Source organism: Nuphar pumila, chromosome 3 (genome assembly GCF_984573655.1).
Source record: "Nuphar pumila chromosome 3, dmNupPumi1.hap1.1, whole genome shotgun sequence".
In the NCBI taxonomy this organism is placed as follows: Eukaryota; Viridiplantae; Streptophyta; class Magnoliopsida; order Nymphaeales; family Nymphaeaceae; genus Nuphar; species Nuphar pumila.
The window spans coordinates 53,842,634-53,914,722 of NC_143251.1; the positions used below are offsets into that span (position 1 = coordinate 53,842,634).

The following is a 72,089-nucleotide window of genomic DNA, read 5'->3' on the forward strand; positions in this document are numbered from 1 at the left end:
AAGTCACCAAAAATTTTAGAACTTCTACTAGACGGATTGGGTTTAGTTCTTGACAAGTTCACTAAAAAATCTAGTTCTCCCAAATGTTCTAGTGAAAATTTCTAAATTTTTGGGAGGTGTTTTCATACATCCCAAACTAAGTTCAGTCAAAATTTGAGGTTATAGGACATGGAAACAGGGAGCTATGATTTTTTGAAGTTATTGGAATTTTTAGGACTAGAGGTCAGGCTAGACAGAATGGGTCGTGCAATGCCTTAAGAGAAAAAGAAATAATTTCTCCCAAACAGTGAAACAAAAAAATCTAAAATTTTGAGAATTGGTACTAGACATTCTAGGAAAGGTTCTGTCAAAAATTTAGGGGTATAAGCTTTTGGGTCATGGAGTTACAAATTTTTGAAGTTCAGGAAAAATTTGAAACTACGTAGGAACATGCTAGGTTTGAGTAGCGATCAGCTGGATTTAAAAATTGAGTTCTCATCACTGGAAACTCAATAAATTCAGAAATTTTGGATGAAGGTTAAGAACACATTAAAGAATCTAGGATCCCAATATTAGATTTAGATTCTTAATAGTTTGGACTGGGGAATTTTTTGAAGTCTGACGATGTAATACTCGTAAATTTTTGGCAATTATTAAAAATCAATAAAGATGAATTTTATATCTCAATTATGAATTTAATTATATTTGAATTTGTATTTGAATGTGTACATTAATTTTAATATGAATCTCATGTAAAATTTGAATTTCCATTTCAATAGAGGTACTTTTACTAGCGCATCAGAGGGTCCCGATTTCCATTTCAATCTCGTATTTCAGCTTTTTGAAGTAGGTACACTCTAACCAAGAGTGTGTATATGATGCTAAGAAGCATGTGAGTGCTATGAGAAGATTCTCAGTTGAACACCAATATTAAAATCGACCATGAAAGACTGATATCATATTGTGGATATGGTTTTAATCTTCAAAATTGCTTTTACCAAAATCATTTTTTGGAGAATTGCATAAATCCATGAAGTTCTTTTATAAAATCTATTTGAGTGATTCTTGATCCATGTTGTGTAAGATTAATTATGAATAGCATGTGATATATTAGATGCATGATTGATCTGGATGTGTATGATTGAATTAAATTACAAGAATCAAATTTGTTTTGGGGAAAATTGATTTTTGATTTGTGGAAGCCTTTTTTTGAAAAATCAGCTACATGGGAATTTTAATATTTGTGTTGGATTTAGTTTTGATTCCTATTATGAATATTCTTTCTGAGATTTCAGCATGGTTGAATGTATGCATGCATGTGCTTGATGTGTTATATTAAATCAAATATTGTAAAAGCATGCTTATATTATTTATTTTATGAAAAATATTGTTTCTTACATATAAACCATGGATTCGAAGGGTGAATCATGCTATGAATGTGAGTTTTATGTTTACAACATGTTTGAACATATATATTCATGATAAGGATGAGGATACATTTAATTAAAGCATGTTTAGATGATTTATTTTATGAAAACCATGAAATAAATAATATTTTGTAATTTGAATACATGTTCTGAATTTTTATTTCAACCAGTTTTCAAGAACTTTATTGTTCTCACAAATGGTAAATCAATGTTTTTTTAAATTTTAGTGAGATGTTTCAGACACATAGAAGAAGTTCCAAAAAAGCATTTTGGCTCTGATTGAGTGTGGATTGGGAGATACAACCTTTGTAAGTTTGAACAAATTTTCTTTTCTCACATAAATTTTATAGTTGACTACATGGTCTTGTGGGTTTTATTTTTTCTAATTTGTTTTACGATTATGGCCAAAAATTATATATGTGTTAGATTACATATTAAAAAACTTCTAATAAAAAAATTAATGCACAAATTTATTATAGTCTGTGAATTAAAATTTATGGAAGATGGTTTTGAAACCTAAAAACTTCTAAAACTCAGTCTATTTAAAAACATGACTAGGCTGCAGTCTATGAATTTTAATTCACAACTGAAATGGAGTTTGAACTTGATCTCTATGGAAGATTTTTCTAGATGTATCCATCTAGATACAATAAAATTTACAAAATTTTTATCATTTTGTAAATTTATTGATTGATGCTTTTTTGGAGAGACTAAACTATACAAGTCAGTTCAGTGAACAAAAAAATAGTTTTGGTAAAATATTTATTTGTCTCTAATCTAAAATTCGATTAGAGCAAGGTTTGTGGATATAATTAGCTAACACATCTGAGCATCTATTGTAAAAATTTTAGATTTTATTTTACTGTAATTTGGTCATGACAGAATTTACACCGATAAGAAAGGGCATCAGTTGGACATAAATGATGTATAGAATTGAACTAATTGTACACCCTATTTGTTTAATTACAAGGTGTGGTCCTAATAATGTTATTTATGCTGATGTTTGAATACGAACATGAAATTATGCACATGCGGTGATTTTCAATCTCATGGTTAAATGAATGTATGCTTTGTTTCTATGCTTGTATGAGAATGATATACAACATATGCTTATGATATGATGTTAGGTCATGCATCATGATGATAATTGTTGTTCCAAACCTAAAGATGAACTAGCCAACTAAACATATGGTGGAAAAACTTAGTTAAAAAAATATATTATCAATAGACCCGCAACACTTTTTTGGATATAACATACACCATGTGTCTAAGTGTTATATGCACACTAAAAATGAACGCAGTTCCATCCTTGGTGCTCTGTAATCTCATCTGGGAATCAAGCAAAGCTAGGTTCCAGGGAATAACCTGAGTTGGTTATCCATTCAGTAGAAACCATCAAAATGAGTCATGTGTGGTATTTTGTAGCTTTCTGAACCCTATTGTGTTAAGAAACATGAGAATGCAATTCTACCCCTATTTTAGATTCTTGGGTAGCAAACTTAAATAACTTTCATGGTTTAATGTAAGTAAAAACCCTAATCACCTTACTATTTGTTGTTTACTTTGGTGCAACATGTCTATATCCAGTTTGTGTTTTGCCTATGCTTTTAAGTACTGAATCCAACCAAGATGAGATCTGATCCATGCGATAACCAATACCAACTTGTTGATATCATTATATGATCTACTAATGGCATGAGGAAAACATAAAAAGATAAAAAATTATAGACATAAATGGTAAAAAAATCAACCATCAAAATATGGCTCACATCATTATCCCATCCTGTGCATAATTTTTTTAGTTGCTCTTTTTAAAATTGTTAGTATGCATATTTAAAACTATATACTAAAACAAAAGTAGAATACGATTTAAATTTCAATTCCTCAAATGAATTATTTTCCTTTGATGCACGCTGAAAAGATTTTCCCTTGATCCAAGATTCATCAAATTGATGACGATGAATATGGGCTTGACTGTGAAGGGAGACAACTATATGGGAATGTGACAATTCAAATATAAACATGCTCATACAATGATTCATTCATTCAAAAAATGAACATTTTCATACATTACATTCATTCCATTCATTAAAAAATGAACTTGCTCATACATTACATTCAAAACTAAATTTTCTCATACATTGCATTTTTTTTCTTTTACGTTGGTTCTCTTTCCAATCTTTTATGTGTTCGTCAATAAGCTTGTATTCACTATTTTCAGTTTTGTAGGTAATCAACATAAACTATCATCAGCTGATAAAAACACTATCAGAGAGAACCTGCTTGCATTCGTTGCACAAGTTCCTGTCTTGATTAGGTAACCATCTTGACCTTACCTGGATGAATTTTTTGTGATGGCTTTTGATGCTTAATGGTGACCTGAGCAAGATTTCTTTGTTCAAAAAGTTTTAGTGCTTCTTTATATATATATATATATATATGTGTGTGTGTGTGTGTGTGTATCCAGTGATCCATGTTTTTGTCTCTTTCTTAACTCTTCTTGCTTTTGATTATTCTCTTACTTAGAGATGACATCTAGAAAAAAAAACAAGGGGAGAAGCTTCATTACAATGGCTTGTAAAGCTAAAAGCAGGAGAGAAACTTCCCATTACATGTGAACATGTACCGATCAATAAAAATAGAAAGAAGCTAAGTGCCAGGGCATGTCATTTTGCAAGAAACTGCTCAAAATTTTCATTAGATATCTTAAATTTCAAAGATATGCCTGGTACTACGGTTTTAGATGTCTACAATGAGTTACCAATAATATTTGTATACTAAATGAGATTCATTCATAGTAAAATTGGATGAGGATGCTAATTTATTACCAAATTGGTTCTTGTAGGTCCATTTTTAGTTGCCAGAATACGAGGTGATTGAGAAATGGTTGCATGATTCGATAAACAACGCATGAAGGCAACATAAGCACAAGGCAAAGAAAGAAGGATTCATTATATTTCAGACTATTGTGGAGTGTTATGCCCATCACCCACCATATTGAAATTCCACTAGAGGGGCGGTGAATAGGGAATTACTAAACAGATCGATAAATTAAAAATATGATGCAATAAAGGCACAATACATAAACACAGAATATATACCGGTTCGGTCAAAACCCTAACCTACATCCAGTCCCCAAGCAAACCACTTGAGCATTCCACTATAACATCTGAGTCACCGGATAAATAGTACAACACCCTCTTCCTCAGAGGTCTTCTTCTCTCAACAGAGAAGGAGCACACCCTCTTCCACAGAGGTCTTCTTCTCTCAACAGAGAAGGACAACACCCTCTTTCACAGAGGTCTTCTTCTCTCAACAGAGAAGGGCAACACCCTCTTTCTCAGAGGTCTACTTCTTTCAACAAAGAAGGAATACAGTGAATAACAGAAAGTTACAATACTTCCTATAGAACCTTCAGAATGATATGAATGCACGAATGAAGGATTCTCAGAATGTTCTGTTCTTTTTACTCAGAAGATACTCTGTCAAAAAGTTATTCTTGACTTTTTCTCTTTCTTTTCTCTTTCTTTTTCTAGGCTCTCTTTCAAATATCGAATAGGAATTTTTCTCGTTGTAAGCTCACATATCCATTCCCTGTTGGAATAGTTTATTTGAGTGTGTTTATATAGCTTAAAAAAAGTAGTCATTACTTATTTGAAATCGTAGTCTTTTTTAGATGTGAAATGTCATGTCATTTCAAAAACCAAATTTATGGGTTTTCGAAAAAGTCTTCTTTCCATAAAAGTAAAATACAGGGTACAATAGTCGTTGTAATATTTTAGGTAATATATATTTTATGTAAAAAGTCTATTTCTTACAATAGTACATTGAACGTTGGATTATAGGCTGTCATGTAGTTTTGTCTTTATCCTAACTAATGATCTGTGGTACATAAGTACTTCTTTACTTTAAATGAGTGTAAGTACAATAAATGCTTTGAGATATTTATTTGTACATAGTCATATCAAGAGTTTTCTTTATGATGTGTTTTTCAATGTCTACAAAGAGAATGAAGACTTTAAACAAGTCAACATTCTTGAGATGGATATTAACAAGGATTTCTTACAAAAGGTATTTAATGCTATACAAAGAGAATGATGACTTCAAGTAAGTCGACATTCTATGGGTTTGTAAAAAGGTAACTAAAGTTTTTTCAACAAGTATTATATTTGTTTTTCTTTGTGTAGCCGATTTCCATGTTTTGTCTTTTTCCTACACATTTGAAATCATTTCTTTAAAAAGGTAACTAAAGTCTTTTTAACAAGTATTATATTTGTTTTTCTTTGTGTAGCCGATTTCCATGTTTTGTCTTTTTCCTACCCATTTGAAATCATTTCTTTTTAAGTTGTCTTATACATGATAGAAGGTACAATTATTGCTTTTTGAAATCATGAATTATATCATGTCAAAATACCTTTTTCATAAAGGTTTGTAAGAAGGTATAATTATTGGTTTTCAAAAAGGTGCTTTTTGAAACTATCGTATACTTTTACGAAATAGCTTTTATGAATGAGTATGTAATATGCAATATGCATGCTTCTGAAGGTTCTGTTACATATGACTCTAAAGAAGAAAAAAATCTTCAACTTGAGGTAGTCGATCTCTTTAGATGGTCTTTAAGAATGCATGGCTCATCAAGCTTTTTCTTGAAGGAGTATGATTGCACCATAGTTGTACTTAAACAGGAGGTCTCCATCCTTTTTGAGTGAGATATCCTTGCATCAAATACTCGTTAGATATATGGCAAAACATATCCAGTCATAATATAACATTTTTCAAGAAGACATATTATCATATTATATATAAAATGAAATACGATAGTGTATCATATTATGTGACATCAAAATAGAGTTTCTCAACACATATATTGTGGATAGTCAGTGGTGAGTACTAGTTCAACATTGGGAGTCTGAGGGTGCTGAGGTTACATTCTAAGTTATAGTCATTGATTGAATTTATAGTTTTTTTTAACAAGTGGAGGTTTATCTTACAGGAAAACAATACTCAAAACAAGGCAATTTGAGCATAACTAGTCACATACATTATGATGTAACTAGTTATATATATATATATATATATATATATATATATATATATATATATATATATATATATATATATATATATATATATATATAACTAGTTACATACATTATAAGCACATCTAGTAGTTGCAATCACATGAGCACCCATTATGATGCAAGTTTTATATATATATATATAACTAAACTTTACTTTATTATTTGAAAGTATTGTGCAATTTCAGATTAACTACAACTTTGGTTTATTTATTTTTAGCTGAAGAGAAAGAGCGATGACAAATCACCTCCTAGGTCAAAAACATAGAAGGAATGTCAAACCAAAAAGACAGGAGGAGTTGTGAATAGCTAGACAGATGAAATCATTGTAAGAAACATTTTATTAAGCATGTTTGATAATAAAATTTGCGTAAATTAACTTGAATTAAATTTGAATAAATGCAGGCTAGGATAGACAAATGACATGCTCAGTTGTCATAGAAGGGGCTATTAGATGTTACTAGCCGGAATGATGTGTTGTCTCAAGTGTTGGGTCAAGATACACGTGTGCGGGGTTTGGGGATGGGTGTCTCCTCTAAGCTCATTCTAGGCCCTTCATCATCTAGGTCATCATAAGATTATAGTTACTTGAGGTAGGAAAATCGGGACTTAGTTACTAGGGTAAATGCAATGGAGGGACAGTTGGCCGATCTCAAGGGCATGCTTACTCAAATCCTAAGGTCTCAAGTATATATTGAATCTTATAATTGTATAATCTTTTTTTTATTTTAAAGGATTGTTAGTTTTTTTTGTACATTTACTTAACAATTGTTTATTTTAATTTTATAGCATTTGTCATCATCGTCCTAGCAAGATAGTTGACGATCATCTACCACTTTTAGTTTCTTAAAGGTGAACAATCTTCTACCACTTATATGTAATGAGATTTGCAGTAGTTCATTTTTAATACCATCTAGATAACTAACTTTTCCTGAGATAGCCAATATTATTTTCTTATAAAAAAAGTTGCTTGATTCAATCATTTTTAATACTATTGTCATGAAATATTTTGCCTTTATTTTGTAATTAGTAGCATTGTTTCTTGCAATATAAAATATTTGGAATTTCAGTTACACTTTTTGTAAATTATTTATTGTTTGCTTATACATGATTTACATTTTCTTTTTGCAAGGGTTCTAGGACTTTTGTGCAATTCACGTAAACAAATTTTTATTTTATGATCTCTTCTTGCTTATTTTTAATTATTTTTATTTTTTATAGTATAACTTCTCGTCTCATGACACTTTTCTTACATGTGATATAATGTCAACATTTCCCCCAACTCTCGGATCTATTCCAAGTTCCCTAAATCAAAATGTTGAAACTTATTATAACCAGCTATTTTTTACATAGTTTACTATGAAATTGATATTGTTGCCGGTCTTTAACTGCCAACTAGAAATATCAATGATCGATACTAGGAAACACCAATAAAATAATAATAAAATATTGTGATTTATTTCTATATATACCCAATAAATTTACAATACTTTTAAATTTTACATAGTCAAGTTTTTTGTGAAGATTTTTCCCCAAAAAATGCAATTTCTAATTTATCAGGAACCCAATAAGAGGATTTGACAGTGTTTTACTCTCTATTTGGGAAGCGGCCATGGGAGGTCACCGGAGTGTTAAGTGTAGAATCCCCACTTCCAACACTGTTTGGAAGCCAGGAAAAAGGGGAAAAGTGGCAACTGGCATGACATTTGCCGGTTCCAATTCCTCATTTCAGCTACCACCAGGGTGAGGTGGTAATTACCAAATACTACACCAGTGACACTTCCAATGGTCACAGCGGTGACCTTTTCAGTTCATTTATGAGAGTAATAACTGCATCCCAAATATGATGACCATGGAAGTGGGAAATCCTTAATGGATTTTAAAGAATGTCCCAAAATGACCCAAAGGTTTTGCTAAATCCATGACTATTATGGAATCCACTTTTTCATCCCAAGAAGCAGTTTCCAAACAGAGTCTTACAAAAGTTGATTGTGCATGCTTTCTGTTGGCAATTGAAATTTGATTGTGCTACTTTTAATATTATTTATGGTAGAAATATCTCTTCAGTTTATTCGGAGATCATCTTGTTTAATTCATTAGTCATTTGGGATGAAACTGTCATGGTGTAAGTACATGGTTGTACAACAGTACAAGAACCAAGTTAACTATAACTGTACCAAGTTGATGCTACGGACGTATCATATTATTCAAAAATCATGTTGACTGGTACTTTCTTAGTATATCAAGGCCTGCATGAGTTTGAAATAGGACCCGAGCCTTTTGTTTTGTGTTCTTTCTTAAACTCAAATTATTTCATTTTTTCTTGGTCTGGAGTATTTGTAACTGATATCCCGATGCATGAAATCTGAATGACACTGCTTGTGATTTAACTCATTTGCCATACCCAGTGTCTAGAACTTGTTCAAATCCACGGGCTTAAGCTGTCTTTTAGCTTTTTTCTGGTTCATGTTCTTATGGGCTGCAAATAAACACATCAAACAGCTTCCTTTTTAAATGTCTTGTCACGCTTAAAGAGTACTGCCTTTAGTGGATAAGGTACTGTCTTTATCTTCTGCTGACTGAAATCTTTGAGGTCAAATGTGTTCTCTATTATGTACATGTTTCTTGGCCATAGTATATCAAGCACATCTCAGTTTCTGTTTTCCCCTGTATGTTTTGGTTTAGTCCATGGTCTACAGGCATATGATCAGTGGCACCTTATGGATGAGCTTCATGCAATCATGGCAATGCAATATAAATAACGAAGAATGCTACATAATGTTAGACTATTTGATTTCTCTTGGTACTTGATTAACTGTCAGAGTTGAATGTTCATATTATAGATGGCTGCATTTATTGTTTCATTACTACTATGTGTTTGTAGACAAGCATTTTTTCAGTTTGGTCGGTAGACCCGTTGATGAAGAAAGTTGAATGCACCAATTACCACAAGCTAAACCATTTTTCATGAGAGGCAACTTTTTTTCTACTTCCATGATTTGACCAGATTTTTCATTATCAAAGAATAGAACATGCATGTGATTTTTCATACTGTTAGATAAGCTTCAATATCCCCACAACATCAATATTTTTTTATCTTTTTTTATCTAGTTTTCAAGTTAGTGCATAAATGGATAGATCATTCTCATGAGGTGTCATATAAAAGGAAGCCCTTGAATCAAAGATCCAAAAAAACATACTTGGAGGAGAAGATGAGGCTATCACGACACTTGACGTAGATGAAGATTTGAGTAATTGTTGAAGTTCCTCCGATAATTGCACAAGCAAAAAATAATTTTTTCCCTTAATTGGTTCTTCCTTCTGTTCATACATTGTTTCATGCTCGCATATATTAGTTATGTAAAACTTAAGCTTCACATGTACTATTCTATGCTCGCATTCAATCATTTATGTGAAAATCATGATTTACATGCAATAAATAAATAGTTCAATTATATTTGCTAGGGTTCGCGAAACCTTATGAGCCATGCATAGATTTATGATCGTTTTCATCGACGATATCCGGGTGTTCTTAGAAAGTGAGGAGTATGTGAACACCCCAAAATTTTCAAAACTTTGTAAATATTCCCTTTTTGCCCCTGGACCCATCTTCTGAGAAAATCAAAGCAATTTCAAAACTAAATTTTAGTTATTCTTCAGATTTTCTAGATTAAATTCCATGTTGATATATCCAACTCGATTTCGGATCCGAACCCAGTGTTTAAAATCCAAATCTAAGCCTCGTTATTCAATTTACAAAATGAGATTATAAGAAATATCAAAAATATTTTTCTGAACGGCTCAAACAGCTCATCCGGTATCCATTTGGATCCACTATTTTATATTTTCTCGATTCGAGGTTGGAAACTCAAATATCATCTCAAATTCGGGATCCAAATTCGCTTTCTGAAGAATTTTTCAAAAGAATAGCCTCGAATTCTCAGAAAACCCCTTTTTTTTTAATATTTCTCAAAAATGCAAAAAATTAGTTTTAAGTCTTTGTTTTCTCGTAAATTTTAGGGTTTTATTCCAAAAATACAAAAATACAGAAAAACAACAAAAAAACCAAAAAAATCGGAAAAACTATGCGAAGAACGAGTAGTTTTAAACTTTTAAAATTTGTTTTACTATTTTTTTTTTTTAAAACCACTTTATGAAAAATTGTTTTAAAGGGACCTCCTTTTTGAAAAAAGGAAAAATTTATAATGGCCGATTCACGAACTCCCATTCGCAGGCTCGCGTGCTTCCTCTCGCACCATCCATTGTCTTCCTCATCCTCTCCCTCCGTTCATCTTCAACCAATTCTCTCTCTCGGTGCCTATATAAGCAGGCATCCCCTACAGTGAGAGGCATCGACTTTTCTTCTCTGGCATCGAGTTTTTCCCATCGTCGTTCCATTCTCCTCCTCTCCATCAGTTGAAAGAAGCCGATCCCTGCAGCAATCAGGTAGATAGCCATCTTTCTCCCCCTTTTCACTGCTATATCACATTTTCTTTAAGCTTTCTTCTCATTTTTACTTAGATTTTCCATAGAGATTTTGTCTTATCACATCTTTTTCTTTCTTCTTCTTCTTTAATGATGTTTTTCTATATTTTATCTTCATCATAAGGCATCAAGGGTGGGATCGACCTGCATATAGCAGGATCGATCCACCCATTGCTACATCAACAGAATGATCATTCCAACAATTCTTAGGTATTTATTGAATTTCTTTGATTTTCCGATCGAATATATATTTACACCTGATTTTCGTATTTTGTTTTCATCATCTATTTATATGTGATTTCCTATTTACGATTTCTCTCTCTTCTCTCAGGTTTATCCCGATTTTCAATTTGCAATAAATTCCTGTTTTGTTATGATCATCTGTTGAAATTTAAATTTTCATCTGAATCGACTGTTGACCTTGATGGTCATAATTTCCTTTTCTCACATTAGATTCCATCTCCTCTTATTTCGGTTTTGATTCCCTGTTTTACTTCAAATATCGGTTGATGCTTGATTTCTTGCTTTAATAGCAGTCTATAGTATTTCATTTTCTTTTGTTCACGATACTTTGCTTGTGTTTTTCATCATGCACGACTATCCTGTTCATCGTCATCTGATCCACTACGTTCTCATTATATATCCCTTGCGTTTTCACTTTTGGCAGAGCTAACCCCTACGGGCATTTCATTCCCCTGTATTTGTATCACATTTTTTTTCCTTTTTTTTTGATGATTTATATCTGATCATCCATTGCAATTGATCTCTCATTTTAGTGACATCTGATTCATCGTTTTTACTGTTTTCTGTTTAAGCCATCACCTGTATATTCGTGTATGTTTCTTCAAATTCCTCATACCACCCACACAATTCAATATATACTATCACTCAGTAATGTTGGTTTACCCATTTTTACCCATCATCTATCATTTTGCTCAGCCTAAATAACCTTGGAGAGATCGATTCATTGTGAATCGATCTGTTGCTGAAGATAGCGTGTTAAGGTGCTACGTTGTGGCCAAGTAAGGTAATCAATCTGCCGATAGAACCATATGTATGCCCTCCCCCTCCCCCCCCCCCCCCCCCCCGCCTAATAAAATTTATGGAAGAACGATGGTTCTGGAGGAGGAAAATTCATGAATCGAGTGTTGATAACTCTGATTGGAAAAGGGGAAGTATTGCTTTCCCATTTTCTTAGTGATCTAATATTATTCCTGTATAGGCTCTACAGATCATGTCTTCTTGGCTTCTTCTTTTTTTTGTTTGTTTTTTTTTTCTTTTCTCTAAGTTCCATTCTTTAGTTCTTTAGTCAATGACTGCCTCAATAATATAATCTCACTCACTTGTATTATCTCATGGTTAGTGTTTATTTTGCGCTAATTCTGTGAGCATTGCCAAAATCCCTTTCAGGTTAAGATTACTAGTTGTTCCACTACAGCGAAACCTCCAGTAACTCTCTTGCCATTGCTAAAAAAAAAAAAATCAACTCACTCTTCTGTTTCTATGATTTGTAGTTTTTGTTTTTGTTATTTCTGTCCTCTTATGAGTAGGGAAAATGTGTGAAGAAGAAGATATCAAGCTCTTGACGAAATAGAAATGTGTGCCTGAGTGATGTTTGCAAGCAATAGGTGAAAAGGATACTGTGGATGGGGTCTATACGACCTCCATTAATGTAGAGCAGGGGAAGACGGTAGTCTCAGGTAATATAGATCCAACAACTCTGATCAAGAAATTGGTGAAATCAGAAAAGCATGCAGAGTTGTGGGGGTCAGAAAGAAAGCCAACTCAATGCCCCATTCCAAGAGTTGCAACATGAGAATAACAATGACCAAAATGATGTTAAAAGGGTGGTAAAGATCAAAAGTGCCAACCACAGCAGTCATAACAATAGCTTCTGTAATTGCCATTACTGTATCCATTCCATTTGTGCATCGTCGTGCATTGCATCATCCTCACTCACATATTTTTCACAGTGATATCATTTGTATTTTATGTATATCCCAGTAACACTTCTCACTACTGCATACCACTTATCCATACCCACTTGCACAGTCATACCTTCATTAGCACCCTGCTGCTACAACTCCATTCCAGCACTCATCTTTCATGTCCTGTCACACATTTTCTATACTTTGTAGTGGCTAAAAAATTATTGGAATTCCAGCAACATTACCTCCCTTCATAAATATACCTTATGCACCTCTGCTACAACCAGCTATTATCATATATAGCACTCATGGTACACGTTACACACCTCACTCAAGCACCTCATCTACACCTGTTACACAACACATACTTAATGTTTGCACAAGTTTACACAGCATCACATACTGCTATCTCACTAACATTCACTTGCATCCACACCCTTCATACCAACTTCCAACCACCTCATCCTTACTGTTTCCATTTTCCAACATCTGCCCACTCCATTTTTCCATTTCCTCATAGCAACTCAAAGAGTCGTGATCATTTTGGGTTGTACAGCAATTCACAGAATTTCTGCAAACCTCCACAGCAACTCGAAGAGTTTCTGTGATCATTTTAGTTTTCCAGCGGTTCAAAGAACTGCTGCAACTTTTATCTTTTCACAGCAACTCAAAGAGTTGTTGTGATCGCTTTATTTGTGTAACAATTTTTGCATCAGTAGGCATAGTAGCCTCCCCTATTTCTTCACCTTACACTCACATGATCACCATTTTAACACCCATACCCTATCCATGCCATCTACCTGTCACCTTTTCCCTGCTATATTATCACATCAATACACACTTCCTTCACTACTTCCACCTATGCACATCACTTTCATGTGCATCTTATATTTTGCCAATGTACAATACCTTCATGATTGGCCATGATTACTTATAGCAGCTGACAAGCTGCGACAATTCTTTGACAATTCGTGAGTTGCTATATTCTAACCCCCATGGTATGTAGGCTTCTCATTAGGCATGTACACTTTTTTTTTCTCAGCTTAGTACATGATATGCTTGTTTCTATTAGTATAATGTATCAAATATACATCACCATATAGATTTGCTCATTGGTATAATCACTGCATATGCATTTTCATTTTTTTTTTAGGTATCATCATATTACAATTTTTCAATATAACCTCTTAGTTTCTTTTCCATGTTTCATATTTTGTTTTGTACTAATTTTGTTTTCAGGAAATATGTAAGGTTATCCTCCTTCTAAGATTAGAAATCCTGTAATTGCAATTCCATTCAAAACTTGTAATAGCTAGATATAATAAGAATCTACATTCCTTGCACTAGATTAGAATGTATGAACATGTATATACCTTAGAAATTGCTTGTGTTCATATCATTTTCCCTTTTATTACAAAAATTCACAAATAGGCACACGAATGGCACGTGCACCATTTTATAAAAGGTGATTAAATCCTAAGTTGATGATTTGCATCAATGGCCATAGTCAGGGTGTGAACAAAACTTATGATTTTCATCTTTTATAAAACAACATTGGATCTCCACTGGATCTCTTCTTCAAAAATCATCATATTTTTAAAATATTTTCTTCTTTTATCAGAGTTTAAATCGAAATTAACTCAAAATATATATCAATGGCCATAGTCAGGATATATCAAGAGTTAATTTTATTTTAAACTCTATAAAAGCACCAAAATATATTTTATTCTTCATTTGAATGTAATATGATTATTATATAATACATTCAATGATCATAGTCAAGGATGTATTATATCTTCAATCTTATTTTAATTCACTTAAAGAATGAAATATGCTTTTCAAATCCAATTTCAAAATTCTTTAAATTTATTCATCATTTAGGATAGAACAACCTCATATTTTCAAAATTCTTTTCCAAAATCCAAGTGATCTTGAATATCTTTTCTCAATTTCTATTTCAATTCATCAATTCTATCTCATTTTCAAAATCCGGCTTCAAAGTCCAATTTGACTTTGAAATTTCAAAATTCATTTTATATTAAAAAATCCAATCAAATTTCAAAGTTCAATTTAAATTCCAAGTTTATTTTCAAGATTCAATTTCAAATTCAATTCAACATCTCAAAATTCAAAGCTCAATTTAACTTTGAAATTTCTGATCCATCCTCTGATTCTGAATTCAAATTCAAATTCAAATTCCAAATGGACTTTGAAATTCATTTGTATATTCAAAACTCAATTTCTAATCAAAGTTCAATTCAACTTTGAAATGCCAAATTCATTTTTAGGATTCAAATTCAAGTTCAATTCAAATATCTCAAATTCAATTTCAAAGTGCAATTTAAAGTTTCTGATTCATCTTCTGATTCCAAATCCAATCTTCATTTTGGATCCCAGATTACAGATCCAATCCCTTTTAGGATTCCAGATTTTGAATTCAACTTCATTATTGGATCTCAGACTTCAGATCCAAATTCCATTTAGGATTCCAGATTTCGAATCCAACTTCATTATTGGATTTCAGACTTCAAATCCAAATTCCATTTAGGATTCCAGATTTCGAATCCAATTTCATCTTGGATCCCAGACTTCGGATCCAATTCCATTTAGGATCCTAGAATTCAACTTCATTTTGGATCCCAAACTTCGGATCCAATTCCATTTAGGATTCCAGAATTCAACTTCATTTTGGATCTTAGACTTCAGATCCAAATTTCATCTTGGATCTTAGTCTTCGGATCGAAATCTATTTAGGATGTCCAATTTCAAATCCAAGTCCATCTTGATTCCCAAATTCCAAAAATCAATTCCATTTTTCATATCTCATCTAGATCTCTTAAACCCAACTCTATTTTTTCAAACTCAATTTGGATTTCTTAAATCCCATTCTGATTTCAAAAACTTCGAATCTGAAATTCAATTCCATTTCAAATATTCATTTCCTCTAAATCCAGGTTCAAAATTCAAATTCAAAGTCCATTTATGACTTTGAAACTTCCTTTCTTTCCCTTTTGTCTCAGCTCCAAATCATTCTTTTCAAAAGTCAAGATTTATTTTCCCAAACTCTGATTATTTCAAAGACTTAGAACTTCAAATCTCTTTCATGATCTATCTCAAGTTCTAAGTTAAATTCAACTATTTTCAAATCATTTCTTCATCACATTTACTTTAGAATCACTTGGAAAATCTCAGATTTCCAAAAGTGTTTTCAAAAAGCATACATTTCTGCATTTTGCATTGCACAAGCATGATTCTTTGTGCATTTAGACTTAGAATAAATTCTTAGATCATATTTTAGCAAAGCAAAAAGGCATAAATTCGATCATTGGTTCGATTACCTCTGGTAAAGGCGCTAGGAACAGTCGAACCTCGTACCGACGAGCGAATCTCGTCTCCTAATTTTTTTCGCAAATATTTCAAAAATGGAGGCGAGTAATTTCCTAAAATATTTTCAAAATTAAGGTCAAGTGAGACTTTGCAAAAGAGTTCCTCTCACTTCTTCATTTTCTCATTCTCTCTTATTTTCTATCTTTTATTCCCCTTCAAAAAGGGAACAGAGGTTAGAAAGGCAAAGAGAAAGAAAAAGAGAAACGAGAGGAAAATTTTTGCGATGATCACAGAGTAGCACATAGTGAATTTGAAGATTGTGCTGAAAACACTAAGGGAACACAACTGCATTTATTGTTTTATTACTATTATGTGTTTGTAGACAAGCATTTTTTCAGTTTGGTCGATAGACCTGTTGATGAAGAAAGTTAAATGCACCAATTACCACACGATAACCATTTTTCATGAGAGGCAAAGTTTTTTCTACTTCCATGATATGACCAAATTTTTCATTATCAAAGAAAAGAATATGCATGTGATCTTTCATACTGTTAGATGAGCTTCAATATCCCCACAACATCATCATTATCTTTTTTTATCTAGTTCTCAAGTTAGTGCATAAATCAGATAGACTATTCTCATGAGGTGTCATATGAAAGGAGGCCTCTGAATCAAGGATCCAAGAAATACCTGGAAGAGAAGATGAGGCTATCACGGCACCTAATGTAGATGGAGATTTGAGTAATTATTGAAGTTCCTCTGATAATTGAGCAAGTAAAAAAGAATTTCTTTTCTCAATTGGTTCTTCCTTCCGTGCATACATTGTTTTATGCTCGCATATATTAGTTACATAAAAATTATGCTTTACATGTACTATTTTGTGCTCACATGCAATCATTTACATGAAAATCATGATTTACATGCAATAAATGAATAATTAGATTATATTTGCTAGGGTTTGCAAAACCCTATAGGCCACACATAAATTTGTGTTTTTTTTCATAGACATCCAGGCATTCTTACAAAGTGAGGAGGAGCACATAGTGCAATTGAAGATTGTGCTGAAAAAATTAAGGGAACATGGATGCATTTATTGTTTCATTATTGTTATGTGTTTGTAGACAAGCATTTTTTCAGTTTGGTCGGTAGACCTGTTGATGAAGAAAGTTAAATGCACCAATTACCACAAGTTAACCATTTTTCATGAGAGGTAAAGTTTTTTCTACTTCCATGATATGACTAGATTTTTCATTATAAAAGAAAAGAACATGCATGTGATATTTCATACTATTAGATAAGCTTCAATATCCCCACAACATTATTATTTTTTATCTTTTTTTAATCTAGTTTTCAAGTTAGTGCATAAATCGGATAGACCATTCTCATGAGGTGTCATATGAAAGGAGGCCTCTGAATCAAGGATCTAAGAAGACATATCTGGAGGAGAAGATGAGGCTATTGCGGTAACTAATGTAGATGGAGATTTGAGTAATTGTTGAAGTTTCTCCATTAATTGCACAAATTAAAAGGAATTTCTTCCCTTAATTGGTTCTTCTTTCTGTGTATACATTGTTTCATGCTCACATACATTAGTTGCATGAAAATTAATCTTCACATGTACTATTTTGTGCTCACATGCAATCATTTACGTGAAAATCATGATTTACATGCAATAAATGAATAGTTTAATTATATTTGCTAGGGTTCACGAAACCCTATGGGCCACACATAGATTTGTGATCATTTTCATTGACGATATCCTGGTGTTCTTAGAAAGTGAGGAGGAGCACATATTGCATGTGAAGATTGTACTGAAAACACTAAGGAAACACAAGTTCTACTTTAAGTTCTCGAAGTGAAAATTTTGGTTAGACTGGGTTATATTCCTCGATGATGTCATCTTGGACAATGGTATAGAGGTAGATTCTGCTAAGGTGGAAGCAATATTGTCTTGGGAGCAACCAAAGAATGCAACAAAAATAAAAAGTTTATTTTGATTAGTTGGATATTATCATAGGTTCATCTAGGATTTTTTTTTAATAACTGCCTCGATGACAAAGTTGTTACAGAAGGGCATGAAATTTGTATGGATGCAGCTATATGAAGAGAGCTTTCAAGAGTTGAAGAGAAAGTTGACCTCAACTTTAGTGTTGACTTTGTCATCAAGGTCAGGAGGCTTTGTGGTTTACAGCAATGCCTCAGGAACCAGTTTGAGTTGTGTCTTAATGTAGCATAGTAAGGTAATCACTTATGCATATAGTCAACTAAAAATGCACAAAAAAAACTAACTGACTCATGATTTGGACTTGGCAATTTTCGTATTTGCCATAAAAATTCAGCACCACTATCTTTATAGTGAACAATTTAAGGGAGTCTCTGATCATAAGAGCCTCAAAAATATTTTTTTGCAAAAGGAATTAAACTAAGGCAGTGTAGGTGGCTGGAGTTCTTTAAGGATTATGAGTTTTTCATTTCTTACTACCTAAGAAAAGCAAATGTGGTAGCAGATGTTTTAAGTAGGAAGGCATCAGTTTCATCCGCCAGTTTGATTGGTCAGAGTTAAAATTTGTTGAAAGCTTCTTTAAGTAGAGGTCATTTGCAGACGAAGCTAGGCAGATTTATTGTGCGGGCTTAAGAGCTTGACCCAAGATCATGGAGTGTATAGAACTATAGTAGTTAGATAATCAAGAGTTTGGGATGATGTGTGAGATTTCCCATAATCCAATCTTGTATCTCCATCATGAAGAAGACGAGACCATTAAGTTCGAAAAATGATGGTGGGTCCCTAAAGCCCTTAGAGAAGAGTTGCTCACTGAAGCCCACATATCTAAGTATTCTGTACACCGAGGGATCACCAAAATATTCAAGGATGTACAAAAGACTTTTTGGTGGAATGGAATGAGGCAAGATGTGATAGAATTTGTATTCAGATGCCTTACTTGTCAGAAGGTGAAGATTGAGCATCAAAGGCCTGGAGGACTACTGCAGTTGTTGAAGATTCTAAAATAAAAATAGAATAATATTATAATAGATTTTATCATGGGGCTACCTAAAACCCAATGCCAACATGATGCACTTTGAGTGGTAGTAGACCATTTGACTAAGAGTGCATATTTTCTACTAATCCAAACCTATCAAGCTTTAGAGAGCTTGGCAGAATTATATATAGATGAGATTGTCAGATTACATAGAGTACCTCTATCGATAGTGTCAAATAGAGATCCTCATTTTATATCACGATTTTGGAATCATCTACTAAAAGCTTTGGGTACCAGACTGAAGTTCAGTATGACTTTTTATCCTCAGATAGATGGACAATCAGAGAGAACCATACAAACTCTCAAAGATATGCTAAGAGCATGCGTGTTAGATTGGAGCAAGAGAATGCGACATGCATGTAAAACTTGCAGAGTTTTTTTTATAATAGTAGCTATCATGTCAGTATTGGCATGTCCCTATATGAAGCCTTGTATGGCAGGCCTTGCAGATCTCCTGTATGCTGGATTAAAGTTGGTGCTAGGGCAGTAGAATCTCCAATGGTGATCCAACACTGCACAAATTAGGTGTAACTGATTCGTCAGTGTTTGATCGTAGTGCAGAGTAAACAGAAAAGCTATGTAGATCAAATGCATGGGCAGCTCAGTTTTATTGTGGAAGATACATTTTTGTTTAAGTATTGCCATCAAAGAGCATTTTTAGATTCTGTAAGAAGGAGAAGCTTAGTCCTCGATACGTAGGTCCCTTTGAAATCCTATAAAATATTCGAGAATCAGCATATTGAGTGACGCTTTCACCTCAATATTCTCATATCCATAATGTTTTTCATGTCTTGATGTTAAGAAACTATGTTCTAGATCCCCCATATATCATTCGGTATGAGGCAGTTGATGTACCAAAGAACTTGACGATGAATGAGAGACTGGTAGAGATTGTAGATCATAGGAAGAAGGTGCTTCATGTCATTGATTATGTTGGTGAAAGTACATTGGCAATATCATGAATTAGGAGTGTACCTGGGAACCTAAGAATAATATGTGTGAGTGATATTCACACCTGTTTGGTAAGTTCTAATTTTGTGGACGAAATTCTTTTAAGTGGGTAGGAATATAATACTAAGCATTTTCTAAAACTTGAAAAAAATTAATTAATAGGATTTCGATGTGAATGATTTTATTATGAAAGATTTATAGGTGTACGCTCATTATAATTAATTATTATTTATTTAAAAGAAATTAGTATTATATGTTGGATCCTAGGAGTGGACCTTATATTGGATCTTAGACCCAAATGGAGAGGATCCATAGTCCATGCATGGGACCAGTTGATGAGTCCAAAATTTTGAGTGTTAGGTGGTAAGAGGTACACTAAGATTAGGAGTTTGATTTTTTGAAACTCCAAGAGGGGCATGTTACTTAGGAAGTGGAATAGGAATAGGAATAGGAATAGGAAACCCAACCTTCTCTATTTAAGAAGTTGAGTCTCCTCACTCTTTCCCTACTCATGTTTTTTAAAGAGAGACCAACGTTGGGAGAAAGAGAACAACATTGAAAGGGAGAGAGAGAGCAAGGGAGAAGGAGGACTGACCAGCTCTTATGGAGGCCATCATTGCCTAGGTAAGTTTTCTTATCCACATTTTTTCCTATGATTGATCATATTAGCCAGTCGTATTCATTGTTTGGTTTGGTTTTGTGTGTTGGGTTTGATGCAAGACTTGTACCTTGGCCATGGACAACAATCATATGTGTTGAGTAAGGGATCTACAAGCTTTTTTACATTTCGAAGGTGTCACGGGAGTGCTACATTATGATTTGAGCTTTTTTTTCGTGTGTGGTGTTTTAACCCAACAAAACCACATTAAGGTAAGAGGTTTTTACATTTTTTAGGATGTAAGGGGTTCAACATAGGCTGATCAAGCATTGAACCTTGTTTTTATGGATTGTGTACAGAGGATGTAGGTTGAATTAATTTTATTTCTTTCGTAAAAAGGATTTTTATTTGTAGTTTAGAGCAAACACGTTTTCTTTTGAAAAATGGTTGATTTTGGGCTTTATATTCATGTTACATGTTTGATTTCTATATGTATTGCATGTTAAATACTTCTATTAATGAATTTGATGGATTAATAATTGTTAGATATATTTTTTGAAGTTCTTTTAAAAAAACTTGAAGTTTCTTGATTGATTCTTGTTATATTCTATTATGTATTTTGATTTGACCAGTCAGATAGATAAATTTATTTCTCCCAAACCGTAGCCCCATAAATCTTGAAAATTTGTGAGGATGTTACAAATATATGGAAGTAGTCCCAGATCAAATCTCAATCTCGGATGAGTTTTGGATTGGGAGATATTCCCTCTATAAGTCGGTACAAAAATTTTGTCCTAACAGTGATTCTACAGATACAAAATATTTTGTAAAAATCGTATCTCCTAGAATACTTAGGATCTATAGCTAAAATTTTAAGGTGTGCTAGTCTAGATATAGAAGAACACACAGTTAGAATTTGAGAGGTCCAATTATCACAGCTTAAAAATGAAAATTCACATAAAACAGTCTAGAATCTATAATTTTATGGAATACATTCTTTCAAATAACAAAAATAGTATATGTTTCAAGTTTTTTATCTCTCAAATGAAATCGAATTAAGTTATGAAATTTTGTGGTTTTGAACCTGACATATCGAGTCACACCCATAGTAAAAAATTTAACATATAATTTTTCTTAGATGATTTATAACTGATTTTCTTTGAATAGATAGAATTGGACAAATTTGATCTATGATTAGAAATCAGTCTATCTTATAGAAATTTTATTCTTAGTTCTTTAATGATTTAATGTTTGGATTTTTGCTTATATGCGTGTAACATATATAAGTGCCTTCAACTAAAGAGCCTAAATCATTCTGTATGATTTGTGATAGATTTTCTAACATCAGGTAAATTTCTACATTAACAATCTTATGAGTGAACTATTTTTTGTTTGAATGCATGTGATGGTTCCAAAAGTGAACCAGATGGACTTTATAGTGTATTGTTGAGGAACATATGGACCTATTGAAGTAATGTGTTGGTGCAATTGTTTGTAAAAATTATATTTAATACAAAGTTTAAATGATGTCATGATGCATATGATGAAGGCCATATATTTGCACATATCAGCAAATATTAGCAAATAATGTGTACACTGTTGTGTCCTAGTGGGGAGATAGTCCAATCGGATGATGCAAAAGATGATATGCATAGTTGAGTTACGTATGGAGTTTAAGTGGCATGAGGGAATGCTATGAATGTTATGGATCCAAAATCATTTTATATAAAAAAATAAATAAAAGTTAAAGATGTAAAAGATACTCGAACAATATACCATTTTTTTCTCCTTGGTTGCCTTCTAAGAAGGTGGGATCCTTGATGGCTGTCATGAGGGATAAGGTGGTAATGAATTCCATAGTATGTTTTTCTCCAAGAGTATGATACGAGGGCTCATTGTCCTCAACCACAGTAGTAGGGGACATTTTCTAACATTGAGATCTGTGAATAGTGTGGTTTTAAGCTTCAGTTGTTAAACGTTGTTAGTAGACCAAGAAGTGGCCGCCTAGGGTGTTGTATTTTGATGTCACCCCGAGAAACATGTGCATATCAGGTTAATAAAATACAATTGTGTGTGGAAAAAATACCCTTAGGATTGCCTTATACTTTATATTTTTCCTGTGAAAAGTACCAATAGAGGGGTCATGAGAAAACTTAAATTGACTGCAAGTAACATGCTTATGCATTCAAAAGTAATTGTCAATAAGAAAGATAAAAGCTATATCATGTATTATGCATTAGTTTATGTATCTCATGTGATTGCAAGTATATTTAAATTATTTTACGTACCTTAATATTTTCTAAGGTTGATGTTTGTTAGATTTATGCTTTATGTTAGATTGTTGGATTATGTAAAATTTCATACGAGAATTGTGGTTTTCACTTGTTTCATATTTACCAAGTTGTGAAACTTAGACATAGTTGAGTTGCATGATGATGGGACTGGTGCTAAATGGGATGGATCTATAGATTATGAGGTGTTCTTTTTAGAAGTGGATGGGTTGAACAGAAAAATTGTGAACTTAATTTGAAGTTTATTAAATTTTTATTAAGAGTTTGAACTATTTTGTTTCAATAATGGTTTGGAATGGATGGTTGGTTTGATGGTAGAACGTGGGTTCTGAATTTGTGATGTACTTCAGATCCTTGGGATGTATTTTCGCTTTTATATAAAGTCTTCTTAAAAAAATTAAGATATTCAAGATAATTTTGGGGGCTATTATAGAGTTGGTATTAGAGCTAGTTTAGAAAAAGAACCGTGATCCATAAATTATTGCTCTATAAATAATCTATGCATCATTGGTAAGGGCTATCTTGTGAATAATGATTTTTTTTGTGCTTAAAATTTTGTGAATTTTTATGCAATATATGTAGTGTAAGCTTTCTAGATTATGAAATCAAGCCTAAGGGTGTAGGTTTAACCCAATAAAAACTTTTAAGAGGGGGAATAATGGGCGAGTGTACGCTATCATGTTCGTAGAGCTTAATAATAAAAGTAGGCTTATTGAAGATACTATTATTGTTGTTGACCATCTTTCATGAGTTATGTTTGATTCTGGTACTATGCATTCCTTTATTTCTACCCCATTCGCTGAATTGCTTAAAATATCATCGTCTAGTCTAGAGATTGGACTGGAAGTCATGGACATGACAAATCCTGGTGTTCTTAGAGGGTAGAAATAAAGGAATGCATAGTACCAGACCAACTTGTGATCATTTTCATCGACGATATCCTGGTGTTCTTAGAAATTGAGGAGCACAAAGTGCATTTATGGATTGTGATGAAAATATTAAGGGAACACAAGCTCTACACTAAGTTTTCGAAGTGTGAATTTTGGTTGGACCAAGTTATATTCCTTGGTCATGTCATCCTGGGTAATGGTATAGAGGTAGATTCAACTAAGGTAGAAGCAGTACTGTCTTGAGAGCAACCACTTTAAAGATGTAAGTTAAAGATGAAAGTTGTTTTATGTAAAAAGAGCACATGAAAGTTAAAGATGTAAAAGATACCCAAAGATTGTGTTAATTTTTTATCCTTGGGCGGTTGTCGTGGGAGACAGAGTGGTATTAAACTTTGTGGTGTGGTTTTTCTCCAAGAGCACAATATGGGGGCTCATTGTCCTTAACCACGGTAGTAGGAGACATTTTCCACCATTGAGACCTGAGAATTGTGTGGTTTTGGGCTTTAGCTGTGACACATTATTGGTATATCGATAAGTGGCTGCCTAGGTGTTGTATCTCACTGTTGGCCCGAGGAATAGGTGCATACCAGGTTAATAAAATACAATTGTGTATGTAAAAAAATAATCTTGGGATTTCCTTGTACTTTAGATTTTGCATGTGAACAGTAACAACAATGAGGTCATGAGAAAACTTAAATTGATTGCAAGTAACATGTTTAGGCATTCAAAAGTGTCAATAAGAAAGATAAAAGCTACCCCATGCATTATGCATTGGTTTATGTATCTCATGTGATTACAAGTATATTTGAATTGTTTTGTATACCTTAACATTTTTGAAGGTTGATGTTTGTTAGATTTATGCTTTATGCCATACTGTTAGATTATATAAAATTTTGTACGATAACCATGGTTCTCACTCGTTGTTCCATATTTACCAAGTTGTGAGACTCAAACATAGCTAAGTGGCATGACTGGTGATGGAGAGGATGGATCTATAGATTATGGGGTGTTCTTTTTCTAAGCAGATAGGTTGAATAGAAAATTTGTGAACTTAATTTGATGTTTATTGAATTTTCCTTAAGAGTTTGAACTATTTCATTTTAATAATGGTTTGGAATGGATGGTAGAACCTGGATTATGAATTTGTGATATGCCCTGAATCCTTGTGATGTATTTCTATTTTTATATAAAAACTTCTTAAAAAAATATTTAAGATATTCAGAAAGATTTTTGGAGCCGTTATAGATTCTACATCATTATCGTCCAAAACATCTACCTGACTCTCTACGTTTAGAGAATAACTATATCGAAGGCTCAATAACTCTTCTGCATAACTGGGTTTACGAGACATTAAAGCCATAAATTTGTTAAAGTTGCTATTTTTTAAGACCATTATAGATTTCCAATTAGTGTGATAGGTACAATAGTGCAATTTAACCCTCTCAAAGTCCATCATTAACTGTCAACAAAAAATAGTCGCAAAAACAAACCCGATTTTTTTTGCCACAGAGCAAGAATGATGCTACATAATACAAAATATGCAACATATAATCACATAGACACTCATACACAAATGATTTAATCAAATAAAAAAATGGAATACGCTATTGAACATGTAAAGATAACTCGAAAACCATTTATTTTTCCATAAAATTAGTAACTCAAGCCAATGTTTCAAAAACACAATTGAGTCAAGCCACTATTTAAAAAAAATAACATGTTCAGTTGTTAAAGATATGCTTACCGAAAAACTCATCATCGATGATTTTTCACTGATGAAGAATCGCCTATAATTCATCATAAATAGTCATCAAAAATTGTTGTTGGGAAGAAGCACGTTGGGGGCCATAAAAAAATCCTTATTTTTACAAAAATAGCACTGGGGTTTGACAATCAATTTTTTACACAATGCTTGTATTAAAATTCATAAATAAGAAAGAAATTTGCATTATATTCATCTCTAATATTTGCGATGTATAAGAAAATCCGCAAATTCCTAATAAAATCTACATATAAAGAGCATATTCACAATGACATGATTTAAGAAGTTAGTACCTAATTTGCGAACTTCTTTTCTGAGTGTAAACTTCACAAAAATTTGCAATATATTATTTGCATAGATCCCCCCATATTTGCGGATTTCCTTGAAGATCAATAACAAAAGTTCTATGCAAACTTTTTATAGTTGAAACTTTATAAACTAACTTCACATATATAATACTATAAGTTCGCATAACTGGATCTATAAACTTTTAGTAACTAAAACCTATAGAAGCTTCACAAATATTTCATAAAATTTGCATATATAACAAAGTTCCCATAATTGAATATGCAAACTTTTAGTAACTAAAACCTATAGAAACTTCACAAATATTTCATAAAATTTGTATATATATATAACAAAGTTCGCATAATTGAATCATCAAACTTTTAGTAACTAAAACCTATATAAACTTCACAAATATTTCATAAAATTTGCATATATATAACAAAGTTCGTATAACTAAAATCCGTTGAAACTTCATAAATATCGAACATGAGATTCACAAGTTTTCTATACTTAAATGCAAACCTCCTCATATTTTTGCGAATTGCCTACTAGCATTAAATGTAACATTTTGATATTTAAAATGATGTTTTGATATTTAAAAAGTGACAATTCACATTTTAGGGTTTGTTTTCACCTTTAAAAAGCAACGATAAGCATATCATTAATGAATGAAATAACAAGAGGAGCATGACATGGTTGAGGTATTGAAGATTTTAAAGAATATAGGAGGTGGAGATACTAGTGAATGATGTTGATGGTCCTCAGTCGAAGGAGGTCTCAGTTGTGGAGAGTGCGTAGGAGGATACTGAAGAGTCTAAGGAGGTGGAAGATGAGAACTTAGAAGAGCAAGTGCATGCTTAGAGTCAGATTGCAAGATTTGCAGACTCAAGAACTAGATTGCGGAGAAGGCGGTTTTGCCTTAATCATTTGCTCGAGAGAAGAGAGGGTTTGCTGACAAAAACAGTAATCCGACTAGCATTAAGAATCCAAAGTTTGAACCCCCTAATGTGGAACTATATACTATAAATGTTTGTTAAATGTTCATTTTTTAATGTATAAAATGAATATATGTATGAGCAGGTTCATTTTTGCATTACTGAAATAAATATATATGTATAAATAAGTTCATTTTTTAATGAATGAAATTAATATATGTATGAGTAGATTCATTTTTTAATGAATGAAATAAAGTTGTATGAAATGGTTATTTTCATATGGATCTCTCAAGTTTTGAAAGGTTTTAGTTACATAAAGTTTGCAGATTTTGTTGTGTAAACTTCACACTATGTATGCAAAGTTAGTTTGTGAAGTTTCAACTGGTGTGTGTTTTATGAAAATGATTTTTAAACAATATTTTTAAGGAAAACAAGTGTGAAATCTCGACACCAAATAATAAAAACCTGTGCGCACGAGTGGTGGAGTCTGGGTCGATCTCAGGGAATGGAAAATACTTTGTATTCAATCATACAACTAAACTACGCTTTATTGCCAAAACAAAAATCAATTAATTGAGTAAATAAGGAAAAGAGTGCAGCCCTCTATGGAGGACTTTAAACAATAATTGAGGGCCTTATTACAAACCCAATTAAATGAATACATAAAAGAAATAAAATCTTAATCTAAAAATAAAGGAAAAAGGTCTTCAGTGCTTAGACTTGATTTGCTTCCCTTTATCCTTCCCTCTTTGTACACTTTTGTATGGTTTGATAACTTAGAGGGAGAGTACTGCCCTGAGGGGCTTGAAGGCCTTTATGAGGGCCTGAAGGGACTTCAGAAGGCACTTTGAGGGTACGAAAAGGGGCTCACTGCACGTCCAAATGCTTCTCTGCAAGAAACAAAAACAAAACAAAGCAGTACAAATGAAACTAAACAAAAAACTACTAACTAATGAACACAAAAATTTAGCAAAAACCAGATTCAAACTAACTAGAAACAAACAAATTAATAACAAGTAACTAATTATGAATTACTACTAACAACTAACACTAAAAGACAAAATAGCAAAACAACTTAACTAACTAGAATTCAACTGATGTAACAAACTAATAATCAATTTAACTAACTAATTGAGAAGACTAAATAATCAATTAACTACACTACAAAACTAAAAAGAAAAGAAAATAGGTAACCAAAAAATTCAAGAAGGGAATTACACTAATCTGACTAGGTAATCTAACATCACTAAATGACAAAAGCTACCATGAACTACTAACTTCAAAATAACAAAACAAAAAAAAACTAATCAGCTACTATGTTTTAACTCACTAATGTTATCTCACAAAAAAAGAAGAAGGTTAAAACGTGATTCACTAATCTATTTTATCTACCACAACTAGATTAATTAACAATGAACAAAATAACTAATTTAACAAACTGTTGGACAAAACTCTAAACTAAACCATTACCGCAAATCAAACTATATTAAATAATCTAATCTTATTATCAAGAAAACGTTAATTTAACAAGAAAGAAAGAACACGGCTATCTATTCTATGTGACTAAGCTAATCCAACTATAGGTTGTAAATAAAAACTGACCCAAAAGGGGTGTAAATTACCTAAACACTAAATTTGACGTTGATATACATCTAACTATCTAAGTTAACTAATCAAACAACTAACTTGCTAACAAACTATTGATAATCTAAACTATATTATCATGCACTATATGTTGTATGGTAATTCAAAATAAACTAACTTACTTGACAAAAATCTAGAGCTAATGTTATCTAATTAATAAACTAAAGGAACAAGAATCGGTTGTTGCTATTTTAACAAAACTAACTATGCAAGACCAATAAAAAAAATATGAACAAAGCTAATTAAATAACGTGAAGTAGTTTTAAACTAAATAACATAATTACACAAAAATCATCTACACCAAAGTATGCCTAAACGAAAGTAATATCAACTATTCTAAGAAACCGATAATTGATAAAAAGGGAAACTCGGCTAATGAAAAACAATTTCTAATTACTTGATCTAAAACAATAACAAATAAAAATGTGCTACCGATATTCCTAAACTAAATCTAATCATTATCCATATTTTTATAGTTAAAACCCATGTTTATGTTGTTTCTAGTCATAAAAAGCTACATTTCAAATTTTACTCAATTCAGAGTTAAATTGGCAAAGTTATGAGCTTTTTTGTGAAACGGGGTGAATTCCAACAAGATCCAAATCCAGACCCAAACGAGCATAACGATTTTTGGATTTTGGATCAGAGTTGGATCACATTGAACCAACCTAAGACCCATTTACATTTGCCAAAAGGGGGCGCCTAGCAATTTTCAAGAAATTTTGAGTGTTTGCAAAAATATTTTGTTAATAAGAGTGTTTTTGAAAATTGTTAGAAATTAAACAAACAAAAGGGGATGCCCCCCTCATTTGACTTTTTATCCAAGAATTTCTTAGCAACCTCCATTGCATCTCTAGCCACCTCCATCATCTAATCCCCACCTCCATTTCGTTGCACCGAGGAGCTTTTCGAGTGTTGCGCCACCGAGGAGATTTTCGGGCGTCTTCCATTTCTTCCCCTTCATGTCTTTTTGTGTTTTTATTTTTTCTGTCTAGTTTCCACTAAAAATATGATTTTGTGTGCAGCACTACAACATCCATTGAAGGAGCTTGATCTTCGTATCGAGGAGTTTTTTGGGTGTTTTCTGGTTGAGGAGTTTTTCGGGCCCTCAAGCGAGCCGAGGAGTTTTTTGGGCTAGCGCTTCTTTCCCATCTATCATCCTTCAAACTACCGCCACCGTTCCTTTTGTTGAGCTAACGGAAGTTGCATACATTAGTGGAGGATTAGCGGAAGACGTGGGAGGCCTCAAATCGTGGACCAAGGACGGATCGTCCGGTAAGATCCGTTGCTCTTCTTTGTAATTTACGTTTTTGTTATTTTGCATAAATCGGCTAGCCCATGTCTAGCCGGTTTTGCTGTTTTAATTTTTTTTTAGTTCTGAATTTTTCCAATAGTTATAGCAGGTGAAAATTATGTTTTTGTAAGGTCTAAGATAGAGTTTAGGTGGTTTGAAAAGTTGTTTTGTGTTAAGTGTGTGATCTTTGTTAGATAAGCAAAACTGGCTAGATTATGTCTAGCCGATTTTGAAGACAATGTTTGGATGTTCTGAAATTTTTTTGTTTGTTGATTACAATAGGTTAGGGTCTGCTGTTAATCTCTTAAGATTGAATCTAAGTAGTGTTTTAAGGTCATAAAAAATAATTTCTTTTGTTTTTGAATGGTTGCATTTTATTTAGTTCTAAATCATTTTTTTTTAGATTTTGTAAAATCATGTTTTAGGGGTGGCCATCTTCTTCAAGGAAGAAGGCAGACATTGTTAGTTCAGCCATGGTCTGACATTTTGTCTTTAAAAGTTTAACTTAGTTTAGCAAGTCTTGATTAGGTATTTAGTGCAATTAGGATATAGATTCTTACTAAATATTTATTAATTAGATTAGTCTAGGTATTGTTTTGTTAGATACTTAACATGTAGGATTTTTTTGGATGCATTCCACATCTGTCCTAGCATGAATTATAATAGACATTGTACAGGTTAGGTTGTAGTTAATTTAGTTAGCATAAATTGACTTTATTTGAACTTTGAAAGGAGGGCATTATGGGAATTCTATAAGAAGTGGCAAGTTGGCAATTAATGTGATTTTCTAAAATTCGTTGGATTGTATTTTGGGAAGGTGTTGGGTCTCCTTCAAAGGTCCAGCCAAGGGGATATCCTCTTCTTTTTAAATTAGGTAAGCGACTTGAAATTCAAATCTCTTACCTAAATGCATTTTGAATTAACCCAAGAGGAGATCACCTCTTAATTAAGAATATCACCTTCTTAATTAAGAGAGTGAGCCAAAAACGTGTGAGCCCAATTGGGCTGACGTTTTTGGCTCTCAAAGGTAAGTAAACATCTTAAGTAAGAGTGAATTGGGGCCCACTTAATGTCCAGCCCAGCCATTATGCATTAATGTCACTCATTTAGCATTTAACACATTAGGTTTAAGTGCATATTTTTATTAACTCTTTAGGTAAATTTGACTTATCTTTTTTTTTGTATTGCATATCATTTCATAATTATCTTTGCACATTAGTTATGTTAGCTGGGTATTAGTCATTAAGGTTGCATTGCATGTTATCACTTAAGTCCTAAGTAGGTCCCACATAGGGGACAGTTAACATTTGCATGCATTTCTATTAAATTAATTTTTGTTTAAGTAGATAGGTTGTTCGTATTAATCCTGATATTTTATGTCATGTTTTTTGTTTAATGTGAACTAGATTTCATATATTAAATAACCTTAAATACCTTGTGTTCATGTTTGTTATATGTTTTTGTTAGTTTGGGTTCATTAAGTTGTCATAGTCGATTGTTACTCGTATATTAGAATAAATTAATTCATTTTTTTTTGGGTTTAATTTCTTTAGCATAATTACATTTTGCTTATGGTAATTTAGTAGTGCATAGATATGTTAGGTCTATTATTGCATGTGCTTGAATTCAACAGTGCATGAATTGAATGTTTGTTAAAGTGAATAGTGAATTAACTTTTAAAACTAGAAATTACAACAAATTGCAGTCATTATTTTATGTGCATTTTTTCTGAGTTTTTCTAAAAAAATTGTTCTATTCTATAGTAGACCAAAAATAAGCTCAATTAAAGTTGATTTGGTCTGGTTTTTGAGCGTTTTCCAAAAACAGGTTTTTTTTGGGTTTTTAAATTTCGGGACATGCGATTTTCAAAATTTTATCGGATTTGAAACGCTTATATTCAGAGCTTCTGAATGAATTTTTCAATTCTGTGAAATCTGACAGATTCTTGAATCTGTTAGAAATAGAACAAAATAAAATTCAAATTTTTTTTACTTCTTTTGCCCCTCCAAAATGTTTATTTTCAAAAACCTGTCAGAATTCAATTTTGCACTATATTGAGGGCAAAACAAATATTTCATTAATTAGTTGATTTTTGGTAATTTTTCTTGTTTTTCTGCATGATAGTTAGTGTAATTACAATAGTTAGTTAGTTTGATTTAACATAAATTAATTAGTTTAATTAGATGTTGCATTTTAGCTTATTTTTATTTTAAATTATAATTCTGATTTAGTGGTTATTTCCAGAATTAGATTTAGTTATATTTTAACATTAATTGTAGTGATTTGTTTCTGACTTTTTACTTTATTTTGTTTAGGTTGATAAGCTTACTATATGTCAAAAGGTGTATCCGTGTCGAGAATGTGAATGCCAAACTTGAGGAAAAGATGAAAATGCCTTTGCTATCTGGAGAAGCTTGAGCATCTTAGTTTAGGATTTATTTTGATTAATTGTTATTCTGTAACTTAACTATAGTCATTTTAATTCAGTTTAGACATTTATGATATTAATAAATTGAAATTTTTAGATTTAATTAGTATATTATCCTGTTCCCTGAGGATTCAACCCGTATGTGCCATATTCGTGGAAAGTCAGTTTTTATATTTTTGGTCGACAATTTTCCAAATATTTTACTAAAAAATATATTTTAAAAATACTACTGCAAAAAGATCAACCAAATTTTGGCACCGTTGTTGGGGAACGACGATTGATATTCTATTATTTCTAATATTTCAGTTTATTAATATTTGTTTAGTTAGCTATTTTTTTATTTGTTCTAGTTAGTAGGATTAGTAAGTAAATATAGGCTTAACATAGTTAGTAAATATAGGATTCACGTGCTATTTTTCTAGGATTCACTGAATTGCATGATTAACGGAGCAAATAAACAAGTGAGTTTTAGAAAACATAGTTTATGATTTCTTGTATTTGCTAAATTTGTGATTTAGAGTAGTTTTTGTTATTTTAATTTTGTAGAGTAGTTGAATAATTATGACATAGTTTAGATTAGTTTTACTGCTTTTACTTTTTGTTTTTGTGCTTTTTATTTTTATGATTTTGTGTTTAGTTTAGTTTAGATAGTTTAGGTTCGTTTCCATACATCTGGTCTTAGTACTAGTGTATGCAAGGGCAGAGAACGTTAGGAGCTCCACTTCACCCATTTGACCCAGAACCCGAGTGTATTCTGAGAAGATCTAGAAGTCCAGATCAGAAGGAGAAGCAGATGGAGCAATGGAATGAAACCCGTCCTTTGAGGGATTTCTTTATCCCTAATCAATACACCTAGGCGTCTGCCATTAGGAGACCTGAAATAGGAGCGCCTCAATATGAGATCAAGGCCAGCATTATTCAAATGCTACCCTCATTTTATGGCCTTGCTCACGAGGACCCCTATAGGCATCTCAATGAGTTTCTCGAGGTTTGTTCAATGGTCTGAATCAATAACTTCAGAGATGTTGCTATGAAGCTGACACTCTTTCCATTCTCTCTGAAGGACAAGGTGAAGGATTGGTTCAAGACCTTGAACCCGGGGCAAATCGAGACGTGGATTTAATTGCAACAGGAATTCCTTAGGAAATATTTTCTCATTGGTCTCATGAACCAATTTAGGCAAGCCATCACCAGCTTTTTGGAGATGGATGGTGAACAATTTCATGAGACATGGGCACATATGAAGGACCTGCTTAGAAAATGCCCACATCATCAGGTACCTAGGTGGCAGATAGTTCAGAGCTTTTACGATGGTTTGTCTGCGAGGAACAGACAAATGATTGATTCATCCTACGGTGGTATGTTTATGTTAAAGAACAAAGATGAAGTGTGGGGGTTATTTGAGACATTAGCCGAGAAATCCCTACACCACACGACTTCGTCTTCAGCATCTCACTCTGAGAGGATTGCACCGAGTGGTCCAAAGAAGGATGGGCTACTAGAGGTAGGTTCTACTGATGCAATTCAGAGTAAGGTTGATATGCTTGCACATAAGTTGGACCAACTTCTAGCCGAACCATCCTATCAGCAGACGGTGTGTACTCTATGTGCTAGTCAAGTACATTCTGACACTGAGTGCCCTTCGGCAGATCAGTGCTCTGAATTTGTTCACGAACAAGTTCATGCTGCTCAGGGGTTCACCAGACCCATGCATGGCCCATATTCTTCTATACATAATCCGGATTGGCAAAACCATCCTCATTTTTTATGGAGAAATCCACAAGCATTTATTTTTGTTCCTCTCATTCAACAGGATAGGCCCAACTTTTCCATGTAGACATATTAGAGGCCTAGTTACCCCTCAGTCATCCCCTACCCTATCCCTCAGTTATTCCATAAGATCTTCCATAGCAGTCATCGTTCGAGGAGAGACTTCTCCAAGCATTTCAGAAGGTGAAAATCTCCAATCTAAATGCCTTTGAGAAGTGCACTCAAGTGTTGAATACCCATACGCAGTCTATTGCTAAACTCGAGACACAAATGGGTCAATTAGCAGAGGCATTGAGTAGGAGGACTGATGGTAGCTTGCCTAGCCAGACTGTCATGAATCCTAGAGGCAGGGAGCATAGTTCTGAAGGCTTGTACATGACCGATACATCACAGCAATAGGCCCAAGCAGTGATGGCCCTTAGAGCAGACACAAGTATCATGTTGCCCCAAGAAAGATGACTGATGAGCTCAGTGAGACCATGCCATCTACTCTTGCTCAGTCATCTCCCCCCAATGAGGACAAGGATAGAGATGAGTCTCCTCAGCAAGAGGAGGATCCCCCAGAATACATCCCTAAACCACCCTATCCTAAAGCATTAGAATCTCCCGTTGGCATAAGCAAGCATGAAACTAAGGTGCAGGACATGCTTGAGATCTTCAAGCAAGTGCAGATCAACCTTTCATTGTTGGATGTCATTCAACAAGTTCTGGCGTATGCCAAATTTTTGAAGAAACTATGTACACAAAAGAGAAAATCTAGAGAAAAAGTTCCTACCAAGGTCCTTCTGACCGAGCAGGTGAGTTCGGTGCTTCAGCATCAGACTCCACCAAAGCTCCAGGACCCTGGTACCCCAATTATTTCATGCATCATAAGAAATATTCAAATTGAGCATGCATTGCTAGATCTTGGGGCAAGCGTGAACATCTTCCCTGGATATTTCTATGATTCTTTTGGGTTAGAAGAAATAAAGCTAACACCTATAACCCTGCAACTAGCAGATCATTCTGTCAAGGTTTTGAGAGGAATCCTAGAAGACGTGCTAGTTAAAGTGGAGGATTTTTATTTCTCAATCAACTTTATTATCCTAGACATGGAGGGCGTAGATAGTCATCATCAGAATTTGATTATTCTGGGTTGACCATTTTTGGGGATGACCAATGCATGTATCAATTGTTGTACCGGAGCGATGGATTTATCCTTTGGCAACAAGAAGGTGAGACTGAATATTTTTAATGTTGTCATGGAACCTGCCAGAGATGAGTTTTGCTTCCATGTAGATATTGTTCAGGAGTTACTGGAAGAAGACTCAAACTTGCTATTATTTGGAGATCCACTTGATGTTTGTTATACAATAGAAGACAACCTAGACAGTGATTTTATTAAGATGTCTGTTGTTGTGTTGGAGGAGGGGAGTGTGCTCGGGCATATTGTGCCCAAGAGAGGAATAGGATAGGATCTGAGCAGAAATCGTGTACCATATGTATAATTGTAGGAGTAGAATTTGATTTTTTTTATTATTTTCATTTATTTTTCAGTGTTTGTATTGTTTTCTTTTAATTTCATTAGCTATTTGATCTAATCTTTTGTGCTAGAATGGTGATTATTCTTGCAGGACACGAGGATGAAGCAATAATTAAGAAGCCAACTTCATGTCAAGTTCACAGAAAATCATACACTTGCGTGTGCACGATGGTGGTGCAATGGATGCGGCAATGGAGTAGTCAGGCAAGCTTCAACATATAGTCAGGTTTTATCTTTTCTTGTCTCAATTTATTTTTGTTCTTGTGGCATATTCATTCATGCATATAGTTTCATCTAAGCATGGGGGAATGCTGCTGAGGACAACATCATTCAAGCATGGGGGAGGGATCATTGAAAAAAATTGATTTTTTTTTTAGAAAATCAATTTCTAGCTTTTCATGAAATGTCTTTTATAGAATTTGACATGTTTAGAATTGTAAATCCCATGTGCAATTTTTTTTTTTTAATGATCTAAAAAGAGTGATTATTGCATAGATTTTGACAAAATGAGAACATGTGATTGTTGGAGTCTGGATAGAATTATTTGTATGACAATGCATAGTATATTATAAATAAAAGCAGTGAAAGAAATATATTGTAGAGCAAATGTAGTTGTTCTAAGACTTTCAAGTTGTCACATGAGTAGTGGAGACAGACACTTGTTAACGTGTTTCGTTTCTGTAAAAGAGGGCAACTTGGGAGGTCGAACACTTTGCTTAGACATCGTCAGTGAGGCCTGTTGGGTTTGAGTAAGTAAGACTGAGGGGTGTTTTACACCTGATGCCCTAAAGTCGTCTGGCTTGGGAGTCATCGACCTAAAGCTCGCTACACGGACCCAATAGAAAGCCTAATAGGTGATGGCATTGCACACAATAAAGGCTACATACACTACAAAAGTCTAGGACCTAGCAACTTGAGCTATTAAGGTTGAGGAATCTTTGTATTTGTGACCCTAAGGTCGTCTGGCCTGGGAGTTATCGCCCGAATGCTCGTTACAAGGGTTACGAAGTCTGACGATGGATATAGAGCTTCATTGAAAACAAACCTTGAAAGAAAAATTCACTACTTAGAAAAGAAAAGGAAAATTTAAACTATGCAGAAACCATACAAGGAGAGAAAGATGACGACATGAAGGTGTTAAAATTTCTAAAAAGGAATGTAAATGATCAGAAATTTTAGAAAAATTTGACAAAAATATTTGTACTGTAGGGGCATGGTTTCTTTTCATATGTTATCTCTTACATTTACTTAAAATGAAAACTAGAATTGATTAGTAGTTAGTTTTATTCTGTTTTTAGTTTTGGTGTTGCTCGAGGACTAACAACATTCAAGCATGGGAGTATCTAATAATGCATTAGATAATTAACATAATATGCATGTCATTGTCCATGTTTTTATAGTTAAAACTCATGTTTATGTTGATTCTAGTCATAGAAAGCTATATATCAAATTTCGTCTAATTCGGAGTTAAATTGGCGAAGTTATGAGCTTTTTCGTGAAACGAAGTGAATTTCGACGAGATCCAGATCCAGACCCAAACAAGCATAACGATTTTTGGATTTTGGATCAGGGTTGGATCACATTGAACCAACCCAAGACCCATTTATATTTGCCAAAAAGGGGGTGCCTAGCAATTTTCAAGAAATTTTGAGTGCTTGAAAAAATATTTTGTTCACAAGAGCGTTTTTGAAAATTGTCAGAAATAAAACAAACAAAAGGGGATACCCCCCTCATTTGACTTTTTGTCCAAGAATTTCTGTGCAACCTCCATTGCAGCTCCAGCCACCTCCATCATCTAATCCCCACCTCTGTTTTGTCGCACCGAGGAGCTTTCCGTGTGTTGCGCCGCCGAGGAGATTTCCGGACGTCTTCCATTTCTTCCCCTTCATGTCCTTTTGTATCTAGTTTCCACTAAAAATATGATTTTGTGTGCAGCACTACAGCATCCATTGAAGGAGCTTGATCTTCGCATCGAGGAGTTTTTTGGGTGTTTTCTGGTTGAGGAGTTTTTCGGGCCCTCAAGCGAGCTGAGGAGTTTTTTGGGCTAGCGCTTCTTTCCCATCTATCATCCTTCAAACTACCGCCACTGTTCCTTTTGTTGAGCTAACGGAAGTTGCATACATTAGTGGAGGATTAGCGGAAGACGTGGGAGGCCTCAAATCGTGGACCAAGGACGGATCGTCCGGTAAGATCCGTTGCTCTTCTTTGTAATTTACGTTTTTGTTATTTTGCATAAATCGGCTAGCCCATGTCTAGCCGGTTTTGCTGTTTTAATTTTTTTTAGTTCTGAATTTTTCCAGTAGTTACAACAGGTTAAAAATATGTTTTTGTAAGGTCTAAGATCGAGTGTAGGAGGTTTGAAAAGCCATTTTGTGTTAAGTGTGTGATCTTTGTTAGATAAGCAAAACCGGCTAGATTATGTCTAGCCGATTTTGAAGACAACGTTTGGATGTTCTGAATTTTTTTTGTTTGTTGATTACAATAGGTTAGGGTCTGCTGTTAATCGCTTAAGATTGAATCTAAGTAGTGTTTTAATGTCATAAAAAATAATTTCTTTTGTTTTTGAATGGTTGCATTTTATTTAGTTATAAATCTTTTTTTTTTAGATTTTGTAAAATCATGTTTTAGGGGCTGCCATCTTCTTCAAGGAAGAAGGCAGCCATTGTTAGTTCAGCCAAGGTCTGACGTTTTATCTTTAGAAGGTTAACTTAGTTTAGCAAGTCTTGATTAGGTATTATGTGCAATTAGGATATAGATTTTTACTAAATATTTATTAATTAGATTAGTCTAGGTATTGTTTAGTTAGATAATTAACATGTACGATTTTTTTGGATGCCACATCTGTCCTAGCATGAATTATAATAGACATTCTATAGATTAGGTTGTAGTTAATTTAGTTAGCATAAATTGACTTTATTTGAACTTTGAAAGGAGGACATTATGGGAATTCCATAAGAAGTGGCAAGTTGGCAATTAATGTGGTTTTCTAAAATTCGTTGGATTGTATTTTGGGAAGGTGTTGGGTCTCCTTCAAAGGTCCCGCCAAGGGGATCTCCTCTTCCTTTTAACTTAGGTGACAGACTTGAAATTCAAATCTCTTACCTAAATGCATTTTGAATTAACCCAAGAGGAGATCACCTCTTAATTAAGAATATTACCTTCTTAATTAAGAGAGTGAGCCAAAAACGTGTAGGCCCAATTGGGCTGACATTTTTGGCTCTCAAAGGTAAGTAAACATCTTAAGTAAGAGTGAATTGGGGCCCACTTAATGTCCAGCACATCCATTATGCATTAAGGTCTCTCATTTGGCATTTAACACGTTAGGTTTAAGTGCATATTTGTATTAACTCTTTAGGTAAGTTTGACTTGATTTTTTTTTTTGTATTGCATATCATTTCATAATTATCTTTGCACATTAGTTATGTTAGCTGGGTATTAGTCATTAAGGTTGCATTGCATGTTATCACTTACTTAAGTCCTAAGTAGGTCCCATATAGGGGACAGTTAACATTTGCATGCATTTCTATTAAATTAATTTTTGTTTAAGTAGATAGGTTGTTCGTATTAATCCTGATATTTTATGTCATGTTTTTTGTTTAATGTGAACTAGATTTCATATATTAAATAACCTTAAATACCATGTGTTCATGTTTGTTATATGTTTTTGTTAGTTTAGGTTCATTAAGTTGTCATAGTCGATTGTTAATCATATATTAAAATAAATTAATTCGTTTATTTTTTTTGTTTAATTTTTTTAGCATAATTACATCCTGCTTATTGTAATTTAGCAGTGCATAGATATGTTAGGTCTGTTATTGTATGTTCTTGAATTCAAGAGTGCATGAATTGAATGTTTGTTAAAGTGAATAGTGAATTGACTTTTAAAACTGAAAATTACAACAAATTGCAGTCATTATTTTATGTGCATTTTTTCCAAGTTTTTCTAAAAAAATTATTCTATTCTATTCATCTGTATGTTGACTGTCAGCAGACCAAAAATCAGCTCAATAAAAGATGATTTGGTCTGATTTTTAAGCATTTTTCAAAAATAGGTTTTTCGGGTTTTTAAATTTCGGGAGAGGCGATTTCCAAAATTTTATCGGATTTGAAACGCTTATATCCAGAGCTTCCGAATGAATTTTTCAACTCTATAAAATTTGACAGATTCTTGAATCTGTTAGAATCAGAATAAAACAAAATTTAGCAATTGTTGACTTTGTTTACCTCTACAAAATGTCTATTTTTGAAAACCTATCAGAATTCAATTTTATGCTATATTTAAAGCAAAACAGACATTTCACTAATTAGTTGATTTTCAATAATTTTTCTTGTTTTTATGCATGATAGTCAGTGTAATTATAGTAGTTAGTTAGTTTAATTAGATGTTATATTTTAGCTTATTTTTATTTTAAATTACAATTCTGATTTAGTGGTTATTTCCAGAATTAGATTTTGTTATATTTTAACATTAATTATAGTGTTTTGTTTCTGACTTTTTACTTTATTTTGTTTAGGTTGATAAGCTTACTATAGGTCAAAAAGTGTATCCATGTCGAGAACGTGAATGCCAAACTTGAGGAAAAGATGAAAATGCCCCTACATTTTGGAGAAGCTTGAGCATCTTAGTTTAGGATTTATTTTGATTAATTGTTATTCTGTAACTTAACTGTAGTCGTTTTAATTTAGTATAGACATTTATGATATTAATAAATTTAAATTTTTAGATTTAATTAGAATATTATCCTATTCTCTGAGGATTCGACCCGCACATGCCACATTCGTGGAAAGTATGTTTTTATATTTTTGGTTGACGATTTTCCAAATGTTTTATTGAAAAATATGTTTTAAAAATACCACTGCAAAAAGATCAACCAAGAAGCAAACATATCTATGCACTGCTAAATTCCAGTTGTACGCACGCCTCCCCGATGAGAAGAAAGGTTGTCGACGATGGATTGGACGAGAAGAGAAGAAGAAGAAGAGGGGGAGAAATAGGCAAGGATCGAAAACAAGGAGGACAGAGAGAGAGAGGAGAGAGAGGGAGCAAGGGGGGCATTTTCTCAAGAGGAAAAAATGTCCCCCTTTGCTGGAAAAATCCTATTTATAATGAATTAATTAGGTTAAAATAAACTTTTCAAAAAGAGTAAAGATTTTTTATAAATTCCAAAAAGGGGTCTCTTATGAAAAATGTGTTTAGCTAAAAATCAAAACTTCCTAAACTAATTAAAATTAGCTAATTATAACTTAATCTAACTAAACTATAATTAAGAACATTCTAAAACTAATAAAAACACTAAAAATGCAAGGCAAGCTTTGAAATACACGATTTTATGATAATTTCAATTCTAATGCATTTTTTTGAAAGCAATGATAAAAATGGGTTTTCAAAGCAATTTTATCATGGATCATGCATAACTAAAGATGAATAAAATGCAAAATATATGCATGATCAAATACCCCCATGCTTATTGTTTGCTAGTCCTGGAGTTGGAGTGTGTAGGTAATATACGGGTAATGAAGTAGCGATATGCAAGTGACTAAGTGTTGGAGTGTACAGGTAATGTGCTGGTAATGAAGTGTAGTGAATAGTGTACAGGAAATTAAAAATGCTCTAAAATGACTAGCCATACACTTGAACCTAAATGCTATAATGAAATTCACGACAATTGTATAACAGATTCCTTGGATGATATGCTTGCAGAATAACGATATGTTGTGCTGTAAATGAACTAATGCGAAATGTTGTATGATCGTGCACAACTCCTATATTCAGAATCAGTGAGCTCTGCTGAAGGACCCCAAGGGATGATCTCCAAGCTTGGGATTGACATATGATACCTCCAAGGTTGACACTATCAGAAACTTGAAAATCTTACGCTTTGCACTTCTTGCATATCTAAATACCAAACAATGGAGGATACATATGTCATCAAGAGTCCCTTGGAGAGTTAGAATCCACAGGGATGAAAGTGGTAAAACTTATGCAACTACAAGAGCCAAATGATGGATGGACAACTCTTGAAAAGGGAAAGATAGGATAGAACCATTTATAAGCTACAACAGTCAGCAGGAGGCCAATGCAAAATAACCATCACCCCTGCAGCGGATATTACTTATTAGCAGCCATGTTTTCGGGTCATTCTAGCAAGTGAAAACCATTCCATTCACCGACATGTATCAGAGTTAGCTGATGGAAGATTTGGTTCATTATAAACCCTAATCATCTGGAGGGATGGATCAAAAAGTAGTGTTGCGCTGATTCTCATGTTACACTTGCAACTGTAGAGGAGGTGATCTACAACAAGTCATGCGACAGTATTGTACAGGAAATCAGAGGAACAATGATGTTGTGCAGTGAATTAGATGCAGCTAAACCGATCAAATGTTGATGAAGGTGCAGTGTGAAGGGCATACTGCGAAAATGCAGTGAAAATACTAACATGCAGAGGATGAAATGATTACACAGTGATGTAATAAAATGCAAAGTTATAAAGTAAGTGTGAGGTGTATATTACCAAAATGCTTAAACAGTAAATGAATTGAATGACATGCTATGAATGTGAATTCCATCAGTCTGAACAAATGCAAAGGAATTTGCCTAAGCAATCATCTTCAACAGGTTGAGCTTACACAGCCGATATTGTTGTAAATTGAATTCACATAGCAAATTGTTCATATTTATTGCATTCATTACCCACCACATCTCTTTCATCACTACCCATTGATTTCACAACCATTCTATAATACAAATTGATAGGTCCTTTGTTGCTTGACCTCTAGCTTCTTCATCTTTAAATCAATTTTTCGATTGGATCCCAGTGCTTCTTCAATTCCTCCAGCTTGCTTGTGTAAACACTTTCGAATTCATCATCTCCCTCTTCATAGAGCCATTCCTTTGTCTGCTATAAGCTTCTAGAGACCTATTGTTATCATCACAAAATTTTTTCCTCCCTTTGCGAGAGAGAAAAATGATTCTGCGAGTCAAACTCGACCAAAGTTTTGAAAATGGTTTTTAAAAATAACTCACCTTCGTTTTTGAAATTTATGGGAAAATTCCATAGAATGAGACTCGTTTGTCGGTACGATGTTCAACCGTTCCTGGCGCCTTTACCATGGGTAATTAAACCAAGTATCAACGTGTGCTTCACTATGCTCAAATATCTAAATTATACTCTATTTCCTAAATGCATAGAAAATCAGGCATGTGCTATGAAATTTTTGAAAAATGCACATTTGAAAAGATGATTGGAAAATACTTGAAAAAAAGAATTCATTGAAAATCATGGATCACATTGAAGATTGCCTTCTGAATGGGAAAATTGATTCTCAAGACAGTTGAAACTTTGAGAAAATCGATTTATGAAATAATTTGATCATTTGTTTTGAGAAAATCAATTTCTTAGTGAAATAACTCAATAAAAGAGGATTTGGCCCTTTTAAAATGATTTCATGATCTAAATTGACCAATATGAATGAATGAATGTAACTTCAAAGAATATTTTCTGAGAAAATCATTTGGAAAATGTAGTGAATTTCAAAATAGCCTAAGAGTGTAGGTTGAATGTGGCGTATACGAAGATGAAAAATCTAAGACTCATTTGTATTCTGACTATGGCCATAAATACGAATTCCACCAAGTTTGTCAACTCCCTAAAAGCTCGTGTATGTGTCATTCATGTCAACCATAGTGAATTTGGAAAAATGCATGAATCATCATTCAATGAGATATTGAAAATTATAAAAAGCAAACTATATGCAATGCATCCTATTCTATGCAGAAAATGTAACTCTTATTCTGATATTACATTTGATATTACATTGAATAAGAAAAAGAAAATGAATAAATGAATAAAATCTTTAACTTGAGTATTCCTGCAAAACTAGAAAATGAGTTAGCACAAATATGTAAGTTTTTCTAGATTTATCCGACAATATCGAGAAATTATCGGATTTTATCCAAATATAAACCTTGATTCATACCTCCCTGATATAAACATGATAAATAAATGATGCAAATGTATGAAAATTTCAAACTAAAGTATTGAAATTCAAAATTGAGGTGAAAATAACCAAAAATGCCTCTCACAACAAGACTATGGCCTTGAAATTAGGGTTTTCAGAAATAATTTTTGTAAAAATGAAAATTTTGAAATTCAAATGGATGCAAATGAAGATAAAATCAAACATAATATGATATGATTATATGCATGCTAAAACTTTAAAATTGCAAAAATATCAAAAAAATATTGAATTTCGCTTGAATTTCGCCTTTCTTTTGATAATTTAACTAACACATATGTCAATTGAATTCCAAATTGCACCAAATTCGACATGGACAACTATATTAATCCTAAAAACGGAATGGAATATGAAAATCAATTTTTTTGGCATTATTTGATATGAAAATTAACAAAAAAACCCTAAAAATGCTAGATTTTTGCCTTTTGGCCTACACCTATCCTAATGACAACCTAATTTTGGATTGATTCTTACAATAAAAATTCCTAAGGTTTTGCATGGTGACAGTGGACAACTAGGGAAGGATTTTTGCCTTTTACAGACTTGTGATTCAACTTATGGTCAGAGAGATACAACTCCAACAACCTAGGTTAGAATCTGGCAACCTTGAAATCACAGGCAAACTGACAGGCTTTCACAAAAATTAGATGAAAAATAGTAAACTATAACCAAAATCTCTAACATTTTAGGAGGATGTTGTAGACAAACAGAGGATCATATCCTATTTTTACAGATTTGGCATTGGATCTACGGTTACAGAGGACACATTGGATTAACAGACCCCACCCCTAAATCTGACGAAATTGTAATAACAGGGAATCGACAGGTAAACTTTTAAAATTTAGGAAAAATAGAAATCTAAATCCTAAAATCTTAAAATTATGAGAAATGACAGAGGATATCATGAGGACCAATTCCTATTTTGACAGACAGAACATCTGACTTACAGGTCAGAGGGCCACGATCAATTTAAGTTGATCTAGGGCTCTGACAACCTGTATCAGACATGATACAGTGGTTTGTAAAATCCAAATTTTGAAAGATCGTAATTTTTATCCAAAAAAATCAGTAAAATCCAGTAAAATACTAGATTTACATGTGAATCTACGTATTTTATGGATCATGATTCGGATCTCCCATGAGGGAGATCTCAGATTAAAACATTCTGCCTTAACCACAGATAGCAATTCTACAGTACTAAAACCCGATTCAGCATTTGATTTTTTCAATGGAGTTAAAGAACCCAAATTAATTCGGGTTTTTGGCAAGAGATCACAAACAAACAAACAAACATGATTATCATAAAAATTTCAGGATTTATGGACAAAAATTTTTACATAAAATAGTGACTGGACTTCACATGTAAAATCAAAACCTATAGAAATGAATGAGATTTCAATAGGGCTAAACTAAATAAATGAAATAAGTATAAAACGATGAAGTAAAACCAAATGCAATATTCAAAACATGAAATCTACATGAATCTAATGATGTAACTAAAAAAAAAATGATCAGGGGTATGATCTATGTTCAATATTGGCCCTTGAAGTGGGGGATTTAATCCACCAAATGAACTAATCACTCCATTCACATGGCTCTATTACGAAATGGCTAACATCTCATGCCACATGAGTTCATAAAGACAAATATTTTACCAACATGAATTCATTTTTGAACTATTTTCATGTGGTATTTATAATAATATGCATGAGACTTTACGCTATATTGCGGCAAGCATGATCATCCTAACAAATATAAAAAGATAAAAGAACGTTATTTTGGATCCTTGCTCCCCACGGTGGGAATGGCTGCTGTAATGGAGAAGACTGAAGGTCGTGGCTGAAGCAGGGAGGACAGCTGTTGTTGAAGGTTTTTGCTGTCACCAATGGAGGTTGTTGTGTAAGGAGGAATATCTGGTGGTGGCGCTGGAGGTGCTTATCACCAATGGTTGAAGGAGGTTGCCGTACCACTTGCTCTTGTGGCTGCTACCAAGGTATGGCTGGAGCTGAAAGGTGTTGTAGTTGGAGGCTGGAAGTTGTTGCAAAGGCTGGAGGATGGAGACAATGAGGTGAAGAGAGAGATGATAGAGTTGAGAAATATCCAGCCGTATGGGGTGCTTATTGGCTTTTAGAAAGAGGAATTAGGTTTTTAAGAAGGAGAAGGAGTGAGAATAGGCAATGCGCCAAAATGAGAAAGAGGGGTTTAGCAAAGAGAGGGGGGGAAGAGAAGATGCTCCAGCCGTGGGTTCTTGAGGTTTAGTAAGGAGGGACTAGGTTTTAAGGAGAAATGAAGAAAGGAGGGAAAGAAAGAAAAGAGAAGAAGGAAAGAAGGAAAGGGAAGAGGAAGGGAAGAAAAGGAGAGGGTGGCCGGCGACAAGGTGGAAGAGGGAAAGGGAGAAGGAAAAGTGGGAAAAGGAAGACAGAAAGGGAAGAAAGAAGAAGAAGAAGAAGGAAAGAAAAGAAGGAAAGAAGAAAGGAAAGAAGGAAAGAAAGGAGAAAGAGAAAAGGAAGGTAAAATGGAAGAAAGGAAAGAAAGAGAAGAGGGGGAAGAAAGGAAAGGAAGGAGAGAGAAATGAGGTCGAACCCCCTTGTGGGGTCCACTCCCTTCTCTTGGTGGAAAACAAAAAAGAATACAAGAAAAAGAGAATTTCTTTTTAAAAAGATTTTTTTTGAAAATTTTTGAGTGGGGCACCACCTTGAAGGTGGGCACACATATTATTTTGAAATTCATTTTGAAAATCAAAGGGTTAGAATGATTTCTCAGAAAAATTTTTGGATTAAATGAAGTATTTTTGGAAACTTTGAAATAAAACTCAAAATTTAAAATTCTATACCCCTTTGCAGAGCAGATCCAGTTTGAAAATCAAGTTTAAAAGGAATCCAAATTATTTTCTCAGGAAAATATTTCTAAATTTAGAGTCCTGGGGGTAAAAATGTCAATTTTGAAAACCTAGAGTTTGAAATTAATTTTGAAAAGCTTTAAAATTCGAATCTGGATTGGAATTTTTAAAATTGGAGTTCTGGATCTCGAAAATGAGATGAAATACAATGAAATGATGGAAAATGATAAGAAATGATATAAAATAACATGGAATGTCATGTGAAATGCAGACCCTGGATAAAGAATTTTAGGTATTGGATCCTGATCGATAGTTGTACCAGTTTAAAAAGTGATAATTTTGACAAAATTGAACAAAATGGTTCAAGAAATGATTTCTGGTCTCTACAAGGCCAAGAGTGACACTGAAAACTGGGGTTTTAGCTAGTTTGAACTGAAATGAACTGGGTTCTAGGGTTTCAGAACTCAAATGAACTGACAAGACGCTGGATCAACTAAAGTTCTGAACTGAATTGTCAAGAAATGATGCCATTTTCAGAGAAATGGTCACTGGCGTGAAGTGAGTTACAAACAAGAATTGGGTTTGAGCTGAAATAAAGATCAGTAATACTAAGATGAACTAAAATTGAATCTCAAACACTAGCTCAACTGACTGCACTTAGCTCAATTTCAGTTGAAATGGGCTAAAATGGACTCTTAGACACTAAGAAATGAATTTCAACTGGAACTAGAGCACTTGAACTCCTGGTGAGCTCAAGCTAGACTCAGAGGAATAAGATTGGCTAGGAATGACTGACTCAGAGACAATTGGCTTGGATTCGAATGAGAAATGAGCTTATTTATGAGGAAATGAACCCATTTTGGCAGGAATGATCAGAAATGAACATGGTCTGCTCATTGTGAGCTCAGATGAGCTAGAAATGATTGACATTCTAACTATTCTGAGCTTTAAGAATGAGCTTGGTTGACTCTAACTGACTGGAATCTAGGATGACCTAGGGGTAAAATGGTAATTTTCCTAGTAAAGAAGGGTAAAATGGCACCTACACTGAGACAAACTTTGGGTTGGACTCCTATACTGACCTACCAGAGTTGGCATCTATAAGAGGGGGAGTGTCTGAGAATGAATGAGCAAAATTTAGGGTGTTTACAGATGCCCCTCTTTGCTACTAAGCCTCTTTAGGGCCAAGCTTAGTGGCGAAGAAAAACACACCAAATTTGGGTTGCATAAAAAAATGCCTCAGTTAGAAGGATCTGACTGGTTATGAAGAAATTAGCCCTGATGAAAATGGTAGGTATTAAATGAAGAAGGATTCACTTCATAGAAGTGAGGTTTAGGTTTTGCCCTTAACCTGGATGGGATGAAAAATACCTCATGTAGAAACGAGGGGTCGCAAAGAAGACAATGAAAATGGTTTTCCCTAAAAGCTTTGGAAAAGGGAGTGATTTTGGGCGTCCCTTGACTGAGACTGACTAGCTTTTGAAAAATGGTCTTTTGCAAAAAAAATGATTCAGGTTTAGCCCTTATTCTGAAGGAAAAAATGAAATACCTCATCAGAATGAGGCTTAGGTTTAACCCTTAACCTGATCGGGAATGAAAATGATAAATTTCATTTGTAGGAGGTAAATTGAAAGGTGAATAGGACAACTTTCTTGAAGAGGAATAAGGCAAGTGAAAATAGGATTGTAAGACGCAATCTTGGAAGATGGTTAAGGCAATTATCTTTGGAGAAGTATCAGATGGATTTTTCATCAATGTGAAATATGAATAAGGCGATCCTTTTGGAAAAGGAATAAAGCAACTCTTTTCGACAACGTGAAAAACGAACAAGACTATCCTTTCGAAGAGAAGTAAAGCAACTCTTTCAACAACGTGAAAGATGAACAAGGCAATATTTTCGATGAAGAACAAGGTAACTCTTTCGACAATGCAAAAGACGATAATGGCTATCCTTTCAGAGAAAAGGTGAGGTGAATCTTTCAACAACACGAAAGACGACAAAGGCTATCCTTTTAAAGAAAAGTGAGGTGAATCTTTCAACAACACGAAAGATGATAAAGGTTATCCTTTCAGAGAAAAGTGAGGCGAATCTTTCAACAATGTGAAAGATGACAAAGGCTATCCTTTCGGAGAAAAGTGAGGTGAATCTTTCAACAACACGAAAGACGATAAAGGCTATCCTTTCAGAGAAAAGTGAGGTGAATCTTTCAACAACGCGAAAGACGATAAAGGTTATCCTTTCAAAAAAAAGTGAGGTGAATCTTTTAACAACACGAAAGATGACAAAGGCTATCCTTTCGAAGAAAAGCGAGGCAAATGTTTCAACAACGTGAAAGACAACAAAGGCTATTCTTTCAGAGAAAAGTGAGGCGAATCTTTCAACAACGCGAAAGACGATAAAGGTTATCCTTTTGGAGAAAAATGAGGCGAATCTTTCAACAATGCGAAAGATGACAAAGGCTATCCTTTTGAAGAAAAGTGAGGCGAATCTTTCAACAACGTGAAGGGCGACAAAGATTACTATCTCAAGGAGGCAAAAGGTGATGCCAGAATGTGTCAAGATGGAATATCGAGCTCTTCACTTCATGTTGGGACAGCAAGAAAATATTGCCAAAATGTTAAAAATTGTTTGTTGATTCAAAATACTTGAAAATAATATATATCAGTCCAAAAATATCTCTTCTTTTCTACCTAAAGTATTACCTACAATTGGGCTTAACTTCGTAGAATCAAGATTCAAATTCAAATTGCTTGCAATTGGCTTTCTTCCAAGGAGGCTATCAATTTCCTTGACATGAACATGAAAGAAAGAATTAACATTGTGAAAGCAATTGGTGGAAGGATATTGAAAAAAGAATTTTATAAAATTAAAGAAGATTCTTTGCAGATCTGGCAGTTTGATATCCTGGATTTTTTCCATGATCTTTTTGCACTCTTTTTGAGACATAATTTAAGCTCTCTTGGGATTGACAAGAATTTCATTGCATCAACCTTCAACTTGAAGATGCTCTAATTTTTCTTTTTTTTTTAGAAGGGTACGTCACAAACTTCTTCAACTTGAAGATGTTCCGAGCCTTCTTTGTCTTAGGAATTATACTGACAGTATTATCTCATTGGTTAAAAGTCTCTTGATGATAGCGGAAATCAAATATTTTTTAGGGTTTGTCGGGAGGTTCATTGCATCCGCCTTCAACTTGATGATGATTTAAACTTTCCCTGGAGGGATCCGTCACATACTCCTTCAACTTGGAGATGTTTTGAGTCTTCTTTGCCCCCAGAGATCTGTCTCTTCCACCGTCTTCAACTTGACGATATTTGAGAGATCCCTTTTGCAGACATATAGTTACGGCTTGATATTTATTGAAGAGATATTGAAATTGAGTGGATTTTCTTTATCACCGAGGATATTTTCACTGCCTTATTACCACAAGAATGGTCTTTAAAAATGTGTCATAGCTATGATCAATATCAATCACTTATGGCTTTGTGACAACATTGAATTTTCTTTGCCGACCATATCGAGGATTTATTCTTCATCCTTTTGGTTAGCCAAAAGAAAGATTTTGAATTTTGAATTTTGAATCTCACTTCGCAAAAGCTTTGTCCTTTTGGAAGGAATGCTGAAGGTATCTGAGGTAAAGATTTGTACAATAAAGATTTTGAAAATCAATAAGTATTTGATGACAAATTGGCAAAATGTTCTTGAAATCCTTGGTGAAATAAATTAATTGATGTCCAAGTTGACAAATCCATGGGATGAGGCTTAAATAAGAAGGTAAATCCAATGTGAAGTTGGAATTTTGAAGGTAAGTCTTGGTACAATGCTGGATTTTGAAGGTAAGTCAAACTCATAAGTTGGTTTTGAAAGAACGACCGAGTCGAAACTCAGATCTTGTAAGGAAAACAGGAAAATTTGAGTCAAAACTCGAGTCTTCAAAGGAAAACTAAAAAGTTTGGTTTGAAGGAAAGAAAATTTGAGTCAGAACTCAAATCTTCAAAGAAAAACTAGACCAATTCGGATTTAAAGGAAAGGAAATTCGAGTCAGAACTCGAATCCCAAAGAAAAAACTCAACCAATTCAGAAGGAAAGAAAATTTGAGTTGGAACTCTAACCCTTAAGAAAAAACTAAAGGAAAGAAAATTTGAGTCAAAACTCGAACCCAAAAGGCAAAACTTATCCAATTCGGATTTGAAGCAAAAGAAATTCGAGTCAGAACTCGAATCCCAAAGAAAAAACTAAACCAATTCAGAAGAAAATGAAATTCGAGTTGAAAATTGAACCCTAAAGGAAAAACTTATCCAATTTGGATTTAAAGGAAAGGAAATTCGAGTCAGAACTCGAATCCCAAAGGAAAAACTAAACCAATTTAGAAGGAAAGAAAATTTGAGTCGGAACTCGAACACTAAAGGAAAAATTGAACCAATTTGGATTTAAAGGAAAGAAAATTTGAATCAAAACTCGAATTCCAAAGGAAAAACTGAACCAATTCAGAAGAAATGGAAATTCGAGTCGAAACTCGAACCCTAAAGGAAAAACTAAACCAATTTTGAAGGAAAGAAAATTTGAGTTAGAACTCGAACCCTAAAGAAAAAACTAAACCAATTTAGAAGAAAAGGAAATTCGAGTTGGAACTCGAACCCTAAAGGAAAAACTATACCAATTAGGATTTAAAGAAAAGAAAATTTGAGTCGGAACTCGAACCCCAAAGGAAAATTAAACCAATTCAAGTTTTAAGGAAAGAAAATTCGAGTTGAAACCCAAATCTCGAAGAAAAAACTAAACCAATTCAGATAGAAAGGAAATTCAAGTTGGAACTCAAACCCTAAAGGAAAAACTATACCAATTAAGATTTAAAGGAAAGAAATTTTGAGTCGGAACTCAAATCCAAAGGAAAATTAAACCAATTCAGGTTTTAAGGAAAGAAAATTCGAGTTGGAACCTGAATCTCGAAGGAAAAACCAAACCAATTAGGTTTTAAAGGAAAGAACATTCAAGTTGGAACTCGAATCATGAAGGAAAACCAACTCAGTTTTAAAGGAAAGAAAATTCGAGTCGAAACTCAAATCCCAAAGGAAATTGGAAAATTCGAGTCGGAACTCGATTTCCGAAGAAAAAAATAAACCAATTAGAAAGGAAATTCGAGTTGGAACTCGAATCCTGAAGGAAAATTAAACCAATTAGAAAGAAAATTTGAGTCAAAACTTGAATCCCGAAGGAAAATTAAATCAATTAGAAAGAAAATTCGAGTCAAAACTTAAATCTCAAAGGAAAATTAGAAAAAATCGAGTCGAAACTCGAATCTTCGAAGAAAAACTAGACCAATGTGGACTGGGTTCGAAAACATTGACCAGTAAAGATCAGGTTTAAGAGTTTCAACCAGTAAAACTGGATTTAGAAAAGTACCGACACGAGCACTGGATTTTGGAAAAGTATTAGTACGAGCGCTGGATTTTGAAAATGCACCAATTGATTGTGATGGAAGATTTTCAATCTTCACCCTCACGATGACTCGGACAACCGCCGAGGCCTCAGGATTTGTCCCTTATCCTGAATGGGTACATTGATGCAAATTGCTGTAGATCCATGTAAATGAATGCGGATGAATATGAATGTAAATGGATGCAAATGAATGTGAAATTAAGGTAAATGGGTGCATATGCATGCAAATGAATGCCCATGAATGCAAATAGATGCAAATGAATGATGAAAGATTTTGTTTGATCCTACTTGCATACAGGATGTTTTGATTTTTTTTTTTTTTAAAAATGCTCCAGTGTAATGGGGGAAGAAGATTTTGATCAAAAGGATAAATGTTTGACGTTTGAAAAACGTTCTCTGAAGGTGACAAAGCAACTGACTTTTGATTGATTCAGGAGAGACTTCTGAAGAGGGTCATTTCTCATGAAAAGACATTTTGCAGAGAAGGAGAACAAAAGGTGGCATCAAGCTTGTGAGGAAAATTGATAATTTTATTAATGCCTTGAAGGGAAAATGACAAATCAATAAACGGGATTACATCAACCCTTTAAAATAATAAAAGCAAGATGAGAAATAAAAAAATGTTGGTGTTGTCAGCTTCTTGAGTGATTGAGGAAAAAGCTCAGTCAGGACGACTGACCCTCCTTTTCATCTTCAACAAAGAGATTCTTATCAATGCAGTCTTGAACGATGTTCTTGAAGACGAAACAATGGTCAGTATCGTGCCCTGCTGCCCGATAGAATTTGCAAAACTGGTCCATGAATCTTCCCATGATCGTGGGAGGATCTGTGGCTCTTGAGAGCTTTACCAATTCCTTGGTCAACATATATTCAAGGTTTCATCAAGAGGCTGCTCAAGAGGAGTAAACTCACGATCGTTACCCCAACCATCTCGTTTTATCTTTTCTTTCTGTTGACCCAATTTTTTATTCTGCTTTGAAGACTTTTCTTTCTGACCTGTACGGTTGCCCTTGCTATTTTTGCTATCACTGTGGCCGATATTGGCGGAGAAAGTGAAATTTGTCTTCTTTGAATCTTGATTATTCTTGACGAGGGTGATGCCATCATAGACTCTATTCTCTATTCCCATCTCGAGCCACTTGGCTCGTTCAGTAAGCTCAATGAAAGACTTGGAAGGCGAGGTGGAGATAAGACTTCTCAAAGGCCGTGAGAAGTTGTTTAGAATAATCTGGAGTGCATGCTCCTCTGAGATGGGATTTCTCATTTTATTGCAAGTGCCCCTCCATCTGCGGATGAAGTTTCTAGCTTTCTCATTATCTTTTTGCTTTATATTATAGAGATGGTTGAGCGTTGGCAGCGCTTCGGTGTTAAAAAATAATCACTCAATGAACAAGTTAACCACCTTATCGAACTCTCGTAGCTTGATTGGATTGATATCCTTGGAGTACCACTTGGCGGCGGTTCCCTCTAGGCTGCGAGGAAAACATCTAAACAAAGCATGATTGTCTCTCTTGAATCGATTGCATTCTGCAAGGAACATAGCCAGGTGAGCCTTGGGATTGCCAGTCCCATCAAATTTGACAAATTTATGGGGGAGATCCTCTAGACTGTCATCCGCTTCCAAACCATCGTAGAAATCCTCACCCGTGAAGACCTTCTTGCCTTTATCATGAACCTGCAGATCTTTGACTATCTTGACCATTTCCTTCAGTTGTGACTGAATGGGGTCATCCACAGACTGACCTTTTAGCTTATTGGTTGACCCCTGCCCCTGAGTCAACTTCTGAAAAGCTTGTTGAGCCTCACATTCTTCATCAGTGTCGCCTCCTGACTCAGTTTCTTCTGAAGTATCCTCATGCTGAACTCGCTTCTTTGAAATTTTTGTGTGCTTTTTTAGAGCACGGCTCCTAGTCTTCTTGCCAAAAATATTGTTGGAACTGGCCCCTGCTTGCTCTGTCATCATTTTACCCATCATCTTTTGAAACATGGCATACATTTGGGGATCGACATCAGCATTGGCTCGTTGACTCTGGTTCCTGGCAGATCACAGCGAATTCATTTCTTGCTCACTGCCACTGCTAGGGTATTAAGGCGACACTATTTTCTTCTCGGATCTGGTCTGAACCATTCCTCACCGCAAAAATTCTCTATAGGAAAAAGGGATGATCAAAGTGATGGAAAAAATCTTGAAGGCAATGACTTTGAGAATAGAAGGAAAACAATAGATGAAGATTTAAAGTTAGGTTGACAATTTGAAGGATATCTCTTTACCAGGGATTGGATCATCACTGGGATCATGACAATTGCATTGTTATTTCGTGAGAGAAAATAAACAACCGAGATATGCCTTGTTACCTAGGCGAGATCGTCAAACGTGAGGAAAAATATATTTTTGAAGGAAAAAGATGTCCCATGACGAAAACAATCTATAAAAGGATTTAGAATGAACTAAGGGCAAAAAGGAAGATGGATATACAATTTCCACTGCAATAATCAAGGAATGTACAAGAAAAAATAAGGTGAAGAATTTTGCAAATAGACAAAAGGATTGAAAATCCAAGGAAAGTAGGAGAAAATATATGATTTTTAAAAAATTGCAGACAGGATCAAAATAAGGCTGGAAATTCGAGATCCAAAGGAAAGGTAGGAAAAGGGAAGTCGCCTGGACCTTTTGAGGAAAAATATGAGGTTTTTGAAAATCGTCCAGGGTTTTGATAAAACTGTTAGAAAAATAGATGAGATTTGGAAAATGATGTAAAAGGCAAATAAAAGAGAAGGTATTCAATCACATTTTGCATAAACAATTATGCACATACAACATTCCCTAAGAAGCTGACTCTAAATACATCAATTTTAAAATAGATTTAGGACCCTAATCCTGACTCTAGGCTTAGATCAATTATGTCCAATCATGCTATGTCGATATACTCAAGTCGAAACTTGAAGTATGTAGCATAAAAAATTCATCTCCGGTTCTAGGCTCGTGTTTTCTCAACATCCTTGAGCGCTTGCCGATATACTTTGGACTATGGCCCTTGGTACGTGGTACCCAAATAAGTGGCCCAGTTGTGATGCTTTATCCTGAACTATGGTTCTGGAAGAAAGCTCGGCAACACGAAGACCGGGTAGAAATAGGTGGGGTGTTTTTTTGAAATATGAGCACATGCAAGCAAACAGAGAGCTCTAAGACCTAAAGAGATAGATTTTTAAAATTTTTGAAGAAGCAAACAAGGTTTACACACAAATCCTAGATTGAGGAAGGTTGTATGAGACATAAGTCTATGTGAACATGAATAATTGCTCCTCAATTTGGTCCTACCAAACCATGCCTAGTCTATATGAAATCCATGTCAGTTGGGTTCGAGTCTAGGATCCTAGGTTCACGTGATATCAAAAAGTAACAACTGATATTTTATAAAACACGATTTTGATAATTAAGCTAAGCTAAGGCACATGATTGATCAGGTAAAGACAGGTCCCATCACGATCGCCAAACCTGTTATCATCGCAAAAAAAATTTCTCCCTCTGCGAGAGAGAAAAATGATTCTGCGAGTCAAACTCGACCAAAGTTTTGAAAATGGTTTTTGAAAATAACTCGCCTTCATTTTTTAAATTTGCAGGAAAATTTTGTAGAATGGGACTCTCCTGTCGGTACGAGGTTCAACCGTTCCTGACGCCTTTACTTGGGGTAATCGAACCAAGGATCAACGTGTGCTTAGTTATACTCAAATATCTAAATTATGCTCTATTTCCTAAATGCACAGAGAATCAGACGTGCTATGAAATTTTTGAAAAATACACATTTGAAAAGATGATGTTTGCTTCTGATATTTGAAAAATACTTGAAAAAAAAGGAATTCATTAAAAATCATGGATCACATTGAAGATTGCCTTCTGAATGGGAAAATTGATTTCTAAAATAATTTGATCATTTGTTTTGAGAAAATCGATTTCTTAGTGAAATAACTCAATAAAAGAGGATTTGGCTCTTTTGAAATACTTTCATGATATAAATTAACCAATATGAATGAATGAATGAATGTAACTTCAAAGAATATTTTCTGAGAAAATCATTTAGAAAATGTAGTGAATTTCAAAATAGCCTAAAAGTGTAGGTTGAATGTGGCGTATACGAAGATGACAAATCTAGGTCTCATTCGTATTCTGACTATGGCCATAAATATGAATTCCACCAAGTTTGTCAACTTCCTAAAAGCTTGTGCACGTGCCATTCGTGTCAACCATAGTAAATTTGGAAAAATGCATGAATTATCAATCAATCAGATATTGAAAATTACAAAAAGCAAACTATATATAATGCATCCTATTCTATGCAGAAAATGTAACTCTTATTCAAATATTACATTTGATATTACATTGAATAAGAAAAAGAAAATGAATAAATGAATAAAATCTTCCACTTGAGTATTCCTGCAAAACTAGAAAATGAGTTAGCACAAATACATAGTTTTTTATGGATTTATCCGACAATATCGAGAAATTATCAGATTTTATCCAGATATAAACCTTGATTCATACCTCCCTGATATAAACATGAGAAATAAATGATGCAAATATATGAAAATTCAAAAATAAAGTTTTGAAATTCGAAATTGAGGTAAAAATTACCAAAATGCCCCTAATAACAAGACTATGGCCTTGAAATCAGGGTTTTCAGAAATAATTTTTGTAAAAATGAGAATTTTAAAATTCAAATGGATGTAAATGAAGATAAAATCAAACATAAGATGATATGATATGATTATATGCATGCTAAAACTTTAAAATTTGCAAAAATATCATAAAAACATTGAATTTTGCCTGAATTTCGGCTTTCTTTTGAAAATTTAACTAACACACATGTCAATTAAATTCCAAATTGCACCAAATTCAGCATGGACAACTATATTAATCCTAAGAACGAAATGGAATATGAAAATCAATTTTTTTGGCAGTATTTGATATGGAAATTAATAAAAAAACCCTAAAAATGCTAGATTTTTTCCTTTTATCCTACACCTATCCTAATGACAACCAAATTTCGGATTGATTTTTACCATAAAAATTCCTAAGGTTTTGCATGGTGGCAGTGGACAACTAGGGGAGGATTTTTTCCTTTTACAGACTTGGGATTCGACTTATGGTTATGAAGCTACAACTCCGACAACGTAAGTCGGAATCTAGCAACCTTGAAATCCCAGGCAAACTGTCAGGCTTTCACAAAAATTACGGGAAAAATAGTAAAATGTAACCACAATCTCTGAAATTTTAGAAAGATGTTGCAGACAAACAGAGGATCATATCCTATTTTTACAGATTTGGCATTGGATCTACGGTTACAGAGGGACAAATTGGATTAACTGACCCCTAAATCTGATGAAATTATAATAACAGGGAATCAACAGGTACAACAACACAACAACAACAACTACGCCTTCATCCCAAAACATTTGGGGTCGGCGATATGAACCAAAAAAGAAAATTATTGTAGGTCTTCCACATGAATCCTTCTCCTCCAATCATTTCTATCCAATGCCATGTCCTCGGTGAGGTTCAAAGCATTCAGATCCTTTCCTATCATCTTCATCCAAGTCTTCCTAGGCCTACCCCGACCTCTTTTAACTAATATATTTTCCCATTTTTCCATCCTTCTAACTGGAGCATCATTAGTCCTTCGCCGAAAATGTCCAAACCACCATAAACAATTCTCTCTCATCATTAGGCCTTCGACAGGTAAACTTTTAAAATTTAGGAAAAATAGAAATCTAAATCCTAAAATCTTGAAATTATGAGAAATGATAGAGGATATTATGAGGAACAAATCCTCTTTTGACAGACAGAACATCTGACTTATAGGTCGGAGAGCCACGATCGATTTAAGTTGATCTAGGGCTCTGATGACCTGTATCAGACATGATACAGTGGTTTGTAAAATCCAAATTTTGAAAGATCGTAATTTTTATCCAAAAAAATTAGTAAAATCCAGTAAAATACTAGATTTACATGTGAATCTACGTATTTTATGGATCATGATTCGGATCTCCCATGAGGGAGATCTCAGATTAAAACGTTCTGCCTTAACCACAGATAGCAATTCTACAGTACTAAAACCTGATTCAGCATTTGATTTTTTTAATGGAGTTACAGAACCCAAATCAATTCGAGTTTTTGGCAAGAGATCACAGACAAACAAACATGACTATCATAAAAATTTCAGGATTTATGGACAAAAATTTTTACATAAAATAATGACTGAACTTCACATGTAAAATCAAAACCTATAGAAATGAATGAGATTTCAATAGGGCTAAACTAAATAAATGAAATAAGTATAAAACGATGAAGTAAAACTAAATGCAATATTCAAAACATGAAATCTACATGAATCTAATGATGCAACTAAAAAAAAAGATCAGGGGTATGATTTATGTTCAATATTGGCCCTTGAAGTGGGGGATTTAATCCACCAAATGGACTAATCACTTCATTCACAGGGCTCTATTACAAAATGGCTAACATCTCATGCCACATGAGTTCATAAAGACAAATATTTTACAACCGTGAATTCAGTTTTGAACTGTTTTCATGTGGTATTTATAATAATATGCATGAGACTTTAGGCTATATTGCGGCAAGCATGATCATCCTAACAAATATAAAAAGATTAGAGAACGTTACCTTGGATCCTTGCTCACCACGGTGGGAATGGCTTATGTAATGGAGAAGACTGAAGGTCATAGCTGAAGTAGGGAGGACTGCTGCTATTGAAGGTTTTTGCTGTCACCAATAGAGGTTGCTGTGTAACGAGGAAGATCTGGTGGTGGCGCTGTGTGAACACCCCAAATTTTTCAAAAGTTTGCAAATATTCCCCTTTTGCCCTTTATCTTCATTTTATGGGTAATTGAGTCACTTTTAAATATAAATCCCATTTTATTTCTCGAGTTTTCTGAAATTAAATTCATTTTGTATATCTGACTCAATTTCGGATCCGGATCCAGATAAAAGATCCAAATCTGAGCTTCGTCATAAAATTTTAAAACCAAATTCTCAAAATTACCAAAATAACCTTTTGAAAGGCTCAGACAGTTCGTCCAGTATCCGTTTGGATCCATTGAGTTGTATTTCTCAATTCGAGGTTTAAAACTCGAATGTTTTCTCAAAACTTGGGTCCAAACCCATTTCTGAAGAAATTTTCTCAAAATAGCTTTTAAATTCTCAGAAAAAATCCTTTTTGTAAATATTTTTTGCAAAAACACAAAAAAAATAGTTTTAATCTTTGTTTTCTCACAAACTTTAGGATTTTATTCTAAAAATACAAAAAATTTGAAAAATAACACAAAAACCAAAAAAAAAATGGAAAAATTATGAGAAAAACAAATGAGTTTAAAAAATCAATTTTTGCTAAAAGCCTCGGGAGCCCTTTTTTTTTGTTTGTTGTAAAAATTTGAAAATCGAAGGGGGGTCTTTTGCAAAAACCCTCTTTTAGGGTTTTCCTTCGTAAGGAAAAAGAGGAAAAAGGGCCGCCCCCTCCATTCTCTCTTCACTCTCGCCTCTCTCGGCCCTTCATCGCCAAACCCTCCTCTTCAGCCATCCGATCCCCAACGACATCTATTTCTTCCAGGAGCTTCTTCTCTCCCTCTCGACCAAACCCTCCATGGCAAACCCTTAGATCACCTTCCATCACGGTACCACCCTCTTCCTCCTTCGTCCATCTTCAACCGAACCCTCCTCCTTTTCTTTAAAAGAACCATTTACATCCCCTCTCAACCTCATCCGTTCTCACCCCAGCACCTTCCTTCCTTATTCACTACCGCTTCTTCACCCCGGCATCCTTCTTCATTCTCTCTAATCTGTCTTCACCCCTGCACCCCTCTTTCACGAAAAGTTTTTTTCCTTTCTCCTTCTCCTCGATCTATCTCCATCCCTCATTCTACACATATAATCTTCCTCTTTTCCCCCTTTATCTCCCTATTTTCTCTGATTCTTTCAATTAGTGAAGAAAGATTGGCCGCTCCGATCGTAATACAGGTAAGTAATTCCTTCGGTTCTCTTTAGAATTTTTTTTTCTCCTTCATGGCATCCCTTCGTTTTAAAATTTCTGTGCTTCTTTACTTTCTTTCTTCCCTTCCTCACGAAGCAAAGAGGTGGGATCGGCCTGCTCGTGGCAAAACCGACCTACCTGTTGCCACAATAACAAGATTACTCTTATTCCCACACCTCCTCTCTGATTTTATATTTTATTTTGGGTTTTCTCTCTGTTTGTGCTAGTTGGATCCAACGATTCTTTGTAGTTTACCTGAGTTCCGACTTATACCTTGTTTGATCCTGATTCCTTTTTTTTATTGACATTTTGTTTTCCCTCGCATTTGATTTCCAGTCTTCTTTTAATAATGAACTTTGTGTTTCAATCAGATATTGATACTCGAATTCCTGTTTCGTTGATTTATAAGTTTCTGCTTTCATTCTGATGACCTGTTAAGTCTTGCTTATCAGGGTGAGTTTATACTTTCGATTCGCATCATCAATGGTGTTGTTGGAATACGCCATGGATAGCACTCACGACATTCCCTTTTTCTTCCTTGTTTTCAATTACATTTTAATCTTTCCATTGATAACATTTCGTGAGGTTAAGTTCCCTTTTACCATATTAGATTTTCATCAAATGTTCACGACATCCAATATCATAGCTATTTTGCTGATTATCGTTTTGATCTGAGTTATTCCTTGATTTCATTTATTATTATTATTATTATTTTATTTTTATTGTCATGTTCATTGGTCTGTCAATATTTATCATCTACGTTTGCTACTCGTATTATCTCTGGTAATTGCGAAATCAAGGTTGTAACAAAGGTCGCTCAGCACCCATAAAACCACTTCCGCACCTATGGAATCCCTGCACAACCATTGGGGTGATAAAGTGACTTTCAGAAGAACTCCTTAGCTCCATATTACAATGCAAAGTCTTGCCAAAAATGAATCGGTGGCTTTGGTTCAGAACGATGGAGTTCCAGCCCAAAGAGGGAAGTGGGGCTACGTCTGTGAAACAGGACCCCCTCTGTAGATATGCAGTCGCATGCTCTCAGGAAGATGTAAGTGATCATCCAAAAATAGAATCGGTGATTGTAACATTAGTTTTACGCTGTGTAGTGCCAGGACTCTAGAAAACCAAATGTGTTGATTTCAAAGGTGAGTTTCCTTGGACGAGTAAGCACTTTAGCATCTGACTCGTGGTTGTGAGCTTTCAAGAAGCTTAAGAGCATCGCTATTTGGGGCATTGGGTATACATCAGGTCTACATCAATTCATTATGAAGGATCCTACCACTAGTATCGCTGGATCTAATGGCAAAGAGCTGGTTCTGAACAGCTGTTGTCTGAGTTCTGCATCTCAGCTTAGCATTGAGATTTTGCAGTAATTTCAAGAGTTGTGTGAGAACCTATCAAACGTGGGCCTGGAGCTAGCAGGAACCAAGTCGTAGCATCTAGATTCCATTAGCCATTATATATGTCCTTAGGTTTTGGAAGCCAAAATCTGGGAGCAGGAGGTTTGTACATCAGCTGAATACGAATTTGTTTCATCAGTGGAGACTTATCTGGAAGGCATATTCAGTTGTATGAACAGCAAAAGGTAGGGATGTGTTACTTCATCTGTTTTCAATTGTTTTGCACAACACTATTCCATTTGATATCCTTTATATCATTGTGTTGTTCCGTTTCGTTACTGATTTCCATCCATATGCTCAGTTATGAAAAGTCATCTTTGTGATATTTTTGAAATTGACTCACCAGCTGTATATCGCCCAGCTCACTTCCTTGTGGGAGTCCCTGCGAACCCACCAGGTGACTGCTAAGTTAGTCATTGGCTGTGATGAATGACCTGACATTTCTTAAGATGATCAATATATAGGTTAGGGCCTAGATGCATTCTAATATCAAGTATGAATCTGCATTTTTTTTTCTTTACTAGCTATCAACATGGGTTTGTTCACTGCTGGATCAATTCCTGGTTAAACAAGAAATATTCATTTACTGCTAAAGTAGTTTTAAGTTGTTTTACATTATCTTGTGCACCTTCATGGTGCCAATTTCCAGCCCCAGTACCCATCATACACAGTGATATCACCGTCCATGCAAGGTTCATGCAGAGTTGCAGGCTCACCAGAGTAATTCGGGCTTCTTGTAAAAGGTAAGGAGTTGATCCATCATTAACTATCTGATTTCCGTTCCTCTGTTGGTAGTCGACTTGCATTCGCGATCTGTGGTTTCCAATTCATATTTTGATCTCTTGTCTTATCAGATTTTGTCTTTCTTTGATCCTACTGTATGATTCATTTCAGTTAATATTCTACATGATGTGTATAAATCAGTATCTAGCATCTTTCAGCACATTGGTTGGCAATTCCCAGTTTAATGTTATTCACCAGCTCTGGATCGTTGATTGAACACCAGATCTGCAGACTCCCTAACTCCAGATCGGTGTCAATGACCTACTCTTTTCCTCCTCAAATAATGATCCCGTCAATTGAAGTCCAGCACAGATTTTGTTTTATTAATGACTGATAAGAAAGCTTTTTAATAACATGGGTGGTATGGCTTTTTCATCTACAGGCCCCTTTACCTACAATGGAAACGAGGAGGGTCTGTCATTACAATTGTAGCAAAAGAAAGAGATATTGAATATCCATGATATGAAGAAATTTGATACTTTATTAATGAAATATTAACAAGTGATTGGGGACTGAAACGACATCCTAAGGAGGACATAACAAAAGGAATTGGGACTATACTGTCCCTTCAAAATGACAAAAGCAAAATGAAAGGAACGAGAGAACATTGTGATCATGCATACATTTTAGGGTTTAATTCACATTAAACTATGCATGATTTTATAATAAAATGCATTAAAATTCTGAGTTTATGGTTAGTTTTGAGAAAATGTGCAAAAAGAATAAATGGAAAATGCTTGAAAAATGAGTTCTTTTTGCAATTATGTTTCCCTTTTTGAAAGAGAAATAAAAGACAGAAAAGAAGAGAGAATGAGAAAAGGAAGAAGAGAGAGGAACTCTTTTGCGAAGGTCTCACTTGACCTTAATTTTGAAAATATTTAGAAAAATTCCTCACCTGCGTTTTGAAAATCTGTGGGAAAAATGGAGAGACGGGATTCGCTCGTCGGTACGAGGTTCGACCGTTCCTGGCGCCTTTACTAGGAGTAATTGAACCAAGAATCGAATTTATGCCTTTTTTTGCTTTGCTAAAATATTATCTAAGAATTTATTCTAAGTCTAAATGCACAAAGAATTATGCTTGTGTGAATGCAAAGATGTATGCTCTTTTAAGAAAATGATTTGGAAATTTCCAAGTATTTTTTAGATGAACTTGATAATAGAGTGAAGAAATGGTTTTTGAAGGTTGAATCTAACTTAGAACCTTGAAACAGATCTTGGAAAAAGAGACTTGAAATTCCAAGTCTTGGATTGATCGGAATTTTGAAAAGATAAATCTTTGGATGAAGAGAAAGGGAATTGAAAATTTTGAAATACGGATGGATTTTCAAAGTCATGATGGACTTTGAATTGGGATCGATTTTCAAGAATCGATTTTGAATTCAATATCTAAACATGAATTGAATTTGGATTTAGAATTTAAGAAATGAATTTGAAATTGGCTTTGCAAATTGGAAATGAAACTAGATTTGAAAATCTAGAATGAAATTTTGATCTGAAGTCTGGTATCCAAGATGGAATTGGATCTGAGATTCGAGATGGGATTGGATTCTGATTCTGGAATTCTAAATGAAATTGGATCTGAAGTCTAAGATCCAAGATGAAGTTGAATTCTGGAGTCCTAAATGGAATTGGATCCAAAGTCTGAGATCCAAGATTGAGTTGGTTTTTGAAGATTTGAATCCAATATGAAATTGGGTTCTAAATTTAGAACCCAAGGTGGAATTCTGGATCTTTTGAAGATCCGAATTGGGATTTGTGAAGAGGGATCTGGATCTTGAAAACTCAGATTGAATCAGATTTTGAGATTTTAAAATTAATCTCAAAACTTTGATTTTGACTTAAGAATCAAGGCTCAATCCTTAGGTATAACTCTGAAGGTGAAGGATAAGTTTGATTTTGAAGTTTTTAAATGAATCATGAATTTCAAAGTTAAATTGGACTTTAAAATTTGATTTTAATTTGGAAATGAAGTTTTATATAAAAATGAATTTTGAAATTTTAAAGTCAAATTGGACTTTGAAATTGAATTTTAAAGTTTTGAGATGAGATAGAATCGAATTTGAATTTATAAATAAGAATTGATTTGAGAAATGAAGAAGGTATTTGAAGAATTATCTCAAAAATCACTGGGATTTTGAAATGAAATTAAAAGAATTTTGAAAATATGATATAATTCTATCCTAAATGATGAATGAAAAAGGAATTTGAAATTGAGTTTTGAAAAAAATATTTCATTATTTAAATGAATTGAAAATAAGATTGAAGATATAATACATCCTTGACTATGTTCATTGAATGTATTATATAATAATCATATTTAAATTCAAGTAAAGAATAAAATATCTTTTGGTGCTTTTATAGAGTTTAAAATGAAATTAACTCTCAATATATCCTGACTATGGCCATTGATATATATTTTGAGTTAATTTTAAGTTAAACTATGATAAAAGAAGAAAATATTTGAAAGTATGATGATTTTTTAAAAGGATCCAGTGTGGATCCAATGTTACTCCATAAAAGATGAAAATCTTAAGTTTTGTTCACATTCTGACTATGGCCATTGATGCAAATCATCAACTTAGGATTTAATCACCTCCTATTAGAATGGTGCACGTGACATTCGTGTTCCCATTCGTGAATTTTTGGAATAAAAGAAAATAATGAAACTGAGGGTATTTACATGCTCATCCATTCTAATCTAAGACTGGAAATGTAGAGTTTTCATTAATATCTAGCTTATTACAACACTGGAATTAAAAACAGCAAAAATTTCTATTTCAAGTTTTCACATATTTCTGCAAGATAGAATTAGCACAAAAAAGAAATTTAAAAATGTGAATGTAAATGACTATTCCAATTCTTACAAAAGATGCTTTACTTATGTTTGAATGAGAAAGGCATATGGCATACCCTGCATTTGTTAGAAAATATGCATATATAATGCCATAGTTAAATGAAAATCTATATGCAATGAATGAAGGCAAGGGCCAGGATAGTCCAAAATGAACCATCGTGAAATACAATAGCCATAGCAGCTCGTGACGAACTACTATGGGAATGAAGGATCATAGTGGCTTGTGAACCACTGTAAACAAAAAAAATGATAGTTATGGTAGTTCTAGATGAACTATCATAACAAAGAAAGAAAAAGGTTATAGTGGTTCCTTGTGAACCATTGTAAAAGAAAGATACTTATGATAGTTCTAGATGAACTAACATAACAAAGAAAAAAAAAAGCTACAGTGGTTCACAACCACTGTAAAAGAATGATAATTATGATAGTTCTAGATGAACTTATCATATAAAAAAAAAGGTTACAGTGGTTCCTTATGAACCACTGTAAAAGAATGATAGTTATGATAGTTCTAAATGAACTAACATAACAAAGAGAAAACCAAAGTGGTTCCATGTGAACCACTGTGAGAAAAGGGAAAAAAAATACATATGAAAGCAATGTATTTGACAATAATATACATGACGATATAGATAATAGCCAGCATGATATGATGGGAAAAGAAAGAAAGAAATTTAGACTCAAGACAGACGTTCATCATACATGAGGTGAATAGAGATGTAGATGCTGTGAGAAGAGGCACAACAGTGATGCTGGGATATGCTGCTGCAAGAGGTGGTAGGTACACAATGTGCTGGAATGTGACTAATGTTACAACCAAGTGATAACTTATGAATAGTCAGGCTATATGTATATGGGTGGTGGTTGTGCATGTGTGGAAAATGGGCAACATTTCAATGGTTCTTATATGTACAAAATGCCATTACAATTTTACTGTTGTTCCCAAATTAAATTAGGTGATTAACTGTTTCAATGAATGTTAAATCACTATGAGTGGAGATAGACAATTTAAATAATGAAAAGTCCAATAATGGCAATACTGAGAAAAAAAATCAATAATGTTAAATGCACGATGATGAATTGGTATAGCAACAGGACAAGATGACCAAGCAACTTCCATTACCCAAGGTCGTGGGGATGCATTGGTGCAGGAACAATAATGAAATTTTCTGAATAATGATAACACATTGCTCACTTTCCCTATCATGCAAAGACAAATGTCACAATGTATGAACAGATTATCAAATAATGATCCACATACCAGAAGAAGGTGGAAATTGAACTTACTGGGCAATGGATGATCTATAGGGCATGAACTTGCAGTGAACATCACTACTGCCCCAATATGACTACGATCATCTGTGCTTCCCCAAACGCAAGCACACACATTCTTGTAAAAAGAAGAGTCCAGCAACTTCTAAATCTGCTGAAAGTAGGCACAGTGTCGTAGCAGTGAGGATGGTGGGCTGCTGTGAGGGCTTAAAACCCAACATTGATGTTATCAAATTGATGCCTCTGTTTAGCATGAGTTTGATCCCTGTCTTTCAAAACTGGTATCTTAAAAGACCCTCTTGATAGCTTCTTTCAGTATTTTACCAACTGGAAGACGACCCAGAGATATTGTTCTCTAAGTTAGTACCCCAAGTTCGTTGTAGGTTAACTCCCAGTGATGAAAATTTCAGTTGATCAATACCACTCGTCTATTATTTTCTAAGGTTTTCAACAGTACTTGATCAGTAAAAAAAAAAAAGGCTACAATAAGGCAATTCAATGGAAAAGGCATAATGAAATCCATTTAAAAGGGGCACTGAAACTTAAAAGGAACACAATAAAACTTAAAGTGCACAAATTAAATATGAAACTCAATACATAGTTACTGCAAAACCCATCGATCCAGATGATCGATTCCAAAGTCAATGATGCTCAGTGATTGCTGAAGTTTGTGGTAACAATGCAATGGAGATAGTTCTTAATGAAAGGTAGGTTAGAGGGATGAAGGAATATATGCAGATAGATGGCGATCAGTACATTTCAGCAAGTGTGGGGAGGAAGAAATATCGCATGTGGTCACAATGTGTATGTGTGCAGGATTCATCCTTCTTCAAATGTTTGCAGGCCAGCACAAGCACTAACAAGGCGAGACGGTCCTATATCATCAGGACACATCACTTGGAGACGCGTCTTTCAGAAAATTCCAGGACTTCAGCAAGTCTATCATGTTGGCACGAGCTTTGATTTCAAAGATTTAAATGTGACTGAGAGTCACGTTACAGCAGTGAAGCAGTCGGTGTTTGTTGAAATGATTGCAGTGATACCCATAATTCACCAGAACTACTGATTCATTAGCATGTATTATTCAACCTGTGAAAGGCTCAGAAAGTATAGCCCATAAAGACTCTAGTGGGACGAAGAGAGCCAGAAAAGGGCTCCTATCGAGTCCAACGAGAACAGATACATAACTTTTCCCCTTTACCCAGCTAAGCAGAGCATTTCATAGTAGATCGATTTATCAAGGGATAAATGAAATCTGGAGATGGTGATTCCTGAGATTTAATCACCATAGACTTCTGGATGGTTTGCCGCATCCCCAATGGGATTCCTTAAATCAAAGCTCCATATGAATCCAGCCCTGTCCACAGCAGATTTGGTGGGGCTACGCTCGTGAGCCATTGGAGCGCGAAGCTTCAGCAGTTCCTCGGCAATCACTAAATTCCATACTAGACTTCATTGTGAATCTGAATCGATTCATAGTGGAGTTTATGCATGATATATACAGCAGGTAAGACATGATACTGTCAATCATGAGGCATGGAATACAGTTGAACTGGGATAAAAGGGGTAGAGTCTAAATGGCATACCATGCTACGAGATGTTACACAGAAAGTGCACTCAGGTGTGAATCTTCTGTAATAAACAGAAGAAACACATGCGAATGTGATGAAGGAGATGCATGCTTTAGGAATTAAAAAAAAAAGATACTGACAACCAGATAAACAACCAAAATCCTGTACATTAAGAGATACCGACGCAAACTTCCAACTGAATCGAACACCCAGAAAATAATATCAAAGAAAAGGAAGCATAAAATACAGAATTTAAAATGCACAGGATAACCAATATATATATATATATATATATATATATATATATATATATATATATATATATATATATATATATATATATATTGGAATCAAGGGATTCCATTGATATTGCAATATGCCGGCTCTTTTATATACAGGCCGATCCCACGAATTTTGCTTGAAATGAACAATAGAAAAACAAGGCAAAGAAAAAAAAAATATATTATAAACAAAAATGTTACAGAAAAGAAAAAAAAAGAGGAATGAACAAGAAGATCAAAAGGGTCAGAGATAATGGGGGAAGAAAGTGAGAGTGAAGCAAATATCACTACACATAACATACAAAATCGAAAACCCATTGGGTAAAACTACGATAAGATCGAGAGAAACTTCCAAAGATGAAATCAACAGAAAAACAAATGAAAGGAAAATATCTAATAAATGAGCTTCAGGATCATAATCAGGTAAACTAATAAAATTACGCAAAGAAGAGATGTTGGAATATGAACTATTCCATTGATGATGCAATCCGTAACTCAAGGCTGCTATATGCAGGTTGACATTACGGCAGATGCTCAAATGGATCTAGAACAGAGAAGAACCAAGAAACTGATAATTTGAAAGGAGGAAGGAAGAGGGGTTCTTACCTTGTTCGCAGGACTTCTGAAGGAGGGAGGAGGGCTTTTCCTCCTTTCTGTTGGATCTTCCTATTGCTGGAGAAGAAGAAGGGGAAAAAGAAAGAAACAGAGAAAGAAGAAGTGTCGAGATGGAGGGGTGAATCGTGGATCTGCTGTCGGACTCCTTTCAGAACTGAAATGAAGAAGAAAAAGGGATTTGAGAAGAGAAGAGCGATGGAAAGGTGAAAAGCGGATGGGTGAATCGATGGCCTGCGGTTGCTTATGTAGGAACGAGAGGAAGGGTCGAGAATGGGGAGCAGCGGTTAGGGATGGACGGGTTGAGGAAGACGCCATCGATCGGAGGGTCATGAAGAAGCGGATGGAGGGATTGGGCGAAGTTGTTGGCGATGGAGGAAGTTTCCAGGGGTTTTGTGAAGGAAGGCCGAGAGTGTGCGAAAGAGAGAGAGAGAGGGAGCTTTTGTAACTCTAAAAAAAAAATCGTTAAAGGCTTTTACCAAAGGAAGAATCTTCGTTTTAAAGATTTTTCAAAAGGGTGGTCCTTTTTCAAAAGTTTTCTCAAAAAATGATTTTAGCTAAAAGATGTTTTCAAAAACTATTATTTTTTATTACTTTTTTTCTTTTCTCTGTAATTTTGTATGTATATATATATATATGTATTTTCTAATTTTTTGTATTTTTTTGAAAAAAACCCATGGAACTAGGGAGAATAAGGGATTTAAAAACCATTTTGTAATTTTTGAGAAATATTTACAAAAGAAGGGTTTTCTGAGAATTCAGATTTGGTTTTTGGCAATTTCTTCAGAAAACGGGTTTAGATCTGAGATTTTGAAAAAGTATTCGAGTTTTAAACCTCGAATCGAGAAATACAGAGCAGTGGATCCAAATGGACATTGGATCGACTGTCTGAGCCTTTCAAAAGGTTATTTTGGTATTTTCGAGAATTTGGTTTAAAAATTGGATGACAAAACTCAGATTTGGATTCTGATATTGGATCTGGATCCGGAATCGAGTCAGATATATAAAATGAATTTAATTTCAGTAAAATTTGAGAAATACAATGGAATTTAGATTTAAAAGTGACTCAATTACTCAGAAAATGGAACTAGGGACAAAATGGGAATATTTACAAAATTTTGAAAAATTTGGGGTGTTCACAGATTTCTCCTTGGAATTCCTCTTTCCTAAACTTGCCCTGGCTTGCTCTGATTATATCTTGATCATCATTTTTTTGAACAACTGATATATGGAGGGATCAATGTCATCCGTGCTTGTTTGACCTTGTCTTTTGACAGATCTCGAAGAATTCATCTTTTGCTCACTACTGTTGCTCTAACTGACATTATGAGACGATGCAATCTTTTAATAAAATATTGTGACAATGCCAAAGCTCTTTGCGGAATAAGGAGTGGTTTAGACTAAAGAAATTTTGGAAGAAAGAAAGATAATGAAGGAGATATTTGAAAATCGGGTTGACAATTTGGAAAAGATATCTCATTACGAGGGATTGGGTCATCACAAAAGTCATGACAATTGCATTATTACTCTCATAAAAGAAGTAATACGCCTTGTTATCCAGACAGGGTCGCCAACCATGACAAAAGAATGAGTAAGAAAATAGAAGATTCGGGTTGACAAGTTCCTGCTGAAATGATGAGGGGATTTACTGGAAAACATTAGAAAAATAAGGTAAAGAGATTTAAAAATTAGATAGTAGGATTGAAATATAGGGATCAAAATTCAGGAGAAAAGGAAAAGAGGAGAATACACGATTTTTTAGGGAAATAACAGGCAGGATCAAAATAAGGTTGGAAATTTGAGATACAGAAGAAAGAAAGAAAAGAAAAAAAATCACCTAGAGTTTTGGAAAATAGAGGATAATTTAGAAAAGGATTTTCAAGGTTTTTAGAAAATTGATCTAAAGAAATGAGGAAAGAAAAAATATACACCTGGGTTTTGAAAATAGAGAGGAAATTTTGAAAGAAATACCTAGGGTTTGAGGAAAAAAAATTCTAAAAAAGGTAAGAAAATATAAAAAAATATGCAAGTATTACAGAATCAAAGTTGTATAAACAAGGATGCGCAAACAACACTCCCTAAAAGCTAACTCTAAATGCATAAATTTTAAAATGGTTGTAGGACCCTGATCCTAACTCTAAGGTTTAGATCATCTGAATTCAATCAAGATATGCCGATATACTCAAGCTAAAGCTCAAAGTACGTTGCATAAAAATTATCTTTGGTTCTAAGATGATGATTTTCCAACATCCTTGAGCACCTGCCGATATACTTTGGACTATGGCCCTTAGTACGTGGTAGGGGGGGTATTAGCCCAAATAAATGGCTTAGTTGTGAGGCTTTTTCCCGAACTATGGTTCAGTGAGAAAGCCCAGCAATGTGAAAAGTGGGACAATATAGGTGGGGATGTTTTTGAAATATGATCAACATGCAAGAAATCAGATGTCTCTAATGCAAAGTCCTAAAGAGATAGAATTTTGGAAATCATAAAGAAGCACAGACTTGCATATATTGTTTGCATTCAATCCCTAGATTTGAGGAGAGTTGTATTAGACCTAAGTCTAAGTAAACATGAATAAATCTCCTCAATTTGGTTTTACCAAACCATACTTAAGCCTATATGCATCATGTCAGTTGGGTCAGAGTATAGGCTCCTAAGTTTGCATAAAAAATGAAGCTAACATTTGTGAATAATGACTTAGACGAATTTAAACAAGGCAAAAGCAGTAATTCGATCAAACAAAGATGAGTCCCATCATGGTCGCCAGACCTGTGATCGTTGCAAAAATTTTTTTTTCTTTTTTCTTTTTAGGGAAAAAGAAGAAAAACCCGTGCAAGGTCTCACTTGACCTTTTAAAAAAGATTTTGAAAATTTACTCGCCTCTGTTTTTAGAAATTTGTGGGAAAATGGAGAGACAGGGCTCACTCATCGGTACGAGGTTCAACCATTCCTGGCGTCTTTACCAGAGGTAATTGAACCAAGGATTGAATATATGTCTTTGCTTTGCCTAAATTTATCTAAGTCATTATTCTAAGTCCTAAATGCACATTGACTCAGGCTTGTGCTATGATTTTGAATTTGAAAATATATATGCTTTTGAAAATGCTTCAGAAATTTGGATTTTTCCAAGTGATTTTGAAATGGATTTGAAAATATCTTTTTAAGAAATGACTTCAGAAATCGATTTTAAATTGAAAAATCAGAACTTCAAATGAATTTGAGTTGAAAGTTTCAAATTGAAGATTTTGAAATTGAATTCAAAGTTAAGTTTTGAAATTTTGAAATCTGAATTGGAGTTTGGTTGAGAATTGAATTCAGAAATCAAACTTGGAATTTT

The 72,089-nt window shown here is 34.0% G+C and overlaps 1 protein-coding gene across 1 annotated transcript; it reads left to right on the top strand.

Annotated features, from left to right (window-relative positions):
• Window positions 1–34,568: 34,568 nt before the first annotated feature.
• On the top strand, window positions 34,569–35,252 carry LOC149842906 (uncharacterized). The gene has a single exon (XM_090000761.1). The coding sequence runs from the start codon at window positions 34,569–34,571 to the stop codon at window positions 35,250–35,252; it is 684 nt and encodes a 227-aa protein (XP_089856887.1).
• The last annotated feature ends 36,837 nt before the right edge of the window (window positions 35,253–72,089 follow it).

What these genes read in the sequence shown, in the direction of transcription:
- LOC149842906 (XM_090000761.1), top strand. Translation starts at nt 34,569, where the DNA reads ATGACTGATGAGCTCAGTGAGACCATGCCATCTACTCTTGCTCAGTCA.